The 62,718-nt window shown below is 38.5% G+C and overlaps 3 protein-coding genes and 1 long non-coding RNA gene across 9 annotated transcripts; 1 reads left to right on the plus strand and 3 right to left on the minus strand.

Annotated features, from left to right (window-relative positions):
* Positions 1–9,195: 9,195 nt before the first annotated feature.
* Positions 9,196–16,759, minus strand: hoxa1a (homeobox A1a). Its single transcript, XM_026929366.3, has 2 exons — positions 15,700–16,759; positions 9,196–15,516 (listed from the first exon to the last, which is right to left on the minus strand). The coding sequence occupies exons 1-2, from the start codon at positions 16,325–16,327 to the stop codon at positions 15,164–15,166; spliced, it is 981 nt and encodes a 326-aa protein (XP_026785167.1). The 5' UTR covers positions 16,328–16,759; the 3' UTR covers positions 9,196–15,163.
* Positions 16,760–22,632: 5,873 nt separating this feature from the next.
* LOC113535844 (uncharacterized) lies at positions 22,633–23,808 on the plus strand. The gene is made up of 3 exons (XR_004577059.2): positions 22,633–22,782; positions 22,892–22,999; positions 23,669–23,808. It is a non-coding gene; the product is annotated as an uncharacterized LOC113535844 (long non-coding RNA).
* A 1,458-nt stretch (positions 23,809–25,266) lies between these two features.
* hoxa3a (homeobox A3a) lies at positions 25,267–38,040 on the minus strand. Of its 6 annotated transcripts, none has more exons than XM_053228321.1 (4): positions 36,663–38,040; positions 34,977–35,051; positions 33,459–33,972; positions 25,267–28,416 (listed from the first exon to the last, which is right to left on the minus strand). In XM_053228321.1, exons 3-4 carry the CDS (start codon positions 33,853–33,855, stop codon positions 27,647–27,649), a joined length of 1,167 nt encoding a protein of 388 aa, XP_053084296.1. In that variant the 5' UTR covers positions 33,856–33,972; positions 34,977–35,051; positions 36,663–38,040; the 3' UTR covers positions 25,267–27,646. The 6 variants fall into 6 exon arrangements, with proteins under 6 accessions (XP_053084296.1, XP_053084293.1, XP_053084294.1 ...); XM_053228318.1 differs by having other exon boundaries at positions 33,459–34,514; XM_053228319.1 differs by lacking the exon at positions 34,977–35,051.
* On the minus strand, positions 36,569–47,859 carry hoxa4a (homeobox A4a). The gene is made up of 3 exons (XM_026929368.3): positions 46,621–47,859; positions 45,680–46,179; positions 36,569–36,705 (listed from the first exon to the last, which is right to left on the minus strand). Exons 1-2 carry the CDS (start codon positions 47,021–47,023, stop codon positions 45,854–45,856), a joined length of 729 nt encoding a protein of 242 aa, XP_026785169.1. The 5' UTR covers positions 47,024–47,859; the 3' UTR covers positions 36,569–36,705; positions 45,680–45,853.
* Between the last annotated feature and the right edge of the window lie 14,859 nt (positions 47,860–62,718).

Genomic DNA, 62,718 nt, shown 5'->3' on the forward strand with positions numbered 1-62,718 from the left:
TAGTGCGGTTACTATGTTGTTGTTTTTTTTGTGTAGTTCCTCTACTGTGCTCCAGGGTGCCCTATAGAATTTTCTATGTTAAGGGATAAAATGGATGTAGGCAGTAGAGTAATATAGCTTGGACAGGAAGCATGTAGAACCTCATACTGCTTCCTGAAAGCGTTTGTGTGAGTTAATAGAGACACATGAATTATATGATATCTGGAGAAATTTTGATGAAAACCATGTATTGAAACAATACACATGGGCTCACTGTAAAAGCAACATGTTCTCACTAGGCTGGCTTGTTTTTATGGTTTTAAACATCTGCTGAATGTTTTAGGCCCTGTTTTAGCTATTCTCTGGGATTTTCAAATTATTTCATGGTTCAGTGCATTTTAAGGAAAAGCAGTGTAATACCATGCAGGGTATACTGGCATTTTAATGCAGCACTTTTCGACGATTGTGGCAGCAGGGGCATGGTAGAGCATCAGTTGTGGACGGAGAGGAGGCTGGTTGAACCAGCAGGTAACGAGTGATGATTCTCACCTATGTCTTATTACCGTCAGTCTACTTATTTGTGTCTCTTTGTGCTTCAAGGTACTCCCACTGTAAGCGCCACTTTAAAGAGTACCTTCCTTATGTACTTATAGATGCTTATGTTACGTATTACATGTTTTTGTATACTTGCCATAGTGTAACGTAAAGCATTAGTAGCTTACAGCCAGAAGAGGGCAGTAGCAAGGAAAATTGTATTTGGGGCCACGGTCCAGAAAAAACAAGAAGTATGGGTTGTAGAGCAGGAAGCGACACTTTTTCTGACCGCAGTCACAATCTGTTGCAATCAGTCTAAGTTTTATTTTAATATTCTTATTCAAGTTATATTTTTGATGCCTTTTGTTGTTATGGAAGAAGCTGTATGGAAATAAAGTAATCATTTTTGTTACTTCAAGTGTTTCACGAGTCGGAAAGTATCCAAAAGAAGAAGAACCCATGCTTACACCCATAATCGGTGAAAGAAAGAGATTAAGAGAGAAAGAGTGAGACATGCAGGCACGCACACACACACGAGCATGAACTTGAACTTGATGGAGAGAAAGCCGTGAGTCCTTGCCAGACCCTTTGCTGTTGATTTGTCCTTTTGTTTTTGAGTTTTTGAAAGTGCACAGAAAAGCGCTGACTGAATAAACTGGAGCCTGGAGCTCTGCTAAAATTCTGCTTGCCTCCCGAGTATTCCTCTTCACCCTCACACACCGGGTTCTACAGTGGCGCCCAAACCCAGGATCTGGGAAGACTCAGACGCCACCATGGAAGCCTCCCCACTCAGCGAGATTGGCAAGGTGCCAGGGCCCCGAAACCATCCCCCGGACATATCAGGCCTTGGTGGACTCTGGGTGTAATTAGACCTCAATCCACCAAAGTCTGATTCAGTGTGAGACTTTGGGAAGTGCACATTTGGTGAAGGTGAGGTGTGTGCATGGTGATATTGACAAATATCCGCTGGCGCCCATATTAATAAATTTCCGGGGTCAAACACATAGCATAGAGGTGTTGGTTATTCCCCACCTCACCCATCCACTTATATTGGGAGCAAATTGGCTGAAAATACTAGAAATTATGATAGTTGATGGGTCCTGCCGCAGTGTACCGTGGTGTAGGGTGTGCGCAGTTCTGGCCAGGGAGGCAGTGCCAGGGCCGTCAACATCTGTGCCATGTCATGATGACTCAGAGGATGGGGGATCTGCCCCCCCACCCGCCTCCCCTACCCGCCTGTAGGGGATTTCACCTTGGAACAGTTGCCACGGGTTTGACCAAGTGAGAGTAATTGGTCATCAAATAATCAGGTGGTGTGAGGCATATTGCAAATGTCAGCTGGTGAAGCTGCCGGCCACCCTAAAAGCACTATTGCACCTATTACCCTTAAGTGATACCCTTGCATGCATCTTTCTTCTGGCCCGAGGAGGTCCACGCCATTTATTTCAAAGGGGACCTTGTTGGGCTATTAGAAAGATGATATCGCTTTGTGTAAGTCCTGGTGGATTATGCAGTGCAATATCCAGAAGCAGTGCCTCTGCACAACATCTCAGCAAGCAGTGTTGCAGACGCACTCTTCCATGTACTATCACGAGTCGGGATCCCAAAAGAGATTCTGACTGACCAGGGCACTATGTTTATGTCATGGACACTACGCGAGCTTTATTATTCTTATTCTTATTCTTATTCTTATTCTTATTATTATTATCCCCTTTATTATTAGGAATTAAATCAATTTGCACCAGTGTTTACCATCCACAAACAGATGGCCTGGTAGAACAGTTTAATCAGATGCTAAAAAAACATGATTCATAAGTTTTTTCATGTGAATGCATGAAATTGGGATAAGTGGCTCAAGCCCTTGTTATTTTCAGCATGAGAGGTCCCACAAGCCTCCATGGGGTTCTCCCCATTTGAATTACTGTATGGGCGCAAGCCTTGTGGCATCTTATACATCATTATAGAAAATTTGGAGGAGGGACCATCTAACAGCAAAAACAAAATTTAGTATGTTCTGGATCTGAGAGCAAAACTCCACACCTTAAGTCACCTAATACAGGATAATTTGCGTCAGGCTCAAGAACAACAGTCCCAACTGTATGACAGGGTACTCGACTATGGGAAGTTGCACCAGGAGATAAAGTACTCGTTTTACTACCAACATCGAACTCTAACTTACAAGTGGCAAGGACCATTTGAGGTCACACATTGAGCCAGAAAAGTCAACTATAAGGTCAGGCGAATGGATAGAGGCAATGCATTTCAAATATCAAAGGCAATGCACATCAAATTAGAGGTAGTCTCCACAGGGGACTGGGGTGAATTGGGTCCTTGCCAAACCCTTTTCTGTTGATTTGTACTTTTTTGTTCAGTTTTTGAACGTATGCTGAAAAGCGCAGACTGAATAAATGTTAGCCTGGAGCTCTATTAAAATTCCGCTTGCCTCCCGAGTCTTCCTCTCACACGCTGGGTTCTACAATGATGTTAATTTTAAAGAGAGTTTTAGGTTTTTCTGGGACACTTTTAGACTTCCAAAAAAACCCTTTTTACCTCTTTGCGGCAGTGGTGGGAAGTGGCAAAAGTGCAAATTATTTTGCCAACAGTACGATATAGCCAGGTCTCTCAAAGCTCTGGAGATTGAAGTAGTGGAACTCCAGGAGTTAGAGGAGTCCACAGGAAATTGAGGCCACATTGAGGTTCTCATAAAGAAAAAACTGTGTTGGCTGACCTGCTGGGTACAAAAGTGCAGGGGGGACTGGTCCGCTTGCCCTTTAAATCATAACAGAGATGGATGCTCCTTCTAAGTTCTTCTTTGGTCTTGAGCAAAGGAACGGACAGAAAAGGCTTAAACATGCTGTGTGAACAGAATCAGAGGACATCATATATGAAGCTACTGAAATTCACATCAGACAGTCAGCTTTTATTTAAAGCTCTAAAAGTGCATGAGGGACCTAGAAAAGTTCAAGCAAACTAGGTGCTACAGGGAAGCAGTATGTTCTGTTTTAAATGATGAACTCTTCTTTGCACTGGAGTTTGGATAAAAAGGTTTAAATAAGGTTTTAATTGATTTTAAATCAAATTATTACTGTGTTTTAAAATTGAGCTCACAGCTGTGCAGGAGATAGAGGCAAGCTTTCGCTGAAAGCTAGCCAAACTAAGCAAGAAGTCAGCAAATGAGTTTGATAAGTAGTTGACATTAGATGAGCTAGAGGCTGCACTCAGTGGCATGGAGAGTGGGCAGTCACCTGGCATCGACGGGCTCTCAGTGGAGTTCTATAAGGTTTTCTGGTTGGTAGGACTTTCTAGATGTGCTACAGGATAGCCTGAAGGAAGGCAACCTGCCGTAGAGCAGTCCTGACCCTGTTATCAAAGAAAGGAGATCTTACTGACTTGAGGAACTATGTCCCAGTATCGTTACGCTGTACAGACTGTAAGATTGTCTCAAAAGCATTAGCAATAAGACTAGGGAAGGTAATAGAGCAAATTATTCACTTTGACCAGATGTACTGTGTGCCTGGCAGATCACTCTTCAAAAACATATATTTAATTTGGGATAGTTTGGAGGTCTCCAGGCTATTGGGCTTGAACTTGGTCTTTTACTTATGGACCAGGAAAATGCTTTTGACCAGGTTGAACATGAATATTTGTGGAGGGCGTTAGACAAGTTCGGGGTTCGTTAGACAAGTTCGAACTCAGGGTTCATAGTCATGATCAAGCTTTTGTACAGTGACAGTGAAAAGTGTACTGAAAGTTAATGGTGGTTTATGTGCACCTTTTAAAGTGTATAGGGGTGTTAGACAGGACTGCTCTCTGTGTGGCCTGCTATATACCTGTGATGAGGACAAGGGACAGGCCAGGCTGTGAGGATGCACGCCTGGCACTGAGTTGTCTAATCAGTGGGAGAGAGTGATAAAGGACCTGCTGGAGAGGCGGGAGAGAGAGATGCATGCATATTTTATGTTTGTGTTTCTTTTGTAGTTTATGTTATTTTTGAGTTCTGTTTGTGATTAAACTTTACGTTGGAGTTCACTCAATTCCCGCCTTCTCCTTGTCCATCCACAAAGTTTGTTACATTGGTGCCGAAACCCAGGGCTGCAGCGGGAGGATCTCAGCATGGAGGAATTGTGCTGCTAGAGCACCACAATTCCTTGGTGGCAGTGGGAGGATCGCGGCACTCCTCGGAATTGTGGTGCTGGAGCAGTTGCTGGAGGATGGAGGAGTCGCTGCTGTCCTCCTAAAAAGGAAAGGAGTGGCTGCCGTTTGCCTGGGGATGGGGGACCTGCTGCCATCGGCTGGGAGGCTGAGGTGCAGCTGCTGTCTGCCTGACAAGGGAAGGAGCCGTAGCCATCCGCCAGAAGGTACTGTGCCAGTGCCCGTCGTCGACAGTGTGTCTGGGGACCGGTGAACCAGATTTTTCTTTTTTCTCTCTCTCCCTCTTATGTCTCTCCTGCTTGCTCCTTCTCTCCCCCCTCTTCCTACTCTCATCTCTCCTTTTGCTCCCAGGATGCGGGACCGGCCAGCCGAAGGACGTAGCTGAGAGGGCAGCAACGCTCTTCCCGAAAGGGGAGGAAGAGGCATACGTCAGGCCGGAGGCCTGAATCTGGCTGCAGAGTGTGACGAGGCGGAGGGAGGGGCCAGGATGTGAGGATGCAGTTGAGGAAGTTGTCTAATCAGTGGTAGAGAGTGACAAAGGAGTGGCTGGAGAAGCCTGAGGGGGAGAGAGAGATGCATGCCTATATATATTGCTATAACAAATGCATGAGGGACCTAGAAAGTTCAAGCAAACTTGGTATTATAGGGAAGCAGTGTGTTATGTTTTAAATGATGAACTTGTCTTTGCACTGGAGTTTGGATGAAAAGGTTTTAATTGAGTTTAAACCAAATTATTACTGTGTTTTAATCATTACACTTGTGTATTTATCTTTTTATTTATGTATTTAACTATTTTTTATCTATTTATTTATTTATTTATTTTTGTAGGTATTTAAAATGCCTTTTATTTGATGTAAAAATGGTGGACACACCATGAATGGTTAAAATAAAGAACTATGACTTTAAAGGTCAGTCTCTCTCTCGCTCTCTCTCTCTCTCTTTCTCTCTCTCTCTCCACCCCCCCCCCCTTCTTTTCTTTGAATCATTTCTTTCTCACTCCATCTGTACCTCAGTGTACTGCCTGGGTTTGTTCTTTTCTTTTTTGTTTTCTTTTTTTCCATATACCCATTATTATCTGAATGCTGAAGTTTTTTGTGAAGGTCAATAAAACTGCTGTGTAAAGTTTCTGTTATACACTGATTTGGACTGCTGGTTTCAGTTAAACATGAAAGTATACCTGGTTGGGCTCACTGGGTGAGCTGGGTTACATTCAGTTCAATAAAATAGATGTAATGTTAAAGCTATAATGAAGTGAAATCACTCTGATGCTCATACTTATAAGTTGCTCATAAGCTTGTAAGTTCCTGTTTACACAGTTGCACTTTTTGACTATATAGTATACACTTTTAGAAGAGAAATTATTTATAATCACACTATCTGAGGATGAAGTTTGTAGACTATTGCTCTCTCTTCTGCACACTGGGTGGAGAAAAAAAACAAAGTCTGTCCCACATCTCAAACACTAATGGCAACACAGATGGTATGCTAATGGTGGCTAGGCTTCTAATGAAGGGCATGAGAGAATAGTGATTCCAGTTAGCATGCAAGATATAACCCTGGAGTAAATACACCAGGGAATTATCAAGTGTTTAGCTAGAGCTCAAGAGGCAGTATGGTGTTCAGGACTGACAAAGCAGATCAAAGACAAGGCAAACCCTTGAAGTAAACTGAGCTCTGTGTTAACCTGGGGATTTTCTTTAGACAGCTTTCTATGCAAAGTGATTCAATTAATGTTTGGGATATGTTTATTTTTAATAATATATAAGTTTCTTAGGTTGTAAATATAATGTAAAGATATGGAAATGTATCACTGTTCTCATGTTAATGTGTGCTTCTATTTGATATGGGTTTGCAATAGCAACCAACAAAATTCTGCAAAACGAAAAACGAATAGAAATGTTTTAGGCAAAAAAAGAAAAAGAAACAAACTTAAAAATAACTTGGCTGCACAAGTGTGCATACTCTTTTAAAATGGGGCAAGTGACTGTGCTCAGAATTAAATGCAAAATCATGTTCAAAAGTAATTATCATACACCTGTTGATGTACCATGGAACACTGTGGACATCATTACCAAGTGGAGAAACTGGGGCACCACAGTGAAATTACCAAAAACCCCTCTAAAATAGATCAAGGAAACTTATCAAGGAGACCGACAGCAACAATCCCACCCCAAAACATGTGGCCACATATTTTACGGTCTGATGAGACCAAAGTGGAACTTTTCTGGGCATAATTCTATAAGATATGTTTAGCACAGAACAAGACAGTTTATCACCAAAAGAACTCCATACCCACGGTAGTGGCAGCATCATGCTATGTTTCTGCTTCTCTTCAGCTGGGGCTCTAGTCATAATAGAGGGAATCATGGATAGCTCCAAACAACAATCTATTTTGGCACAAAACCTGCAGGCGTCTGTTAGACAGCTGAAGATGAAGAAAAATTCCAGCATGATAACAACCCAAAGCACAAATCCAAATCAACAAAGGCATGGCTTCAGAAAAAGATCAATGTTTTGGAATGGCCCAGTCATAGCCAAAGGCCTAATCCTATTGAAAACCAGTGGAGTGACTTGAAGAGGGCTGTGCAATGGAGCTCCCCTCCCAAACTGACAGCTCTGGAGCATTTTTGAAAGGAAGAGTGGAATACAATTGCCAAATCAAGATGCACTGCATTGTTACCCAAAAAGACTGAGTGCTATACTACAAGCAAATGTTCTTCTGCTCAGAAAATGGTTGTAAAAACTGCTTATTTGAGTTACTATAGACTTCCTGTCAGCTCAAACCAGTCTCACTGGACCTCTCTCATTAACAAGGTGGTTCAGCCTGCAGACAGTCCACTCACAGGATGTTTCTTGTTTTTCTCACCATTCTGTGTAAACTCTAGAGACTGTTGTGTATGAAAATCCCAAGAGATCAGCATTTTCTAAAATACGCAAACCAGCCCATCTGGCACCAACAACCATGCCACGGTTAAATTCACAGAGATCATACTTTTCCCCATTCTGATGTTTGAACATTAACTGAAGCTCTTGACCTGAATCTGCATAATTTTGTGTTGTGCTGCTGCCACATGATAGGCTGATTAGATAACTGCATAAATGAACAGGTGTACAGGTGTTCCTGTTAAAGTGACTGGTAAGGGTATAGTCCTTATTAATTAGAAAAAAAAGAAATCACATTCTATTTCCATTTTAGCTGAAGACCCACCCAGGGGTTTTGTTTTCTACTGATTTACCAAAAGGGAAATATTTGGAATAATTTGTAGGTAAACAGTGGCCAGAAGATCAGAATAAATATATGTTCATAATTTTAAGGTAAACAGAGGCCAGGACATAAGAAAACATAAATACATACCCATGTGCAATATCATGCAGCCTTCTGGGACAGTTCCTCCATGGCTGCAGCAATACCCTAATCTCCGGGAGTCCAAGAGAGTAAAATTGGCAGCGCCCTCTGGATGGGAAGGGTACCATTATTCTCCCCTGTTAATCATAGCAACACTAACCAAGTCTGGACTTCTGTGAGCCTTCACCCTCCTTGGCTGCCAGCTGTCATGTGATAAGGGGAGCTAGCTAGTTGGTGGTAATTGGCAAATGACCAAATTGTGAGAAAATGGGGTAAAAATAAATAAAAAGAACATTGCTTATAATGTCAAAAGAATAATTATTACAAACATGGAAGAACTGTATGCTGTTAAGAGTAGAAATTCTTCTAACACCACATACTGAAGAGGGAAGCAGTTCTGACTGCAATTACTTATAGAGTATTTCAAAAAGTTTTTTGTCATGGAGGATGACTTTTGGGTTGTCTTCACTTTATACAATTTGAGTATCTGTCAACAAAAGTAACTGCTATTTTAATGATTTTGTGATAAGAACCAAATGTACCCCCAAGTTGTGTCTAGTTATCTGTAATATCATCACATAAAGTTAATCATCAGACCGTGACTTTCTGGAGTTTTGATTCAAGATCAATAGGGTCAAGCCCATATTGTCTTGTATTGATATTAGTGAATATGATTTAGTCAATGTGAATATGAATATAAAAGTGATACTAACTGAAAGTTCTATACAACAGAATTGATCTTGGGGGACAGATTCCTTAGAACAAAATGGAGTGCACCTATCTTATGGATGTTGCATTTAGACCCTAATGCTCTTTCGCTATTGTAATAATATAAATGAATCTATAAAGCATACTGTTTTGAAAACAATGTGTGTAGAAATAACTTACAGTATATGACAGAATGTAACACAATTACTTTGCCAAGTATTTCATTCTATTTTTTTCTATATAAAAATCTAGAGGAAGAGCTTCAAGATTCTCAAAACTGCCTTGTTACCAATGTGGAGTTACCAATAAGCAAGTAGATAGTCTTCTTTGATTTATATGCCAGTAATTTCAAACAAATGTGTCTGTGTTTTGTCATTTACAGTCAATGAGCTATAGGATCCCTCAAAGAAATCTCAACTGTCTCTAACATTTTTTTACACTATTAGGTAGGTTGACCATGAGAGACCTCAGCAAATATAGACACAGCCAACTATAATTTGAAGATTTTCAGAGCCACATAAAATTATGACAAACTCAAATTAAGCAATTAAACTGAATTACTTCAATTAAGCAGTTAAATGTAATTAATATTGTTTACTTAAATAAAGCCTTGTCCTAAGTGTATCTTGGCACTTATCCACAAATTTCACACTGAAGGACAAGACCAATGCTAGTTATTGTCAGGCATGCAGCGAGGACGCAAGTGCAGGTCAAGAGGCTTTTATTTATCCAAACAATCAAAACAAGAACGAGATTCAAGATCAGGGTCAAGATGCAGGCAAAGGTCAGGTGATCAGCAAACAAAATAAACTGGGTAAGGAAAGAGCAATTTGAGGAAGCCAGAAACAATGTCAAAAACCAGGAAGTAATACACAATCAAAAGGCTTGATAATGACTGGTGATATATTAGTGATACACGACCATGTTTGTAGGTTGAGCTGTATTCTGGGAGTTGTGATTCGACGCTGATTCCACCGAAGCTGATTCATCGGCATATCCATGACAGAGCCTCCCCCCTGAAGCACTACCTCTGGGAGCAAGCATCTTCCTTGGCCTCTTCCTGGGCCATGGAGCTGGACGATTCAGGTGGCGGGTCCGTAGCCCTCCCAGTCTATGAGATACTGAAGCTTACCCTCTCTGTGTCATGAGTCCAAGATTTCTTTCATGATGTATGCTGGTTCTCCTTCAATGTCAAGGCATGTTGTGGGGGGTGGGGGGAATGCCTTCTGTGAGGGGTCCTAGCTTGACTGGCTTGAGGCAAGAGATGTGGAAGGAGGTGGCTATGCAGCTATGGCATGGCCATTTCAGCTTGTAGGTGACAAGGTTGATACATTGCAAGATCTTAAAGGGGCTGATGTAGTGGTGAGTCGGCTTCCTGCAGCTCTCTGTGAGGTGCAGATCCCTGGTAGAAAGTCACCCCCACTCAAATGGCTCATAGACGGGTGTCTACCCTCAATGTCTGTCTGTGAATTTCTTAGAAGTTTGTTCTACTTGTGGGTGGGCCTGTTCCCGCACTTGCTCACTACAGTGGAACCAGCTGTCCACCGCTGAGGAGTCAGTGAGGTTCGCGTTCCAGGGGAATGGGGCGGCTGATATCCTAGGACACACTGGAATGGTGCTATTTTCATCACTGAGTGTCTCAGGGAATTATGCACATATTTGGCCAGGGGATAAATTGTGCCCAGTCCTCTTGGTTGTTGTCACAGATGGTTCCAGGAAGCAGCTGATTGGCCTTCTGATTGGCCTGTTTGAGTTGACCATTGTCTTGGGGGTGATACCCCATGATCAGGCTTCCCAAAACCCCCAGTTTCTCCATGAAGCCTCACCCCCAGTCACTGATGATGTCCTCGAGATGCAAAAGTACCTGAAGACATGATTGAACATTAACTCTGCCATTTCAAAAGCTGAGGGCAAGCCGGGAAGAAGTATGTTGGATGGACTTGGAAAAGCGGTCAGTGATTACCAGAATCTTTGTGGCAAGTCAGTGATAAAGTCAATTTCCAGGTGTGACCAAGGTAATTGAATTGTGGTTAATGGCATAAGTTTGCCTGCTGGCAGGGTGCAAGGTAGTTTGGCCTGAGCACAAATGGAACATGATGAGATGAACTTGTAGATGTCAAGTAGCATGGTAGGCCACCGCTATTTGCCTTGGAGTAACTGTAGTGTTCCGTGAGTGCTGGGGTGACCTGTGGCAGGGAAGGTGTGAGCCAAGGTGATTAGTTTCCCTGAAGGGCCAATGGCAGAAAGTTTTTCCCGTCTGGGAATTGTCTAGGCATTCTTCCCTCCATCACATTCTCAATTTCTCGGTCAAGGTCCCAGGTTAGAGCTCCTATGAAATGTGATCAGGGGAGGATACATTTTTCTGTGGTTTTGTGAGGTGGCGCGGGCAATGAGTCATGACAATGACATGACAATGAGTCAGCCCTGACACTGAAATGTGCAAAGAACTGCACCCAGGTGAAATTGAAATGTGCAAAGAATAGCACCAGATTGCCTGGGGAGAGTTCAGTCTCTTGGCTGTTTTGATATACTTAAGGTTCTTGTGCTGAGTACAGATAATGAACGGGTGGAGAGACCTTATGCACATTGAACTCGCATTTCTCTCCTTTGACATATAGCTGATTCGTGAGGAGCTGGGACAGTACTTGCTTGACATGCTGGATGTGGGTGGCTTGATAAGGGGAATATATCAAGATTTCATCGATATAGGCAATGACGAATTTTCATAACATGTCCACAGCACGTCATTGACGAGGCATTGGAACACAGCTGGCACTGAAGATAGCCAATACTGCATTACACAATACTCTAAGTGGCCGGAGGTGGTGCTGAAGATTGTTTTCCACTTGTCCCCTCCGTGTATTCGGACCAGGTTGTAAGTGCTACGCAGGTCAAGCTTGGTGAACATTTTGGCTTCACGCAGTTGTTCAAGGGCTGCTGGTACCAGTGGTAGAGGATAACAATACTTGACTATGACTTGCTTCAAACCTCTGCAATCTATGCATGGGCTTAGGCTACCTCGCTCACAGAGACCAGTGACATGGATGGGTGTATGTACCCCTTGTTAGAGAGCCCCCTTAATGTTCTCTTCCATGGCTTGGGTTTCTTTGGCAGAAAGGGGGTAGATCCGGTTGCAAGGGGGTGTGGTTCCTACAAGGAGCTTGATGGGGATGATGTGGTGGAAGCCCACTGGCCTTGGCATTGCTGAATGCATCTTGGAGCTCATGATTTCTGGGGGAATTTCTACATGGACTTGAGGTTCAGGGCTCTCTATGGATGTTGAAGCGATGGTTATGGAGGGGGTGCTGAGACAATGGGCATGACAATATGTGGACCAGCATGTGATCTCACACCCCACATTAGCTCTGTCAAAGTTTTCTACTGGAGCAATACAGGACCGAAGCTCTTTTCAGTGAACTGGGGATGCGATGTGAAACCATAAACTGAACATATGGATTAACTCCCCTTAGCTACATTTACAGTACATGTTTTCATCATTTAATCTTATAGGCTTAGCACTCTTCCACCCAAGGCAATAATCCCATAATCCTCTTTGCCAACATTTCCACTGCCAAGCTAATCATGCTAGTCTTGCCCAGGTACACTTGGCTATTTTGGGAGCATTAGCAGGTGCATTATTGCTCTTCTTGGCATATTGTTGTCACACTGCCATTAAAACAAACTTGCTGTGTCTTTCAGTGTATGAGAGAGAAACATGGCAGTGCCACGTGCATTTTAACATTTCAAACTAGTCTGGCCATTCTCTTCTGACTTCTTTTCATTAAGGCATTTCTGCCTGAAGAATTGGAGGTTGGGGTTGTTTTTTTTTGCACATTCTTTATATACAATATAGAGACTATTAATAGGGAAAATCCAAGAAGATCAGCAGTTTCTGAGTAACTTCAACCAACAACCATGCCACAGTCAAAGTCACTGAACTGACATTTCCTATTATAAGATTACAAGAAACCAAATATAATATTATCAAATCTTTCTTTTTTTTCTTTTCTTTTTTTTATTTACTAATTTCAGGCTTGTTATATTTGCAGAAAATAGTCTTGTTCTATTTGCAGAAAATTTAGCATAATTTTATGCATTTATTTCTAGAAAGAAGCCAAATTATCTGTCAATAGAGTATGTTGTTGTTCTTCTTCTGATCGCCACAGTGGATCATTGGTCCGCAGTTTTTATGCCCGATGCCCTCCTTGACGCAACCCTCCCCAATTTTATCCGTGCTTGGGAGAGGCACTGGGAGTGCACTGTCGTGTGCAAACCCAGTGAGCTAAATAAAATAAGCCAAGTGTGTGAGTTTTACTGATGTACCAACAATCTAGCCAAATTTAAGAGGAAATGTAATTCGTGGCAGATTCGTGAAATATGCTAAAATGCCTTTTCCATAACCATATGAGTATTTGAGACCTAATTGAATATATCCAATCACGTACAATATTAAGCTTATTATTTACGAACCAACAGTGTTTACAACACGATAGTTAGAACACTCGATAAACAGAACGATGGTTATATGACCGATTTCATTTTTAAACATATTTTTGCCAGTAGAAGTGCACAAAACAGAGGCATCTCATAATCTTACCAGTTTTGAATTTTTATTCTTGCGTAATTATTAATGCCTTATGTAAAGCCATTTTATGTACCACAGAAGCGTGCGAGGAAATGCGCTATAAAATGCCGAGCGCAGATGCCTTTCGCCTCTCTCTCTCTCTCTCTCTCTCTCTCTCGAATGAAGAAGTCACAGTATGCCAATATTCCTCAGCTGGGACGAGATCCACTAGAGCTGGGGAGCACGTTCCTCCTGGTGGTGACAGTATTGACAAGCTAATCGATGCATTAAAGAAACCATTAAAGATGCCATGAAAACGTAGTCTATTATCAGATTACTCTGAGAAACTGGGAACGTGGGAATATGGGAACGATATTAAAATGTGAGATTCGCTGATGTATTTAAATGTTGCTTAATTTTATCTAGACTAGATTCTGTTTAATAACGCCGTTAGGACATACTGGTAAAGAGAATGGTACAAAGATGCCATAATACAATAAAATAAAAGAAGTTTATTTCGTGTATATATTGACTCATATTCCTGAATATGATTACAGTTCATCAGTAAATATAACATAAAGCCACAATCCTCGACTGATAAAACTCAGCTCGACTGGTTAAGTAAGCTGCAAGGATACGGGAAACAGGGCTGCTGAGGGTTCAGGATTCCTTTATCTGCAGCTGCAGCTGCAACTGCTAATAATAATAATAATAATAATAATAATAATAATAATAAATTAGATAAACAAATAAAGAAATACACAAATTTTAAAGCTGAGTATTTTGAGTAGTTTTTTAGTTTGTATATCAGATAATATTCCTTTATACCACGTGATTTGCCAAAATTACCATTTTTAATTTATTAATGGACAACATTTATTTAATTAATTTATTTAATGAAACGTCCGCGAGACGTCAGGACACAGGAGTTCGCGCTTTCTGACATCTCATTAACACGAGAAGCTGCGTTTTTGTCTCATTACCTTCAAGTGAAAGAAAAGGTAGATAGTGGATCCTCCCTATCCGGAAACTGTTGACAGTTAAAGGTGCTGAGACACCTTCCATAAACGTTAAATAAATGTCTCCTTACAGACGACTTCACCATATCAACGATTATACACTTTTCTTTGTTAAACAACACGTTTGTCCGTTTATTATTGGCTTATGTAAATGAGTTGTTACTATATGAATGATAACGCCTTACAACCCGCGTATTGTTATAAACGTATATCATATACTTAGTTGTAACTATTGTCAGAGTTGTGCTGTTATAGAAAATTAATCAACACATTCTGATTCGATCATTTAACCCCGTGTGGCGTCATATCGCACGCCACCTGTATGGTGCATAAAATACCAGTATCCCCAATGAAAAAAGGCTCTTCCGCGTCCCTGGCTACATGAGTGTCATGCAGGATTCATACTAAAAAGCAAAACTATGACACCAGAAACAGCCCGGGTAACAGAGGCTGATAAGACGAGGTAGCATAATGCAGGTTTGTTTTCAGCCAGACAAGGTTCCCCGACAGCACCATTTTCTTTGTGTTTAGACTAGCAGTTACACTTTCATATCGTTCGTCCTTTTCTAGGCTACACGAGGTAGGCGTGCTGTAGTCTAGACCCAGCAAAGACATTTGCATTAACGTAGCAATTGTAATTATTGTGTCCGAAAATGCATAGCCACTTACTTAAATTAATTCTTTAACTTGACTGCCTACTGTCTTACAATAACCTAACACACTGAATTGTCAAGTCCCATAAATAGTGCATTATTTTTAGTGATGTGCCTAATGGGCAGGCCCAGTTACATAGGTCCACCACAACTATGGATCTATAGTGCGGTACTTCTTATCCAATTAGCATAACTCGGTAACAGGCCATTAGCCCGAGGAGTAAGGATCAGTCGCAGAGGAGCCGGGAGATGGCGTTGACGGTGCAGAGAAAGAAAGCTCGGATGAAACTTCAGCCTTTTCTGGGCCGTCCCCTGGTGCCGACTCAGTTTTGGGCAGTAGACCCTCTTTTTCGCGCTTCTTCTGTTTCATGCGACGATTCTGAAACCAAATCTTCACCTGAGTCTCATTCAGCTGGAGGGCAGCAGCTATCTCTACACGCCTGGCGCGCGTCAAATACTTGTTGAAGTGAAACTCCTTCTCTAGCTCTGTCAGCTGTTTGGTGGTAAAATTGGTTCGAACAGTGTTGGGCTGCCCGCCATAGCCATACTCTCCTATTTTTCCTGAGGAAGAAACACGAATAAAAGACAGCAATTCAGGAATCTTCAGCATTGGCAGTACTACTAAACAGGCACGTTGTCTTTTCTTGAACTTTAAAGATAAACATTGTTAGCTCGCTTTTAATATTCTTAGCTTTACATCAGTTTCAAGCTAGTAAGTTTGGTAGCAAGACTCCGGCCAGTCACCTGTTTTTGGTGGGTTCCGCTTAACTTTCATCCAGTCAAACGTCTGCGCCGTTGACACAACATCTGATAGAGATGAACAGCACGCGTTGTGATGTGACGCATGCAGAGAAGAGAGAGGATTTGAGCAACCTGTCAGCAACGTCAAATTTGCCTGATCCTGACCGTGACCATATGTAGCAGCTGCAAACTGAAGTTGCCCAGGTAAGCGAACATTGCTGCCGGTGTAACCCTGTCGAAAATGGTGATGGCGATGATGGGGCTCGACAGTATTTCCAGAGTAAACTAGCTGACCGCACTGACTTAAACCTGCAGTGGAGTCAGGATCCTGGTTGACGGTGTAGTGATTATAACTGGTGCAAAAAGTTTGAGCCCCGTAAGTTGAATGGGCACCATAGGCAATTGACAGTGGACCGGAGGATTGGTAAGAGCCGGCTTTATGTGAATGATTTGAAACAGAGTCCGGTGACGCTCTGCTAGTCAAAAACCGCTCGCTGCCGTTGCAATTATTTACCGTGACGGAACACGACTGGAAAGTTCCGTGATCTGCGTGGAATGCACTGACAGAGCACGAACCCCCGCCACCCCCGTCGCCGCCGCTCATCACTGAGTAATCTAAGAATGTATTCATTCTGGCATTGTCTCCAGCGTCTCTCCTACTGTCATGCTGAAATTGTATATTGCCACAACCGCGGTCCAACCGCCAGCCTTTCGCCGGCTTCAATCAGCGGAGTTATGAGGGAGGCTGCACAGAAGTGATATGAATGAGCAGTGACAGTCACGTGAGCCAGGTCAGCCAGTTGGCTTTGCTGGGTGTTGAGTTCCACTCGCCTTGTGATGACAGGTAGTCGTTAAAGAGTGAAGCTATGCTAATTCCGACCTCGTGTCGATCATAATGACGTAAGCACGTCACTGATTCCTACTCGCTGACCGATGAAACAATAGTGTTAGAAGGTAGAGATACTGTCCTGCACGGATAAGTGGAAGCCAGGATCCGTACCCACATGTATGGGAGCTATAGTGAACTATGCCAGTGTCAGGTAAGACAAGTTACATGCAAATAAATAAGTAACTGTATCATGTTTACAGTGAACGGGCAGTCTAACTGAATTACTGATAGGAAGAAATTTCTGTGCGTATTGGTTATTGACGGTATTGGGTATTGGGTATAGACGGTTGTTGAGTCGACATTTCTACGTCTTCAAAATACACACACAAAAAAACCTTTTAATTTCTTAGTGTCTCGGAACATATATTGTGTTCACATCTTTTAAATAATTCGTGCTCACATAGTTAAATTAGGCTATGAAAATGACAACTTACTAGTGTCACATCTTCAGTAGGCATCTTAATAAAATCTAATTAAAAAAAATACAGTTGGCCCAGTGTAATGTAGAAGGTCCCGTTGAAAAAACTTGTTTATTTAATGTTATAACGAGTAAAGTTAAAGGTTCTTACTGCAAATATACGACCCGCCATACTGCGCCCCCTGGTAGTAAGCATGAAGAGGTGGTTGTTTATTTTCATGCAGAATGGAGTTGCATGTTGACCAAGTGGATATTCAAAAAAGCGACCTAATAAAGGTGGGGTTTATTTGAAATAACAGTCGACTGAAGATATAGCGATACGGCAGCGAACGAGAGAGCCGCTTTTTGAGTCTAGCTGGACAACTTATAACTAAATTATGCTATGAGTATAAAAGCATTATTGCAAAGAAAAACAATACCTCCGCAATTAACAATGGTCGACATGCAGTCTGATAGAAAAGAGATAAAATACAACAGATAATGACAGCGTCACAGACCTTTTTTTGTAACTGGCCTAGTTTATGGCCAGAGTTTTACTGTTTTTTGTGTACTGTGTTCAGATAACTTTAGTGAATGATGTCGATGTTTATTTTGTTGTTGTTTTTTAAATATGTGTTTTATGCGGCTATTGGAAGAAATAAAGTATGAAATGTTACTTACATTTTAGTGTTTTTTATTGTGATTTTTATTTAATCATTTCATACAGTAATTATTTTTAAAAAATAGGATAATGAATTTGGAAAATATTGCTGTACAAAAATGTTTCTCAGGCCAACATTTTAATATATAGTTAATTTCTCTCTTTATACAATATCAGAATATGTTGATGGATTTGAGGAAGATTATTTAAATCCTGCTATTGAAATATGATATGTGTGTGTGTGTGTGTGTGTATATATATATAGGTGTATATGTACATTATATATATAATGATGTATACTGTGTGTGAAACGTTGACGGGATTTAGGTTTCCAGATTTCAGGAAAATCCTCACCGTAACCACAACTACAAAACCGCACAAAATGACTTGAATATAGCCCAGAATGATCGGACATAGGAAAAGTCTGCCTCATTTTTCTTCTTTTCTCAGTCTTTTCAGGGGAACAAGTTAACAGTTTTCCGTTTTTCTGATTTGCAGTATACGTCTGCGATAGTACGGATATTATAGGCGGAACCTGGCAACCGTGGTACGGAACAAATGCGAAGCTCATTATTATACGAATGGGAGATGCACTATTCGGTTTTAACCCGACCAAAACACTGCCTTACTGAACTCCAAAATAAAACCGTATTTCTACCATATTTCTGTACAAACAAACGAAGCATTATTTAATATTTTTGATCCGTTGTTCCATACAGCGCGCAGCTCGTGCGCTGTGCACAATGCTAAATACTTCCTTCCTTAGAGTAACTGTGTAGAGTGAGTAATAACTCTAACGTTGATGATTACCTTCTCAAAACAGTGATTAGTTTAGTCAGTATTATAGATTTAACCAAGTACCGTGTCTGTATATTAATTTATCTAAAGCTAATATTGCTATAAACTAATTTGAGAAGAGGGACGTTCACAGTGTGAGCGGCCATGTTGATTTGACGTCACTCCATAAACGGGGAAGGGCCTGGTAGTTGAGAAGACTGCCCTAAGTTGACGAGTTGAAATTGCAAGTTGAGGGGTCGTTTTCGGTGGTTTTTACCGGTTGTAAGCGGAGAAATTACAAGCTGAAACTTCGCCTCGAACGCAACATTAGCTGCTCGCTATTGTCCGCTTGCTGGCTTGTTGCTTAAGCTTCTGTTGTTACTGTAGCCTACTGTGATTTCAATCCAAAAAACTGTATAAATGTTTTAAGTTTACTACAGTAGAACAGAACCAATAGCCCCACAGATAAAAGTAGCTTTTTATTAGATTTAAATGCTCTGAATGAGCAAACAAAACAAATGCTTCCGTGGAGGCGCCCATTGTTTTTTTGTTTTTTTTGTTTTTTTTTCCACTTCGTGCATCGAACGTCCCGAGGTGGGAAATGACGTAATTACAACTTGCAAATTACCACTTACAAGGCACCAAGAACGCAACATCCTTTCCGTTAATTCAAGTCGGAATTCGCCTGTGGCTGCAAATGTGAGAGCCGCTTTTTCACTCCAGCTGAACGACTTATAATTAAATTATGCAATGACTATAAAAGCATTATTGTAAAAACACCTCGGCAACATTAGCAGAATGGCTGAAAATATACGTCACAATAAATGTGTAAGAACATATAAAACAAACAAATAAATTATATAAAAGACCATTTAAATTGATTCTATAGTCAAAATTAATATAATTCCAACATCTCAAGTAAAAAGTACAAATAGAAGGCGATGACAAAATCATAGAAAACAGAGGAATTTTTGAGAGTAATTTAAGGCCAGATTTTTACTTTGTGTTCATATAATTTTAGAGACTGATCGATGTTTTTTTTTTTTTTTTTTTTAATCTTGTGTTTTTGCTCTGGAGTATTGTTTCCGCCCGACGGTACTATGAAAGCACAAGGCTTGACCAATAGAGTAACTCAGCGGGACTTACGAGTAGCTTCGTTTTTGTAACTGAAATTGACGGAAATTACCCGGGCCTGTTGAAATAAGCCTGGCTTGTGGGTTTAGCTCAATCCGTGGAACTCCCCTGAACTTTTTAATTAGTTTATCGGGCTACAACAGCAGCAGCAACAGCAGCAGCAGCAACAACAACAACAACAAATAATAATAATAATAATAATGATAATAATAATAATAATAATAATAATAATAATTATTATTATTATTATTATTATTATTATTATTATTAGTATTATTATTATTAGTAGTATTATTATTATTATTTTTATTTGTACAGTATTTTATACATGTATACGATTTTAGCACCATTTGAGTCGTGGTCTAGCTCAAAACGAGAGATAAAAATGCAGACTGGCTTTTATTTGTGCAGTGGTCTCTACTATTGTCTCGTGCTGTCATGTTGCATGAAAGAGGTTGATTTATGAGTTTGGCAGGAAATGAAACATCTCAGGCATTTCTCACGCAGGGCCTCAGACAAAGACAAAGAAAGAAGCATCCGTGCTGTGTTTTACAACTTAAGATGAAAGTTTGTAATTTTTTTTATAAATGATATATTTTGATGAAACATGAAAGTCAACAGGCGGGTTCTGTCAGAAAACGTAATTGGTACAGTTCGTGACCAAAAAAAAAAAGAAAGAAAGAAAAAAAATATATATATATGTAAACCTGTTTTTGCAGTTGTGCATTGTTTGCTTTCCCTCGACTATGATGTATAAGTGTTTGTGCTCAAATAAATGTCTCAATTTTAAGAGAAATTACTCTGTGGTTGAATTTTTATAGGGAGTCTTTTAAAGTGTTTGCATTGTTGATGTTTTTTTTATTTTTATTTATTTGTTTTTTATTTTTTATTTTTTACACTTTTTTGTAAATAATGGCGCCAGAGTATCACGCTCAGTACGGGCCCTGAGTTTTTACCAAGGTTGGGTCCATAAACGGAGCTCTCTTCATCGGTCTGTGCGTCAATCTTCATATCGGAAACTGTATTTCTTGGGTTTTCTTGGCTTCCTTGTGTGGCATGAGGATGCCGTTTTTTTGTGCTTCATGTGACGGCTCTGACACCACACTTTAAGTTAGCGTTCAGTTAGGTCCAGTACCACCGCCATTTCCGAGCTTCGAGGACGACATAAACACTTATTAAAATGGAGCTCCTTCACCAGCTCCAGAAGTTGTATGTTGGTGTATGCGGTTCTCAGACGTCGTGATCCTCTTCCAAAGACGACGACGGCCAAACCGACCTCTGTGCTCTCGGGAGAGCGTGGAACAGAGGCAGTGTTATGGACATAATACTACTTTCAAAATTATAGAAATACAGAAAGATCAGAAAATCACACAATCTTCACCTACGAAGCGAGAGAGCAGTGGAGTTCGATTACGCACTAGGCTAGGGACACACTGTTCTAGATCAGTGAAACAAGATTAAGAAGATCATTGGCTTAAATGGGTTTCAGTCGTTTCGAAATTACAGAACACGGTAACATAGCTTTGGGAGTCTTCGAGCTCTTTCATTACCATTCTTTTACGCATCATTTCCCAAGTCACGCAGACTGCCCGCCCGTTCTTCGGGGACCGCCACTCGGGTTCGCCGCTCTTGGGTGTGTAGATTGGCAGTTTTTCTTCAAGGCCTTTTTTTCTCGCACCCCCGGCAACTCCGGCGGCAGAGTAGCAGAGGGGCGGCCATGCTGCCACGCTGCTGGTTCCCGGGACTCAAGGCTAGGAAATGTGTGCGGGAAGGGAGGAGGGATAAGCGCCTGCAAACGGCTAAAGCCCTAAAATGATGAGCTCTGAAAGCGTCGTCGATATGAGGAAAAGACGTCAGGCACACTATTTGCTGAAGCCCGTTTCATGATCAAACTCGTAATTCATGGCTTCATTTCATGGCTTCGTCTTATAAGAGGGGAAAGTTTCTCTAACTTGAGGGTGCTTTAAAAAACCTTGGACAAAAGATAATCAGAATGCTATCAGATAAATTCTGTTTATTTTGGAATTTAATGATTATAGCCCTTGCCCTTCCATTATGAAATTCATTTCATGGAAACATTTCTGAAATTGGACCGAAAACTAACGCATAATTGTTTTTGCCTAGTGACAATTTAATGATAATAATAATGATAATAATAATAATAATAATAATAATAATAATAAGAAGAAGAAGAACAACAACAACAACAACAACAACAGCAACAACACCGTTATGGCGACGACCCAAAACACTCATGTAAACAAACGCCTTGCGAAATCTTATTTATTTATTTATTTATTTATTTATTTATAGCGACGTTGTGTTTTTGCAGTTAAACGAGGCAATGGCACTTTGGCATCACCACATATAATATTATTTTCCTTGCAAAAGTATGCTAGCTGAAGACACATTAATAATGAGGACAAGAGTAAAACATTATTGCATTATAACATTGACGAGAATATTTAACTATAACCCTTCGGAAAACAGCCAGATTCAAGAACGTATATGATCTGCTTGCAAAATTACCTTCAATACTGACAGCAGATATTAAAAAAAATCTAAATTACTATTAAGGTCTAGCCATATATTTTACATAGTCTCATAACATAATTGCACTTGTGTGGCATAGGCTGCATACAGATAAATCGACATCTTTAATTGTAACAGTGATGTTAGTGTGTCTTTTTGTGGTCCAATCAGGAGAACATTATCTGTTCTTTTACTTTATGTCTAACAGAGTACGCAGACAACGTTTTGTGACCTTTTATGCATTACGATTAAGATTGATTGTCTTACATTATAAGACAAAAAAAAATAATTAAAAAAAATCAGAATTGAGGGTATAGCATTGAGGGTATATGAGTAGCATTATATTATTCATTAATAATACACAATATTGCATAGGTTATTTAATAGGAAGTGTCATTTTCAAGCATCCTGCTTGTTTGGTGAATTGTGAATCGAAAGACCATGCGGGCTGCTTGCACTTTTACTAAACAAAGAGTGAAGGAAGCCTGCGCGTGATCAATCTTATTCACCAAAAGGTCTGACAGCGTCGCACCCCCACAACATATTTCAGCTCTCTAACTCTGCGCAAGATCCAACGCAACCAGAAAGAGACCAAGAAGACACTATAGACGTTCTCTCCTGTTTTATTCCGTTTTACACTCTAAATCAAGCTAAATCGCTTTTGGATAAAACAATATTAGAGGCAATGTACAAGTGGTGAGTAGTCTAAATCTACCTGCTTTATTCAATTTTCTGCTGTGGACAATCTCTGTAGATTTTCTGTTCAGTGCAATTTATTTCGATCTTTTTTGTTTGCTTGTTTTAGTCTTAAACATTTTGAGGAATCATTCTGCGAGGGGAGCATTAATTTACACTGGCTTGTGTAGTAAGGCTAGTGACTGGGGATCTCTTGCGCGTTGAAAACACGATACAAGTATGCCCTCCATTATTCAACAATACTCAACTCAGATTTTACTTCTTAAAATAATAAATATTCGTTTATTTTTTTATGTAATGTATGGTAAACATGCGCGCCAGTCTTTGTGCTTACGGATACGGTTTCTTGCTCTGGCGTGCTCTGCTTATCAAATGTCATAAAGCTGCTCCAAAGATACAGGCGACTGCTCTTTAGTACACTTGAAAATAATAATTTAAAAAAAAAAGCAAAAAATATAGTAAATACAAAGAAGCTTAGAGCATGCAGCCTAAACAAGGCATAAATATGTAAATGGAAATTGAAATTTAAAAACCGTTTACATATTACTTATATATATTGTGATTACTTATATACTCTTTGTGATAATGCGAAGTTAAAGCATCTATTATTTTTCTTAGAGAAAATTTGTAAAAAGAATAAACTTACCCTACAAGGGCGCCTCAGGATGTAGGCTTATATTAAAGCAGCAATTATTTAGATGGTGAATGACAAACCGTTATAAAAATAATATTGTAATATTACGTAACACTGCGCAACACGTTTCACCACTTTGGCTTTGTGTTGCTCAGGACACGTTTATGCAGGCAATTGCCAAATTTTCTCTGGAATTGTGTAATTAAAAACAAAAACAACCATTCCCCAATTCCAATTCTTCTCCACTCACAGGCACACGGGGGCACCTGGGAAGCTGTCAGAGTGTAATGGATGAATCTGCTCGGAGGAACGAGGCCTTTGCTGCTAGACCTCAACACTCAACAAAATGCTTGGAATTACTGAAGATCACGCATTACATACCTTTTCATGAGAACACGCAAGGTTTTTAATGATTTAATGTTATTATAATTTTTTAATTATTCGGTGCTTTATCACTACTGAAATAATGTACTTCTTTCTTCCTCTTCTATCGTACACTAAAATTCTGACTCAAGGCAAATTACACTTTAAAACATTTCCAGAATGCACAAAATAAAATGATTTTCTTTTTCTAGATATGTTTAAGTTAGTTGAATATACCGTTTAAATTACAAAGTGAACTCAGGAAGCTTGAAAATCTACTTAATTTTTCTAAACTTCCGGGGAACATCAGTGAACTGAGTTGGCACAACGTATTTTCGTTCAGTTCAAATGGCCAATGAGGCACGCGCAACACAGGCGCCATCGTTTAGGACTGTTAGGTCAATCCTGTGGTTTGGAAGCAGTATGTAAATATCTGAAATAATAATATCTTTAAATGTACTTTATACATTTATAATGACCTTATACAATTGTAGAAATGCTTCTTTGTGGAATCTCTATCTATCTGAGTGATTTGCTTTCGAAATGGATAGTAAGCTCACGTTTAGCTTACTGTTTAGCCCATATCAACGTTATAAGACAGATATATTATGTGCTTCGTGGTGCTCAACATACAAACATAATGAAATGTGCCCTGGATAATTCAAGTTTGGCAAGTCCTGCTTGCTAGTTAGCTGACTAACTAAAATTCTAGCGTGCTAACTTGATGTGTAGACATGTATTGTGTCGTTTCAAAAGTGGATATTTAGGTCATTGGCCACGCAAAACGCACGAATAATGTTCTTGATTTGTAAAATTGATTTTCTACATCTCAGTTTAGTTGAATAAAAAAATAAAAATAAATAAACACACAAGTTGGTTAAGCCTGTTGTCTATTTGGTCCATTAACAACTTTCATCTGAAAGTGATGGACATGCAGATGTGGCATTTGATGTGGGAAAATTAATTTATTTGAGTGAAAAGAAAGTGAGACAAGTAATAAATTTGAAAGCAAAATAATGCAACAGTTTGCATCGATTTTAGCAGAACGTGAAGAATTTAGTTAGAACAACTTGAATTTCATTTTGACTTAATTTAGTTGTATTTACTACAAAACGAGTAAATTTCACGTAAAATTTTTATATTTGAGTTGCTGGTAATAATAATAATAATAATAATAATAATAATTATAAGAAGAAGAAGAAGAAGAAGTTCTGTGAACATAGTGATATTTACCCTGTGGTAACATATCCCTGCAAACTGTTGCCCTAATTTTTAAGTCATTTTAAAACAACAAATTTTTTTTTACAGGGTATGAATGAAATATAAATATGTTTGCACAGCTGATAAAGAAGGTTTGTCCGAAATGTCCTGTTTCTCTGGAAACTGTGTACATGATAAAGAATTAAAAGATTTTTTAAAACAAATTTTCATTTGCTTTTTTTTTAAAGTAAAATCAACTTCATATAACTTCAAGTAAATTTTGATTTAAATGGTTAAATATTGCACAAATAAAACAAGTAAATCCACCTATTGCTCCTTTGTTTTACTTATTGGTTTTATGCAAGAGAGCTTAAACAAAAATGCAAATCTAACGTAAACTGTTTTTTCTCTTATTATACATCGCACTTTACACATCACTTAAACCTTATATTGTGTATAAATCTGATTTTGCTAAAAACTTAGCTGAATTATTGCTAAATTGTCAATGGCAACTAAAATGACTCAAACAGGAAACAAAGCTCTTATTAACTAATGGGACCATGTCATTCTTGGGCCAGTCTTTACACAGACTGCTGACCTGGTAGAACTTGTTTGCACACACAACCCATAAAACTGAGTGAGAAACACAGAGAGGTTGAACCAAGAGAACTTGTGTTCCATTTTAATAAGAACACATGTTATTGCAAAATATTTCATAATGCAACGTCTGGTCTTAAAGCCAATATTCAAGTTGAGGTCAAAAGCCATGTCCACACCCAGATATGGCACAGATACCATATTATATGACTATTAATTTAAATTTTGTTACTATACATATGCAAAGGAAATAGAAAAAAAACATTAATGTCTGTGCAGCACCACAGCAACCTCATGGTCCTCCTCTGGTCAGTATGCCTAAGAGTCCAATTGATTCAAGTAAACATTACTTCTTTTCTTTCTAGTTTTGTGAGCACTTGCAAAAAATATGAAAATTTAACCCAGTAAATTAAGTAAAATATACACTTTGGGTTTTCTTATCAGAAATAGCAGAATGGGGAAAACATGTGATCTCAGTGACTTAGGCATGGTTGTTTGTGCTAGGTGGGATGGTTTGAGTATTTCAGAAACTGCTCGTCAACTAGGATTTTCACATACAACAGTCTACAGAGTTTACATAGAATGGTGGAAGTGCAAAAAACATCAAGTGGGCAGCAGTTCTACAGAAACACTTTGTTGATGAGGGAGATTGCAGGAGAACCACCAGACTGGTTTCTCACTGTCAGAAAATCTATGGTAACTCAATTAATCACGCTTTACAATCATGGTGAGCAGAAAAGCATCTCAGAACCCACAACATGCCAAACATTGAGGGGGGAATGGACAACAACAGACGAAGATCACATTAGATTCCATTCCTGAATGCCATGAACAGGAATCTGAGGCTACATTGGGCACAAGCTCACTGACACTGGACAAGATTAATCTTTTTCTAATGTTCCAGCCAATTTGGTCGCAGAACAAATACTAAGTTCATTAAAATTATACAAATGGGAGTTTTAACCTAACCAAAACTCTGCCTTAATGAGCTACAAAATAAACCTATAACCCAAAACCCAAAATTTTCTTGGAAAAAACACTGTATAATGTACCCCATTGTGACTTGCAGAAACACTGTGAATATATCCAAGCTTTACAGCTTGCTTTTGGCAGCATGTCCAGTGAACTTTACAGATCTTTCTGGGATGTAACCAAGCTAAACTGTAGTAAATATGACAAAATATTAGATATTTTTGTCAACTGTGGCCTAAATAACAGTTTCTCGATTTGGGAACAACATCACTGCTTTGAAACAGTTAACTTGTTTACTCAGTCACATTAGATAGAAGATAGAAAGCTTTCCAGAAATGTCCACATGGCATCTGGGTCAGGACCTGAATAAAGTAAATTGGAATTTATTCAAAAATGCCATTTGCTGTTATAATTTGTGAATGAAAATGTCGTCTTTGTCAAGCGGCCAGTGTTTTCCAGTGTGTCCAAGGCATAGTGTTAGGGTTACCATATTTTTTTAAAAAATCTTCCAAAATAGACCACATATCCGTGTGGTTAAATTCCTAATAATAGTAGGAAACCAATGCCTTCTTTGCCTAGTATAACATACTAGAGATCTATTACACCAGATTACTGTAGTACTGGTTTTATAGAATACTAGAAAAATTCAAAGTGTATTGGAGTAAATAGAAATTTTATATTTCTGTGTAGCCTGATTTTCAGAAGTAAGCCAGACGAAATAGAAGTCCAGGTTGTAGGTTATTTCCCCTCAAGTACAACAAAATGTGAATGAAAGAAATAAAGAGGAAATCTTCAAATGTGGAGCAGCAATTTATCAGAACTATCCGTTTTGACTATACCCTGTTTAAAGATGATTTCATATGCAGAAGGGTGACTAATGCAGATGAAAAAAAAGACAACTTCTTATTACTTCTTAACTACTGTGTCTGTCAAGTATGTAAAAATATAACACTGTATTTAAAAAAAAGAACAATTTTAAAACAAGAAAAGACAACTACCTCACTCATGAAAATCATGAGGACTAAAAAAGGTAAGGTTTGTTGTGTCAATTCAGCATGGGTGCAAGTGAATAAATAATGTAAAAAAGCCATAATAATATTATAGATGTGTCAGTTTAGGTGCCTCCTGAATTTTTCCCTGAGAGTAGTGCAGTCTAAAGTCTGAGTATGTGTATGGAGCTGGCTCCAGTGCTCCATCATGATGGCTGTTCCCCATGCTGATGGAACTGTTGTAGTCTATATTGCCATGAGCAGCTTGAGGAATTTGTGGCAGGTCATAAATTGAGCTCCCAGTGCTGCCAATGCTATCCACATAGGTTCCATTAGCACCTACATATACATTACTGCCCTGCGTTTGCTCGCTGAAGTGATTGTTACCTTGGAAATGGTGCATGTCGCACTCAGTCGTCGCTGAACTGGTCCCCATATATGCCTTTTGAGAAGATGGGCAGTTGTTAAACATATTGCTTAAGGCTTCTGGATATGATGTAGACAGGCGGTAGGTGTTCCTCTGAGCATTTCTATGTGTTTTTGGGGATAGTACGTACGGCACACTGTTTACTATGGAATGTATTGAGCTTATGTATCCCTGTCCCCCAGCCACAGAGCCTGAAGTCGGCAGAACTGGACTATTCGGAGACTGTCCCTTCTGATCCTTCTTGTGTTTCATTCTGCGATTCTGAAACCAGATCTTTATTTGCCTCTCAGACAGGTTGAGCAGATTTGCCATCTCCACCCGCCGTGGGCGGCATAGATAGCGATTGAAATGAAATTCTTTCTCAAGCTCAACGAGCTGTGTGCTGGTGTAGGCAGTGCGTGCACGCTTATAAGTGTGAGAGTTGGTTGGGCTGTTGTCTCCTGAACAGCTGTCTAAACACAGAGGAAAGACCAATCAGTACAGTCAACAATATAAGGTAATATTGTAATGAATTAAAATTAAATAAACTCTAAATATATAGACCTACACTGACTCATGGAGCCTTTCCACAATAGTAATGATGTGCCCCTAGTGGAATAAAGACATTAAGCGTGCACTTAGCTGAAAATCTCTTTAAGTATACAGTCCCCACCAAAGGAATTGGAAAAGCAAGGCCAAATCTTTTGTTTTTGCTATACACTGAAGACATTTGGGTTTGATGAAGATGATATATCATCAATATGAGATGATAGATCAGAATTTCATATTATATATTTTCATATGATATTTAAAGTGTTAAACAACTTAGAACATGGCATCTTTTGTTTGAACCCACCCATTTTTTCATGTGATCAAAAATATTGGTACATGTGACCGACAGGTGTTCCTTGTTGCCCAGGTATGCACTGTTAGATTGATTGTTTAAACAATTAATAGCTCTGAATGTTTCCTCTTGGTTTGGGCCCTGAGTTTCTCCTGTGAAGACTGCATTTGTTGTTAAAAAGGATAAACCAACATGAAGACCAGAGAACTGTCTATGGGAGAAAAGTAAACCATTCTGAAGATGAGAAAAGAAGGAAAATCAATCAGAGCCATTGCATAAACACTGTGCATATCTAAGACAACAATTTGGAATGTCTTGAAAAAGAAAGAAACCACTGGTGCACTAACAACCAGACATGGAACAGGTTGGCCAAGGAAAACAACAGCAGTTGATGACAGAACAGACGTTTTGAGAGCTAATGAAGAAAAACCCAAAAACAACAGTCAATGACATCACCAACAACCTCCATACGGGAGGGGTGAAGTGTCATTATCCACAGTTCAAAGAAGACTTCGAGAGCAGAAATATAGAGGCCATACCACAAGATGCAAACCACTCATCAGCAGTAAGAATCAGAAGGACAGACTGGAATTCGCAAAGAAATAAAGACATGAGTCACAAAAGCTCTGGAACCAAAGTGATGGAAAGGCCGAAGTGTGGAGAAAAAAAGGATCTGCTCATGATCCAAAATATACAAGCTCATGGATCAAGCACTGTGGAGGTAGTGTCATGGCTTGGGCTTGCATGGCTGCTTCCAGAACAGGCTCGCTAATCTTTATTGATGATGGAACTCATGATGGTAGCAGCAGAATGAATTCAGAAGTCTACAGAAACATTCTGTATGCCAATTAACAGAGAAATACATCCAATCTAATTGGGAGGAATTTCATCATTCAGCATGACAACGACCCAAAACACACTGCCAACACAACAAAAGACTTCATTAGGGGAGAAAAGTGGAAGGTTTTAGACTGGCCAAGTCCATCGGCAGACCTTAAACCAACTGAGCAGCATTTCACCTCCTGAAGCAGAGACTGAAGGGAGAACCCCCAAAACAAACAACAACTGAAAGAAGCTACACTACAAGCCTGGAAAAGCATCAAAAAAGAAGAATGCAGTTCTTGATGCAGTTATTGATGCAGTTATTGAAAGCAATGGATATGCACCCAGATAGTAAGTGTTATTTACTTTAATTTACTTTAAAAGTATCTGTTCCAATACTTTTGCTCACCTAAAAATTGGGTGGTTTGCCACCAAAGGTGCCATGTTCAAAGTTGTTTAACACATCTAGATGTCAATATCAGGAAATGAAAGCTGAAATTCTGATCTATTGTCTCATATTCATTTTTGATCTCAAACCCAAATGTCTTCAGTGTATACCAAAAACAAAGAATTGACCTTGCTGTTACGATGCTTTTGGAGGGAACTGTATTTCATTACCATGTACAAACCAACCCATTCTCACTCCCAACACATCAAATATTGTTACATATGTAATATTGTAAGCATATGGGCCTTTAGCGTCACTGCATACATGCCAATGGATGCCTTTGGTTTCACTATTCTGAGGTTCCTGGTAATCCTTTGCTATCAATGAAAGCCCACTGGCGCCATCTTTCCGATACAAAAGATAAACTCATTTGCTGGCTTTGCAGATCATCCTTGTGCGTCAAAGGTCCGATGCAAAAAAGTGAATGAACGATCAAAGCACAGTCAGTAATAATGAATAACACTTTTGTGATTTTCTATTCATATTGTTCTTTAGATCTATCTGGATCATAATATTTTACTCAGGATATTTATCAGTATTTATTATTTATTGATATTTATCAACAGATTATTATTTGCTTGTGGAAATCTTAATTTTATTTCTGGTGCACTATCATCTTGGCTGGTCAAATCACTTCTCTTAGTTTTAGAACATTTACCGTGTCTACAACTGCCTGCTATAGCTAAATTATATTCTATGACTTTCCATTATTTTCAAATTTGTATTAATTTTCATGTTTTATTGTTTCTTATAAGACATTGATTAAAATACTTTTGTTTCCACCAAATGAGTGATTGCACCAGAGTTCAATCACTTTTTTCAGTCAAAATTTCTGATGGTCTTGTAAGGTTAACTTCTACACAAACACAGTTAGGCTTTTAAGTCACATGGTATCACGGTTCCTTTTTCCAGATCCCCATCCCCTGCCCGATTTTCGCCACACGCGTACAGTGCAAATTGTGGAGGGGACAGTGATCAGGTAGCAATGATGCTGCCTGATCTGTACTACGCATGTGTTAATGGTTTAAAGTTCGATTCAAACTGCCGTAAAAATGTTACGTTATGAAACTGGCGTGCACAAAATGGGGGAAGTCTAGACCACTATGCTCGATACTATTCATAATGACAGACTTATTAACAGAGTTTTATGTTATGATTCATATTTCAGCATTGCATTTGTACAATATAACCGTGGGTTTCATAACATGTGACGTTTCTGTGCATGAGCATCAGTATGAATCAAACTGTAAACCATTAACACAGGCGTAGTTCAGATCAGGCAGCATCTTCCCCATATCCCCTTCTCGTTTGTACCGCGTTACCACGTGATCAAGTCAAACCATATTTGCATTGAAAAGGAGAAGTTGCAACTTGTAATTCCCTTTCTAAAACTGGTTGAAACCACCAAAAATGCCCACTTCTTCTCAACTACCAGTTCCTTCCCAGTTTACGGAGTGACGTCAAATTAACGTAGCCGCTTGAAGGTGTGAAGTACCCATTCTCTACTTTATAATGAGTTTACAGCAGTATTGTCTGTCGATCAGTTGATATACAGACACAGTGCTTTGTTAGATCTATAACACTGACTATACTATTCGCTGTTTTGAGATGGTAATAATCACCATTAGAGTTAATACTAACAGAACTAACCTTACTTGGCTAGCTTGTTGCTATGGCTACTGGCTTGTCCACTGTTGTTGCTGTGCTGCAATTTCAGTACAAAATATTTAAAGGTCACTACAGTAGAACAGTAGATTTTTATTAGCTTTACGTGCTCTACAGAGGAAAACAAACGATAAGTTTTCGTGGAGGCATCCATGGTTTTTTTTCGGTTAGTACGTCGAACGTCCCGAAGTGGGAAATGACGTCATTGCAACTTGCAAATTAACCCTTACAAGGTGCCAATGGAGCATTAGACCATCAGAAATTTTGATTGAAAAACTTTATTTGTGAATTCTGGTGCAATCGCTCCTTTAGTGAATTTTTATTAGTATCATATTAATTAGAAATAATAAATCAAGAAAATAAACACAGGTTTGACAATAAGGGAAGGCTATAGAATATACTTTAGCTGTAGGAGACTGTTGTAGACACAGGAAATTTCCCCAAAACTCAAGGAAGTGTTTTGTTCAGCCAACATGATAGCCAACAAAAATAGCTTTAAAGAGGAGGCTTCCACAAATATGTAATAAACAGTTTCCTACTGACAAATACGAGTAGAATATTATGACCCTGTGCAGAGAGGTCTATCACTAAGGAACAGTACGAATAGAAAATTACAAAAGTGTTATCGTTTATTGTTCACTGTGCTTTGATCATTTATTCACTATTTTGCAGTAACGGCGTTTGCTGTTTGCGTCGGAGAGATGAAACATATGGGCTGTTACTCATAACAGGATCAGTGAGCACATTAAAATAGAGAAGAGACAGGAGCCCTTCGGCGTGTATACAGTGATGTTAAAGGTCCATGCTTCAGTGTTTGAGACGTTGAAGGTGAGAACGAGTTAGTTTAAACAAAACCTTAATTCTGTAAAAGCAGTTCAAAAGCAGCACTACACACATAGGCCTACTGAAGGACGAGGATACGCCTGAGTTACTGCCCATTTTTTCCTGAAACACGACACAATCTCTCTTTATATCGTCTCTCTCTCTATTAAAATATTGATTAAGGCCGATTAAATGCAGTTGATTGTGTAATTTGTATTAATATACAATGTAAATAACGCGTGCTACTAAATAAACAAACTGATAGATAAATTGACAAACCAAATGAACCATTTGTGTGAATAAATCATGTTTCAGTTTTTTCCTCTTTATGTTTGCGGTTTGTACACACATTGAAAGAGAAATCGTGGAGGACAATGTTACATACAAAATGCATTTATATTAGCCTGGAGATGAAGACAGGAGAACGGAAAACGAATCTGTTAGGAGAAGTTACGAAGTTAGGAGAAAAGAAGTGTAAAGAACATATTTGGCATAAAAAATACCAGCGCCTGCCTTGTTGGATTCTACAGGAAACTGAAACTCACATTATTATTATTATTATTATTATTATTATTATTATTATTAATTAGGTTAGTATAGTGTTAAAAACAGTAGGCAGCTACACCACGCTTTGCTAAATTCATGCCAACGTTCTATCGACCAATACAACATTACGCTCTTTGCAGTTGCCATTTCTCCCTCTGCCACAGCACTTACATTCGCTTTTAGCTTATTTTGTTTTCTTCGCTGCTAAACACATTTGGGGCAATACATTATTTCTTTTTTTATTCGTATTTTGTTTGTTTGTTTGGGGTTTTGTTTGTTTGATTGTTTATTTATTTGTTTGTTTTTCATTTAGAAGACCTTATGTGCATGCAGACCTACAGACTTATTGGACTTATTGTTGTAATCACCTGAACTTGTGATAGGCCTACTTAATTTTTGCTTGGCGTTCTGACGCGATTCTTTCATCCAGGGGAAGATTTGCTTGCGGGTGGCTGATGTTAGAGAACCGTGTCCTGAGTTCTTTACATTTTGCCCATTGCTTGAGTTTTGGGCTAGGTTATTAGGGGACAGTCGATCATTGGCCCCTAGTGTATCTTGGTTTCCTTTGCTCTGCAAGCAGCCTTCAAATTGGTGAAGCGTGCCGGAGCCTGTGGAGGACAGCAGGGAACAGGCCGGTCGTTGGTCATCACTTTCCGCATGAATGGTCGAGAAATAGTTCTGCTGATCGTAACTCAATCCACTGGCACGTTGATTGGAGTAGCCACTGTAAATGGCCAAACCGTAGCAGTAGGTCGAGTTCTGCATTTTGCTGTTTCCAAATGCTTATTTTAATAGCTGACAGGGTCCTGACACCGTCGTAGAAGAACATTTGCACGATGTTATCACGTGACTCCTCTCCTCCAATAGTCTCCTGGGGTGCACCTAAAGTAGAAGGAGATAGGATAGGCAAGTGAAATCGGCCCTATCCATCTTACTTTTCAAAGCCTGGCTGACAGCGAAGAGAGCTTGCCACTTACCTTATGGCCAAGGGAAATAATACTGAATACTGACAATTGACTGAATACTTGACTTGACATAAACACATGGAACTGCTCTGTATACACCGAACTGGGTCTTTGGTGTAGAAATACACATAAACTGGTCAAAGTCATTTGTTGCATTACCTGTTTCCTACTATACTTTTCTTGATATTGTGCTTGATAATCTGTAATTTGCGAGGAATTTTCGGGTTTATATATGTGGATTTGGCTTTGATAGTCGGAAGAATTTTCTCCTTTCTCACTCTCAACCTGATTGGCCGATCGCCACAGCTGCCCATGAGACCATAACGACCCATTCCCTTCCATTCGCAAACGCCCAACAAAGACGGATAGAGGTCCTCTGGGAAACCTGAAAAACCGGGCGGCCGTGCGTCCCTATGACCACGCCGTGAACCTTTCCTCAGCAGCTCATAATAATGGCTGCTGTCGCCGCATACACCACCGGTTGATGTATGAGGGTTACCAGGTTAGAGAGAGAGAGAGAGAGAGAGAGAGAGATGAGGAGGCAGTGAGCTTCAGTAATCAGTAGGAGGCAGCTTTATGTATGTTAGCATCAAAGTCAAGCCAGTAACAGAAATTGCAAAAATAAAAATAAAATAAATAATCCAAACAACATAATACACTCTCTATATAAGACAAACTGTGATGTATATAGAACAGAAAAGTTAGAATGAATAGGCCTAATTAAAAATATTTAATGTAACATCGTTTGTTGGAAGAGTATAATATAAATATCTGGACAGAACATAATTTTTCGGTCAAATTCTCATGTAAGAATTTAAATAAATAATCAATACATACGATATTCGATTTTAGTTGCAAATTATTACATTTATATAATACAAGATTTAAATCAAGAATGTGATAAAATATATGTAGGCTTACCGTTCTAGTTCAATAAGTTCATACCTAAACATTAAAAACCCAAATTGTAGTCTACAGCAATGAGTAACAATAGGCCTGCAACATAACAACAACAAGAACAACGATAACAATAATAATAATAATAATAATAATAATAATAATAATAATAATAATATAAAGTGAATAAAAAGGCAATAAAAGCCGTCAATGGTTAACAAGTGAAATTAAAATCCCTCCTTAGTTTCTCTCACACGAAAAAGTATGAAGACCCCGCTGCCGCACTAGAGGAACCTGGCTTGTGTGTGTGTGTGTGTGTGCGTGTGAACTCTCCCTGAACCGAGATTTAAGTCGCGCGCTCATAAATCACAAAGTCCGCTATTAAACATCTACGAGATAGCCTCCACTTCTCGCTTTCTTACCTTCGCTTGTGACGATCAGCGCACAGCACGGCGCGAGCTGCTCTCATTCAGCGGCTCCGGAGAAAAGTTCAGTCGGAAAAACAGCAGCAAATCGCACTTTCTGGAGCCCTGGGAGCTCGAACTAAAACAAACCACCGAGTGACTCGAGCCGAAGGGTGCTCAAAAAACCCTGTCTTCTTGTTTTTATAGGATCACGTAGACCGGTACAAAATGGAGATTACAATCCCGTGCGCCCTGGCCCTGGCGCTTAAACATAAAATAAGCCAAAGACATGCCCTTGTTCTAATGCCCGACATTAAATCTGGCAATGGGCTGCGCTTAAGTGAGTCCTTCAACATACACGTATAGACACATCAACGCGCGTGCACATAGATACACAGACGCACTCACAAATCTCAGCAAACACCCTAGAGACGCATGTAGAAAAATTCTGCAACTAATGAAATGACGTTTAGACAGAAATACCACATGCCCTTTTAAATCCGTGGATAGCAGGTAACATTTACACAGGCATAAAAAATAAAATAGCCTACAGGATAATGAGTACATTTTCTAAATAACCGCAAACTGATGTCACAATAAACGGAAAATGTTGGCCTAGTAGGTTTAAATTTGCTTTGTTACCGTTGCTCTATAAAATAGACTGAAAAGCTGACAGCGTGTTACTATCGAAGTTAGGTATAATCTATACGAAGTATGAAAAAAAGTAGAAGAAATTAAAAAAACGACAAATGAAAAACATGTCTGGATTTTCGCAAAAAATAATAAAATAACACCACTCACACTCACGAATTGGTAACAGCATTTTTTAAACAACGCTGAATTCCTCACACGGACACATAAAGATGAACGGTAGCAGAGCAGGGCGTGGGTTGGTGAGTGGGATCTAAAAATCTACGAGTGTGCATTTTTGTCGTAGACTCAGCACTTTTTAACAAAAAAATGGTTAATTATTTACTCCATTGTTTTTATTATAGTAATTGTTCGGAATTTTTGACTAGCTAATTGTTAACACGATAGTCAAGAAGCCCAGGATTCTGCGTTACAAGTAAGCGAATACTTAACGGGTTATATTTCACTGATGTGGCCTATCAATCTAAAAAAAGAACACATGAAAACCTATTCATTTGGAATTGTTCTAATATCATTTTTAAATGACAAATTGCACCTCTAAACCGTAGTTTTACTGCGTGTGTTAGCTTTTTAAAAGATAGGCCTATATAAGTATTTAATGAAAAACCAGCTCACAACGACATGAGTAGTTGCACATATTTTCATTTCCACTTACCGTACAATGGACACAGTCTCCAGTAGGTTAGTTTCATTTAAGTCTGTAGAAAGAAAATGGAAATGAAAAGTTCTTTACTTTTTCATTATAGACGCTACCACAGCGCGGCATAATAACATAACAGCCTTAAGGATGATCTCATATTTAAAATGTCATGTGGCGACTGTATACACTTACCATATTATATACAGTCTAACAATAATAATAATAATAATAATAATAATAATAATAATAATAATAATGTACACGATTGCGGTTTAAAGGAAGACGTGGATTAACAGTTAGCCGGTGTTCATTTGGGTCCTGTAGCGCCTGAAATCATTCAGCACTGGAAATCATTCAAGACTATCTATCTTTCTTTCTTACTTTCTTCCTTCCTTCTTTTCTTTCCTCGTTTCTTTCTGAATCTGGATCGAATACTCATTAGCTCGTGACCAGCAGCTGCCCGGGGTCCCCCGGCCCATAAATCAAGGCTCGGGTGCCTTGACCTCGGCGCAGTTGCGCGCTCCTGGATGCTACTCCGTCTCGCTTTATATCCTCGTTTCCCTTGCGGACTTTCACATGAAACGACTAGCCAATGCTCCTTTGATTTTTATTCTTCTTTTGATTTGTTCTTCTGGGACGAACCCTATTTACACACTCTACAACCTGGAATATTATATAAACCATAACCACGCCGTCGTCTGCTCTAAAAAGAATTAATAATTATTACAACTTTAAAGACAGCACTTCTCAATTCATGCAACATTATATTATATATATATATATATATATATGTGTGTGTGTGTGTATATATGTATGTATGTATATACACAGACACATATATTGACAATTAACCAAAAGGTTACATTTAAAATAAGTGATGGAAAATGCTGTTAAAGGATTAAAGTACTGAAATATTCTATATAACTAAGGAATGATTCATTAGAATGTAAATGTATTGTGAGCAATTAAGGCCAGATAATCTAAATATAATAAAGAAATACAAGTAGCATTTTCTTACAGACGGAATATAGGCCACAATATTTCCTAACAATCAATTCTTTGTCATTGATGGGTTGCTATTTAAGACAAAATATTCTTAATGCTAAGAAATTTTAAATAGTCCAGTCAGTACTTTAGTGGCAATACCGCCGGAAACAATTTTGATTTCTAGTTTGAGGTTTTTTTGGGTTAGAAATCTGATCAGTAGTTGTTTTGAAGAGGACTTGATGCCTGACTATATATTGATAGACATGATTTTTAGTTATGTCTATGTGTGTTGTTACTATATCATTTTTTTGTAATTAAAAAAAAAAAACAATAATTACACTGTAATGTAATCATAACTATTTAAATATTCTTAAGTGTGATGTTTATTCAACGCGAGCTTACTGCCACTCACCTTTTCCCAGGCTGCAATAACTCATTAGAGTAATGAACAATTAAGGGAAATATCTCAAAATAAAATCCATCCTCCTTGCGCACGGATCCTCTTTTTATGACAGAAAACACTCGTCCAGCAATGTAATACTATCTATCTATCTATCTATCTATCTATCTTCAGTATAGTCACAATGGCCCGACTCAGCTCTTTTGAATGGAGTGGGATCACACCATACCAGACCAAAGCTTGATCGCACACCACCTCCTCCACCTCCCAGGCATTATTTCACGTCCATATTTTGCGCCCTGATCACGTGATTCACGACCCAGCTTTAAAACATTTATTTCAATACGTGAAGCACTAAGAGGACAGTCTGTCACGCAGTCGGATCACTGAGGAGATAAAATACAGAGTAGCACTGAATGCCCGAGGACCCGTTACCTTTCGAAACTTCCATATTTTTACACCTTTTTTATGTCCTCGTCGAAGTCTTTTTACCACACTACATCGGATGAACTTTGACTTTATAATCAGGTTGTGGCGGTGGCGGTGCGTGGGATTGCGCGAGGTGAGGATAGGCTTATTTAAAGTTTCGAGTGTCTGTTGATTGTAGATGAATGGGTGTGAAGCCCAGGGGAGGGGCTGGAGCTTTTCTGAACGAGGAAATCCCTGGCTTTGTTTGACATGCTGATCACTCAACACTGGACTTTCTTTCCATTATCGGGAGCTAAGTGCTTCAACCTGTTTTTTTTTTTTTTTTTTTTTTTTTTGCATTGCTCCTCTCCCATTCTCTTGCTAAAGAACAAAAATCATATGCTCGCTGTGGACAGGACATAAGTAGCTATCAATTGAATTTGCGCATCAAAACGCTATAGCAGTCATCCGGGAAATGTGGCGATTACGGGGCTTTTTATTTTACCTTAAAAAACACGTGGAGAGTGGCTCAACCTTACACCGCAGAGTACCAGTAACTCCGCGGTTAATCACTACCGACAGTATCTTAACATATAATATTCAGTCACTTATATGTGAAGATAAAATTCATACCACGATGCACAATATAACCATAAATTTAATAAGCATTGTTCGATCATAGTAATGCTTGGGAAATACTGGGCTCCTGGGAGGTCATCTGTCTCTCGAGATATCTGTGATGTGGCACTTTGGGTGCTCATTGTCGATAACACATTGTTTAACCCGCATGGCTAGTCTAGTGGATATGTGGTAGACTTGAAGACCATTAATCAGCTCAATCGGACATAAAGCCTCCCCCATTCTCTGCCTTCATGTTGCCCTAGGACATTTTCTTCTATTTACAGATTAATGCAATGTATTTATATGTAACTTTTACAGAAGTAAAAGTTTCTTGAACTTAGTCGAATTTACCTTTCTGGGAGTTATGAGTTTTAAAAAATCTTCTTTAATTAGGAATTGTTGAAAACCCGGCAGTGCTTAAGATTTTTGATTTAAACAACGATTTTTCCCCTAATGACCTTAATTTAACAATTTCTTAAAACATGGGATTGTATTTAGCTTGTTCATCTCTTTCAAATGCAGCTGTGTCCTTTTTCGCCTTCTCACCTGAACTTTTCTGACAACATTAACTCCCACGTGTATGTTACATATAAATACAGTGACATGCATTTTCTCGACAAATATCATTAGGGATTTTGGATATAGACCATTAACCTCTGCTATTTAAACAATAAGAAATTTCGCCAGAGTGGATTTCTACTCTTGTATGTTTATGGAGCTTTGCCATAGAAAGAAAAATGTCTTTTTTCAGTCCTGGCGTTTGGAACTGGCACAAAAGATACAGTTACCCGCCAAATCCATCCATTTTATATGCGCCAATATCAAGGGTAATATAATAAGACGGTCAGCACCCTGGAAAAGCATTAAGATGTCCCCTATTAAAAATATTTGGAATTGCAATGCGAAATGTTACAGAAATTTTACTAAAAGTTTTGCTAATTTTGTAACAAAGAACTAATATTGTTTCAACAGTGATTACTATGGAGCCACTATGTTTTTTATGTTATTTTATTTTTATTTATTTATTTGTAATTGTTATGTACTTTTATTTTTAAGAGTTTTCTTTCTATGACCTGAGGCACGCTAATAGATAGTGTGCTGAAAATAAACACAAATTGTTCCGGCAATGTATCATGTAATCACAGTTGTATAAATTTCTTAATGCTTAGCTTTTGTCATCTGCCGTGCTATAAAATTCGTGCAAGAAATAGACGTCATCTTTACTGTGACAGTAAGGCTGCAGACCTGCTTTTGCACGTCACCCTATTAATGAACATCGCAAAACTGTTCTTTGATTTCGGAGTTATTAAAAAACAGTTAAATATAACTGTTTATGATTTTGTTATAAATTACTTTCACGAAAGCTCATTACAAAATTTCAGTACTAGCGGTATATACAGAATAACATTACCGTTGTGATGTTGTGGTTTTATTATGATTAGTATGTGATTACATGCAACGCGCATTGTGAACTAATCATTTCTCCACCCACTTGAACCTTTTGGGAACATTTTTAAGGCAAGCAGAATTTAAAAAATTCAGTTTTCATAAGGTTAATATTAAGTAGGCCTACTTGTTCTCAAACATTAGATTCGACTAAGAGTGATATGAACATAGCTGTGGCTGTGTGAAAGAAAAGAGTGATTACTTATAATGAGATAGTCTATGCCGATAAAGTAAAAATCACTATCGAACTAAAGGGCAAATCAGAAATTATACTTTTGTAGAGTGTATTGACTTGCAGACCTGTACACTTGTAGATTGTAGACTTCTGACTTCCACACTTCCACATGGTATGTAGTTATAAACTAATACAACAAATGAGAATTAAAAAAAACTATTAGTACTAAATATTTAATGCTTAATATAATACTGACATACTGATAGCCATTGTTTTAACAAGTGCTGAAATGCTATGATTATGGATTAAGTTAGGAGGCGAACTCTTCATGGACCAGCATGGTGGAGAAGAGCATGTAGTTGTATATACACAGATCAGCCATAGCATTAAAACCACTGACAGGTGAAGTAAATAACACTGATTATCTCATTACAGTGGTACCTGTCAAGGGGTGATACATATTAGGCAGCAAGTGCATAGTCAAAGTTGATGTGTTGGAAGCAGGAAAAATGGGCAAGCATAAGGATCTGAGTGACTTTGACAAGGGCCAAATTGTGATGGCTAGACGACTTGGTGGGAGCATTTCCAAAATGTCAGGTCTTGTAGGGTGTTCCAGGTATGCAGTGGTTAGTACCTACCAAAAGTGGCCCAAGAAAGGACAACCGGTGAACCAGTAGCAGGACCATGGGCACCCAAGGTTCACTGATGCACATGGGGAGCAAAGGCTGGCTATGCTGACCATGGTAGAAAGGTGTCAGAACACACAGTGCATCACAGCATGCTGCTTATGGACCTGCATAGATGCAGGGCAGTCAGAGTGCCCATGCTGACCCCTGTCTGCTGCCGAAAACAACTACATTGGGCATAGCATCAGAACTGGACCAAGGATCAATGTAAGAAGGTGGCCTGGTCTGATGAATCACATTTTCTTTTAAATCATGTGGACAGCCGGGTGCATTTGCACCACTTACCTGGGGAAGAGATGGCAGCAGGATGCACTATGGGAAGAAGTCAAGCCGGCAGAGGCAGTGTGATGATCTGGGCAGTGTTTTGCTGGGAAACCTTGGGTCCTGGCATTCCTGTGGATGTTACTTTGACACCATCTACCTAAACATTGTTACAGACCAAGTTCATGGCAATGGTATTCAGTAATGGCAGTGGCCTCTTTCAGCAGGATACTGACATGTCAAAGAGTTCAAGGTGTTGACTTGGCCTCCATTTATCCCAGATCTCAATCCAATCGAGCATCTGTGGGATGTGTTGATCAAACATGTCCGATCCATGAAGGCCGCACCTCACAACTTACAGAACTTAAAAGATCTGCTGTTAATATTTTGGTGCCACATCCATGGGTCAGAGCTGTTTTGGCAACACAAGGGGCACCTACACAATATTAGGCAGGTGGTTTTAAAAGAGTGATTTGTAAAGGGTGATTATATGAGTTTCTATGTCCTTCCTGGCAGCTCAAAACCAATCTGGCCATTTTTCTCTGACCATTCTTATCAACAAGGCGTTTCCACCCACAGAACTGTCACTCACAGGATGTTTTTTTTTTTGCACCATTCTGTGTCAACTATATCGACTGCTTTGTGTGAAAACCCCAGGAGATCAGCAGTTTCTGAAATACTCAAACCACCCCATCTGGCACATTAACTGAACATGAATTTATTAATGAACGACACATCGCGCTTTTAACAGTTTATAGTTACATTTAATGTCGCAGAACGTCCACGAGACAAGTTATTGCCTGTTATCACGTTATAGCAGCTCCAATCAGTTGTTTGCCTTTCCTGTATTCTCCCCTCAAATTAATGAGATGGGGGAAACGCAGCCTGTTATTTTACCTTAAACCTGGACAGCTTAAACTCATTTTGTCCTCTCCAGTGTCAGGAAACTTACTGACTGCTACAAAGTATAGACACCTGTAGACACTCAGTCCATAAATGTTAAATAAACGTCTCCTAACAATAAATGTCACCAGTTGTGTGTAATTCCTTGCATGTTACGTGGGTAAATCTAAACAGCTCGATGGATCGAGATGTGAAGCGACTGCACAACTGAAGTTTAAATTTACTATCTGATTATGTCAACAATAAAGTCTTGAGACAGTCTTTTAGTTTCAGTATTTAGTTCGCTAAATATTCCTGTTTCCAGTATGTTCATATGCTGAAAACACAGATACAGCACACACCGTATCTTTTTGGCCTTCAATGGAACGGCCTACAAACTATTTTCACTGAACAGGTTACTAACTTATAATACTTTCCACTTTCAGTAATCCGCAAGACTTTGCTGAATTGCTGTATAATTTTCTTACGGAAAACGTATATATATTGGTTAGTGGGCTAATTTACGGCCTTTTTTAATGTTTGAGTTTCACTACTGCCCCACGCGTCCAAAAAAAAAAAAAGCCTGCATGGAAGGGCACTTGAGATAGTAAGGTCAGAGGTCAGGGGTCGTGCACAGTGCTGCACTGATGATTGGACAGCTACTCTGTGTCCTTTGCATGAACTCAGAAGTGTTTGGCAGGTACCGCCTTACACTGGGTCATTTTTTAGCTGCGATGAAAAGGTGCTTTGGATGTCTGTTGCTACAAAAAACATTCTCATAAGAGCGATTTTCAAAGTCAGAACAATTAATTATAATAGTGGAGGGATGGTTTGTCTGGCATCGCATAAGCGACAAAAATAAATTCCTTATAAAACAACAGCGTGGAATAATACTAAAAATATAGTATTATAGTAGTAGTAAAATATATAGCCTGAAATCCTTAATTCTGTACATGCCTATGGACGATGTACGCCATTTAATTTAAAATACTACAGGAGATATCATTAAGTGTATTTGTGTATTCGTTAAAGCTAAATATTACGTTCAATATTAAAAAACTCTATAGGAAAAAATAGGACCATATTTTTCATACAAAGAACACATCGATTCATTTTAGGAATCTACTACAGATGTCAGAAAAATAGGCGATTCATTTGAGAGGTGTTTCCTGGTAGTTTTTGCAATTACTCAACGTTTTTTTTACCTAAAGTTTTTAGCCAATATCTACACTAAAAAAAAAATAAATAAATAAAAAAAACCCGCTGAATTTACTTAATTCAAACAAGTACATCGGTTACACGTGACTGAATTGAGTTAACCTAACACAATTCGTTTTTGTACATCCAAGATGATTTGATCATGTATATTTCAAAGCCCTGTATAAAATCGCACTCTTTCTTGTGCTGTTCTACCACAAGCGTTTTAGTTGCGCCAATTTAATACAGTTCCTGTCAGTGTCAACATCCTCGCGAGGTTTCATTATGTAATTGGTTGCGTACATACTCCTAGAATTGATCACACTCACTCTACACAATTCAATCTAGTAATTAGAAACTCGTACATTTACGCATAGTGTGATACGGTGAAATTACGTAATATGTTCTCTTAAATCTGACCGACCACATATTCCAGTTTTTTCAGTGTACGAGAACCACGACAGCTTCTGTACGTTTAAATGGTGCAACAAAAAAGCAGTTACTGAAGACAAATGAATTGAATTAATTGATTCCATAACGCTTTCTAGAATCGCACCCAAGCACAGCTATTTAAATGTTGCCTAGTAATGGTAGGATAACTATTACGTAAAAAGTATGTAAAGGTTAAGTGTATACATAGACTTCTTTTTTTTCAGTTTTGGAGAATTTGGAGCCTATATAATACACATTAACATAATTGCTTTATATTGGCGCATTATTTTTCATTATAATTTTATTTGTAAATTGCCAGCATTGAATAAATGAACCTCCGACAGAGTACGTTACACTGATAAAACACACACACACACACACACACACACACATATATATATATATATATATATATATATATATATATATATATATATATATATGTATATATATATATATATATATATATATATATATATACGTACACACACACACACATATGTATATATATATATATATATATACATATGTGTGTGTGTGTGTGTGTGTGATAACATATATATATATATATATATATATATATATATATATATATATCACATTACATTGATAACACACACACACACACACACACACACACACATATATATATATATATATATATATATATGTGTGTGTGTGTGTGTGTGTGTGTGTTATCAGTGTAATGTACTCTGTCGGAGGTAAATCAGTACAGGGACTAAATTTCAGATCGACTTCATTAAAGGCTTAATTATGTTGGAATTTAATTGAGCATAAAACTCAGTATAGCTCAGTTTAAGCCTGCGGAGAAATGGCAAGTGAATAAAGTGTTATTGTTAGTTTTATCAACAGTATTAACAGTTAGTACATGATTGCTCAGAGTTTTATCCTACATCATGGTAGAGATTACTCAAAATAATATATTAAAAGTATATACGTTGCCTGCGATGTATGGTTATAGTTCAACCAGTATTGCCCTATATGGGTGGAATACATGTTAATAAGAGATCAACTCTTGAATGTGACATTCTCATCAACTGTATTTTTAAAGCATTCTGGAGTAACGATTACGAGTAATGGTAAAACGCTTTCATAGTAGTCTTGGATTATTGAGTCTGCCTAATCTAAATGTACGAATTACTGACAATAAACGCATTTATTGTTTCCTCTGATACAGTTACTTCAAATGCTACAGCATTGCACTGGTGTACAAATAACCAAGTACACGATTATTCACAGCTTGAATGACATTAAACACACCACACACAAAGACTTGGAACTAACAAAGACTAAGTTTACGGATTGTTTTTTTTAGAATGAGATTATTCCTACATTTGTGCTTTAATCTAATTTGTACACGCATCACAGCCCATCTCCATGAAGAGAACTCCGGTCCAAATGTAAGATTCACGCTTCCTATTCATAAATGGCGGACATTGTCTAATACTGACAGCAAGAATGTCGTGTTAAACTCTTTCATTTTTCCAGAAAAGAAAAAAGAAGCAAAGTGAGCTACCCGTTAGATGGGTGGATTCCCCAGTTCAAAACGTCCGAGTAAAGAGAGGTGAGAAATGGATCAATCTGAATGGGACCCCTTTCTTCAGTATTAAATAGAAAATAACACTGTGAAGTTAGTCCGAATACTGCTCTGTATTCTTTCGCCTTGCTCAGTTCTAATGTTCTTCCACCACTATAGACTTAACGAACATGGCGTGGGAAGTAATGTCTGCTGCTGCTGGCCCGCGTCCGTTTTCACCTGGTGGCTGGAGGAAGAAGAGCTGCTAGATCGGATCTTCGTATTGGGCAGTTTGTGGTCTTTCTTCCACTTCATGCGGCGGTTCTGAAACCAGATTTTTACCTGTCGCTCTGACAGACACATGGTATGCGCTATCTCCACGCGCCGACGGCGGGTCAGGTACCGGTTAAAGTGAAACTCTTTCTCAAGCTCAAGAGCTTGCTGGCGAGTGTAGGCGGTGCGAGACCTCTTAGGCACTCCTCCAGCGTAGTTCGCGGTCACTAAACAAACAAATAAACAAAAAGGTATCATGGATACACATGGCATTCATATATTACCATGAACACCAAGCAGCCAAAAAAATCTTGAAGAACAGTACAGATGTGTCTTATATCGTTAGATTCGATTAGGTGTTACTAATGTGTTTCATTTTCAACCAACCCTATTGTGTCTAGCTGAGGCTGTTGTACGGGAGCCAACATGCTCAAAGGTATGATAAGTATTATCGAAAACCACCTATAAACAACGGGGCGTCTTTGAGACAGCATGAAACAGAAGCAGATAATAAAATTTACGTGGGCTCCTAATTACCGAGACAACGCGTCCGGGGTAATAAATCGCACAGATAAGGGTTAAACATGCTACTTAGCAGGTTCATTTCATGTGTTCCGACGAACGCCGTATTGATTACCGGTGATTTATTGACCGTGACTTATACTTACTCGTATTAACGTGGACTTTTTTCATCCAAGGATACACTACCGGCTCTTTTCCCTTCTGCGGGTCAGAGTGAGCTTCAGTGGCGAGGCTGCAATCCTTGTTTGCCGTCGTTGTGCAGCCCTCGGTATCGAGGTGGGGCCCATGATTTTGTGGAACAGACCGAGGCTGTACGTGAAGCCGATCGTTTAAGTCGACGAGGCCGTTGGTTGAGATGTTACCGTAATCATAGCTCGAGTCTTGGTAGTTTGACCGCTGGTATGTTGCCCCTTCGTGATGGGAGAAGCTTGATTCTTTCGGTCGCTCGTAGTAGTCGGAAGAGACTGAGATGTATCCGTTGTCTTCGTATTCTTCGCAGAGCGGGAAAGTTGGCTCGATGTAATTCGAGTTGATCAAGTATGAACTCATGGTTATTAATTTGTGAAGTGCAACTATTCTATTTTTGTAGCACTGTCTTTTTCCTGATGTCTTCAAAAACCCACCTACTCCCTCTGTCAAATGTACGAAGTTGTCTAGTCACGTGAAAAAAAAAGACCAATCAAAATCTTCCGTGGGTACCGGCTAAACAAGCACCAATCGCAAGCTAACAATGAGCACAAGGATAATTTGACGGAATGACCACGCGTCTCTATTTCTTAGTAAAATTTAAAATATGAAAACTAAAAAAAGTTACCAACAAATAGATGATTAAGAGATCACTGAAATAAATATGCACACTAATACGGAGAAGACCAACCTACTGTTTGAAATAGCTTGTACAAGAAGATCTATAAGAATAAGTATACAGCCTTTAGTTTCTCCTTAGAAATTATAGGTCTATCAGATTCCTGTTCACGCGTTCATTCAGTTAATAATAGGAACAAAAATTCTGTTACAGTATCGTGCAGACTGTAATATCTCATAGACTGTAATATCTGAAGAAAATGTATTTATCAGAATTTAGCATACACCTGCAGTTTAGGGTGCTTCACGGTTTCTTCAACGGTGCATTGAACGGTGCAGAGCTCTTAGGGTTGTACTTGGAATCCCTTCTGATAGGGAAACACGTGTTCTTCATAGACCATTTAACCGTTCTTCGTTTCCCCATATGGACAAACGAAGTACCTTTAAGGTTCTAATTTCTTAGTGCACCTTGAGTGAAAATAAAAAGCTTATGATGACAAACACTTGTTTACAGCAGAGGTTCTCAAACCTACTTTAACTAGCAAAAAAGGAAGAATAAATTCCGGACTGCTCAGTAAAGCTTTATGAAAGTAATCCACCAATTTAAATATTAAGTTCATTATTTAAACGTGTACAATAATATTCTGGCTATTGGAACTTTTTTTCTTGAACGTTTTTATTCTAGGTCCAAGTTGACATTATTTATAGGGAGCATTTTGAGTTACTGAGGTTTGATTTAAGAACGCAATAAATGTGATAACTTTATTAATGTTGAGCTGTGATTTCCACTGTAACAAAATTTTACAAAAAACACTGAGAACCACTGAGAACATCTGGTTGACAGTAATACACTGTGACGCTATTTAGGTCATTTAAGTACAAATCATATTTTTCAAAAAGATCCAGGCAAGAAAAAGTAACATGGTGAATGTTCACTAGTAGAACATCGAGAGGACTATGTCAAATAAGCACAAGCAAAGGCACAGAAAGGCCAGGCATTCGCGAATAATATAGAGTTCAGTGAAAGTAGAATTTGATTTTTGCAACACTTTCGATGCATGTTTTTGCATTAGTTGTTATAATTTAGATTCATGTGCTGGGCCTTTAATGCAGCACGTTTCATTTGGAATTAAGTTAGTTAAGCAATAAATAACAACACCAAAGTTAAATGAATAGAAATACATACAGGATCTGAAACAAACGCAATTATCACCTGCATAATAAATGTAACACCAAAATTTGTTAAATTTATTAAAAAATCTTTATAAATTCTTTATATCCTTTTATATAAAATTCTGAGTTTTTCTCACTCTGTGTTCCTTACGATCGTCTTATTTTCACTAGTCCACAGCTTTTCATTCATATTAGAACAGTTTAGATAATTGTAAAGAAATTCTTGTCATTTGGAAGGAGAGCCTGACCAGATAAAAAAAATAGTGCCTACTTATGGGAGACATAGTAATATGTCAAATGTAAAACTCACTTTCACATACATTATCATGTCACACTTTATACGCTGCCTTTCTTCCAATAAACAGTTTATTTATTGGTTGACATTTAGTTAAAAATATTACATGAAGCTTTATTAATTATATTTTTGTTTGCTTGTGCTTCTGTTTGAAAGATTGTTGTTTGTTTTCTTTGTTGTTGTTGGTGTTATTGTTGATGATTAATGATAATGAGGTCATGAGGAAAGCCTTGCTTCATTATATCAATTCATTATCTTTTCTGGTCTATTGATTTTCCTTAGAGCAAAATAAAATAAGGATAAGAGGCCGCGAAAACCAGAGCTTATCCAATTTAGCTTCTAGCCACAAGACAATTTGTTGTAAATGGAACTATTGCCTACCTTTCGTTTGCCATAGGTATCTCGCCATTTCCCGACACTTTTCCAATTGTAGGCAATCTATAACTGACCTAGGCTGAGTTTCCCAGCGCAAAGCATCGCAAAGTTAAGTTAATATTGACTGGTAGAGAGAGAGAATGTTCCATGTGATGCTCGCTCTACCATTTAACGATGATCTTCGTGCTGCTAAACCCTGATATTCTGATAAAGTAAGCTTTAATAATCCACGTGCGATGAATTTTTGCGAAAGTTCAGCGTGGGCGTTCACTGGATCCCACTGTGCGCAGCACTCACAAGTCAGAAGTGTTAGGCTAATCACCAACTTTGGCCTGACCCCTCCATGACCCATTTTCCATTTCGTCTCTTATTAATCTTTCTCACTGACAGTCTTTGTTAAATAACATGGCGTGCTCTCTGAAATAACGCCATTTTCATATTAGTTAGACGCAGTGACCTAGCTTTCAACCCCTCCTTGGACGAGCTTCTCCCGCTGACTTAGAGCCCAGTAGAACTATCTCAGGAGGTATCTGATATCAGGACTCAGCAGAATGCCAGACTCATGAGCGTAAAAGATTCCAGTTCTATTCTGCAAACAAATTATATTTTAAACAGCTTTGTTAAAGAGCAGATAAAAGAAGGAAGCTATGACGGAAATTAATATTGATATTAATATTGACTTGCTTTTAGAGATACAGCACAAAAGAACTGTAATATCGGTACCATGCCGAGCAAAGAGAGTGTAAAATGTTCACTAAATAAACAGTGGGTTAACTATTTTCACTAAAACTTTGTAAACGAGCTTTTTAGTTACACATTTTGTTTGAGGGAAAATATTAGTCGTTTGGATATTTTATTGCTTTACGAATCCATTTAATGATATGAAAAATATGATATTCCTCTACTAACGTGTTATCCGGAGCTGAATCAACTGTGCATTTTTGGTGATGATGTCATATTTGATTAGATAAATTTAATTCATCTTTTTATTTATTTATTTATTTATTAATTTATTTATTCTATCTACTGTCTATCTATTATTGCTTTCTAGTTATTTGCAATCATTTCTACAAGTTTAAAATCTAGAAGGTTGAAAAGCTAAAAGCTCCCTGCTCGTGGTCAGTGCACGGGAAACCAGCAGTGTTCCCAGTTGGAGATTCAGGTGTTTATTCCACAAAGAAGTTAACAGATAACAGTTTTCTGTCGGTGGCTGACTTCAACTAGCAACTCAGTGGCTATGTTTATTTGCGTAAGTATGTATAAGGTGTATTTAATGTTGTAGCGATCTGCTAACACTGTGTATTACTACTTATTAATGAAAGGTTCACGAGCTAATGGCTAGCCTTAACAACTTCTCTAGTGCAGCAGGACGATGCAACAGGGTTTTATTGTTAGTATTTTTTCCATTTATTGTGGGTCGTGTTCGTCTTGTACCTCCGATATAATTTATGTGAACCTCATTTTTTAATGCCAATTAGCAGTCAAGCTAACTAGATGGCTGCTCCGGCATGCTAGCTCATTTACAAGCCTCGAAGGCTTAACTCTGTTTTTAGCAGCACGCAGTGAAAGTTTTCTTTCGGTTAACTACGTGTTTTAGTCACTGTGGTCAGTGTTGTGTCATATTCTGCATCCCCGCTGAAAAGTCCATCCGCCTTTAAGGTGCGCGCGCACTTACTGCACATTGGTTGGGTATTAAAACAGTCATGGGTTTAAAAAGCGATCGAAAAGCGACAGGAGTGCAGTATTCCGTACAATCTTGTCAATGTTTTTCGTCCATGTTACAGAAATCCCCTAATACAGGCTGCGATGATGGTTGGAGTCTGTAAAATCTGCCCAGCAACCAAAATATATATTCTTTAAAATTTTAATTCAAATGCTTACTGCAAATGTATTTGCATTTTCCGTGGATGTGCTCATATTTTAAGACATAATCCAAATTCAATAACAGTGCACAAGCAATAGCATAGTTATAATTGCATTTTCATGTACAACATTGGCTGCCAAAGGCAAAGTATGTTTGGGATTTTATTTCCAATGTCTAAACTTGTGTGATTCTGCCATACTGAAAAAGTAATGACAATTTTTCTTATTGCATATTCACTTCCTCGTGTTCCAGATCCGCACCTTTGCAATCCTGTTTGCATATTACAGGACTGGCCTCTCAGTCAAGCACTATGGGAGGGACTTTTTATTATTCTAGAGGAAATTACAAAATCAGTTTAACAATTGCGAACACAACTCAAGTTTGTACAGACTTCTTGCAAGCGTTAGATTTTCTCTAACCACTGTTGTTATGATCTCCACATTTTCAACAGTACCGCCTCAGTGTTAAACCGATTTAAACCGTCATTTCCTCCAAACACCAAAAAAGGTCGCTTTCTCCGAAACCCGCGCGCTGCATCAAAATGTCCCTCCAATAGTGTTCGACAGGTCTACCTTGTTGACAGTGAAAATCCAAACGGAAACAGGATTGCAGAGCCTGTGGATAAGCAAGTGCAACCTCAAATATAAGGATTGCTATTACTTCAGTTTGCTAGAATCAGACCAGTTTGGGCACTGAAAATGAATTTTGGCAGCCCTTGTACACAGTTGTTCAGGAAAATGCAATTGTAAATACATATTCTGCAATTTCTTTATTTCTTTGAAATACCATTTTCTTAATAGCATTAGAATTTGAAGTCTGGAATATGCTGCCATATAGACCAATAGTACAATAAATAAATAAATAAATAAATAAGTCTAAGTCTAAGCATTCTCACGGGGAAGTGACGAAAAAAAAAATGTCCCAATTTGGTCATCTGCCAGTTCCCACCCACCAGCCAGCTCTCCCTATCATGACAACCGGGGAGGGTGAATGTTCATCCTGCAGTTTATTTCTAAACTATATTGGTAACTGATTGAACTGAGTCAATACCTGGATGCTAATTGGTAGTACAAGTTAACATGTTTAAATGTGCAATTAATATACAAACCATTACTTTGAACAGCAATAAGGCTAAGTTGAGAGTGAGAGGATTATATAGAGCTTAAAAAATTTATATATAGTTAATGAATATGAATATTGTAAATTATGAGGTATAATGCTCAGTTATGGGTATTGTACAGCACTGATGGTCACATTTGTTTTTAGAATCGAATGTTCGTTTTGCTACGTTTTTGTTCAGCTAAATAGATTATTAATGTACGTATATATAATTTACAAAACAATGAAATTCTCAGCTGTATAATTAGCCTACTAGATAAAACAACGTATTTATCGTTTACTCTGTTGTTATTATTAATATAAAATCATGTTGAAATCTTGTTGATTTTTTTTATCGTTCTCAAAACTGAAGACAAATCCTTGTTGAAGAGTTTTCCTTGTCACATGTGAACTGACGTCGTATTAACAATAGAGAACAGCTCTCAGGATCTCGTTCCCACGCCTTAATAAATCATGGCCACGCATTATTTTTATGAAGTAGGAAGGCTTCATGAGTGTATGAATACTGTGAATCCATGTTATCTGTGTTGCAGTAGTTTTTTCACCATTTGCTCCGATTTATACGTGCTTCTACTTCTACGCTATTCCACTTATTACAAACCAGATTCACTGTTACGTTATCTGAACTAAATATTTATTTTAGTGCTGAGAACAGCAGGTAAATCAGTAAAACTAATTATTTACAGATTTTGAGTGAACAAAGAAAACGCAAATTGGTACTAATTTGTTGTTGTTTTGTTGTTGTACCAGCTCTAATTTTTTTTACAGTGTAATAAATTGTTTGTTATTTATAACGTTCATGTTATTTTGACAATATTTGGGTATTTTGACAATATCTACCACAATACATACTATTTGAAATCATAGAGAAATATGAAGGTATTACAGATATTGTTGTCTGCTCATTTCTTGTGCAACAAGGAATGAATCAAATAATTAAAGGCTAAAAAGTTGGCCACAACACTGCCAGCCGTCACTGAGACGGTCTGGTGGGTTTATATTTGATCGCACATCAGTAGGACACTGACTCCACTGGGAAACACCTTCACCACTGCTGATGCATAATTATCATATCGCTTCCCATATTCTTGTTTTATTCCAGCGATCAACATATGAGCTTCATTAATTAACTACAGACTGACCTAAAAAGTATTTTTATCAATTTTTTTTGACATAAAGGGTTCATTAAGAACAACGATCAAAAGGAGTACAAACCAGTTGGGTGAATATCTACAGTACAGTCTTACCGGTGCCGTTCTTTGATGGTTCCATCTGTCGCAAACGAAAAGAAATGGTCTACTTGGCTACATGACGGGGTGTAGGTGGAGTACAGCCTTATGCGAAAAGGCTGAAACATATATGCATATTTGCACTGTAACATATATATTGTATGTATATAATTACCTGTGCCTAAGTATGCAACAAATAAAAGCCGTTTCAGTTTTGGAAGAAGAAGCACAAATTGGCAGGACTGTCTGGCTGTTCTCACTTCCAGCGCGTCAAATACTGTAGCATGGGCAGAAGCCGTTATCACTACAAACACTATTCTGATGTGCTTGGTCCTTCAGCTGTTATCAGTGAAAACCCCGATATTGGCAAACATGTATTTATTTTCGTGCTTTAGTATATCTAAATACTAAAATATTTATTTTTTAAAAATACCCTTTTTTCCATCAAACGTGCAATTGTACCAGAACTCACAAATCTAGCTATGTAAAGTAACTTGTTTATATGCAAAATTAGTGTGTAGCCTGCATGCAAATACACACATATTGTAAGAGTTATATTTTAAGCAAGCTATTAAAAATGAACAGAGCTGATTCGGAGATTTGACACAGGCAGGTAAATCCAATATCAACCAGCAAAACACCGTATAGTTACTTTTAAATTATGTTTGATCCTAACCCCTTCTGCTCTCCGGACCTGCCTGATCCATCCTGATGCCCTACTTGTGGTTGGAGTTCTCATCACTTGGAAATTACTCGCTGCTGCTGAGGCCCCACATGGACAGCCTAAATTTACATGAGATTACTGTGGATGGAACCACTTAGAAACCACTTTGGTATCAGACTTCGTACTTCAATTTATATGAACAGTTTTGCCAAGATGGTTTAGGACTACAGTTGTTATAACAGCTTTAGGTGTGCAATTCCCCACGCACGGTTTTGCACTCAAGTGTCCATCAGTGAACAGTTGATATCTTCAACAAAACAGACTTGTGAAAACTATAATGAATTTCCTGGTCACACAGTTGCACTATTTGTCCATGTAGTACACAGTTATACAAGGGAATTATTTATAATCGCACTATCGGGTGTCACCCAGATGAGGATGGGTTCCCTTTTGAGTCTGGTTCCTCTCAAGGTTTCTTCCTCATATCGTCTCAGGAAGTTTTTCCTCACCACCGTCACCTCTGGCTTGCTCATTAGGAGTAAATTCATAAAATTAAAATTTATAGCCTGAATTTATATATTTCTGTAAAGCTGTTTTGTGACAATGTCCATTGTTAACATCGCTATACAAATAAAACTGAATTGAATTTAATTGAATTGAACTTCCATTTCATACTTTGTTAATATAATTACATAATAAAGGTGACAGAAGGAGATCGTTTTAATTAATCGTAAGATTTATTACAAAGGTTTGGTTCTGTATTGTAATACAAGTGTCACTTGAAATCAGTGAGACAGAAGAACAGATATCTACTGACAAATATCCTATCTAATTAAAATATTATGATCCTGCGCAAATAGGTCTAGCACTAAAAAGAACAAGAATAGAAAATCACGAAAGTGTCGTCCTTTATTATGGACTGTGATTTGTCCACTCATTCGCCTTTTTGCGTCAGAACTTTGAAGCACAAGGTTCTTCCTCAAAGCTAGTAAATGAGTTTGCCTTTTGTGTCGAAGAGCTGAAGCAAATGGGCTTTCAATGATAACGATAGGATCACTGGGCACATCAGACTACTGAAGCCAAAGGAGCCCAAAGGTGTATGAAGTAGACTTCATGCTTCAAAATTGAACATTTTGGGACATTTTGGTACTGACGCGCGCACACAAACCAGTCAGTTAATTTGTTATTCTATGTTATTAAGGTAAGCTGTCTTCTTTCTTTTTTTTTATCTGTTTCTTCCTTACTGAGCCCAGGGGCGCCCAATGAGAGTGACACTGAACTTGGCCAAAGGCTCTGCTGGTAGTTTACGGCTTGTGCACATTTATCTTCCTGCCACTGGTGACCTCGTGATGAACCAAGAACAAGTGAGAGGACATTTTCCCCTCCAATCTCTCTTCTGTCTAGTTCTGTGTCATATTGTCTCTCACTCGTCCCCACATCTCCACGTAACCCCCACCCCCAAAGATAGCACCTTGTTCCACGGAAAAGTAGATGAGAGCCTCAAATGAAACAAATTCCTTTTGTCATTTCCTAATCTTCATTAGTAAGCACACCAGTGCTGAAACAAAACCACTAAAAAAGAATAAATGTTTAAATGTCTGAGTCGGCTGCAAAGGCTAATTTGTTTAAAAAAAAAAAACCCTGTTAATTAGTATGTAGGCATCACGTGTTTCATCGCTGTATGGAGAGAAAGGGTTTTAAATTCCATCTAAAAGGAATAGCCAGCAAGCCAAACGGGAACAGGTAACCTGTTTGAATGATCCAAGAATACTGGGATATTTTCATACATTTCAATTTCATAGCGTAAACCGTGAAGGCGGAAACAGAAAATATGAGCAGTGCTGTGAAAGGCGAGGATGAACACGGTTCTAACGGATGATTATCCGCTCACCTTTTACATTTTAATGTTACATACTGGGGCTAGAATTTACTTCCGTGACAGACTTCAGTTCTTATAAAATCACAGTTACATTTCGCGCTCCATAAATCTCAAGGAGAATTTCAAGAATTCTGCACTCCAGAACCCTTAAAGAAAGTTCCGGCTTTCTGTATAGAGACGTTTCAATTCGAAATATGTGAAGACAAACAAGAAGATGCTTGAATTTACTATATCATTATGTATTTGTACACATAGTATGTATCATGATGCTAAAATTTTAGGGACAGCCTGGCGCTCATTTCTGTGCTCATAAAAATAATCTCAAATCAACGTATATGAATCAAATTCGTCAGAAAAGTGTGTTGTGGGTGTACACTAACTATAAGCAGTTGTCTGAAAGCAAATCTAATTCGGTTATGGGACTCTGCTTAGACGGAAACGATAGACAGTATACTTACTTTAAAGACGGAAACAATTATAGTTAGAAAACCATCTCTATACTAGGGGTCATGGAAGTGTCCAAATATCATTCACTATGCCACTTATTAAACAAAAAATATATAAAAAAAAAACCTCACCACGATTGCCTGCCGAGCGAATCCAGTCGACGAATTTCCAGTTCATAGTGACTAGCTGGATAAAGCAGCGATGAAAGCATTGAAGGTACTCCTCTACCCTCTGCAAGAAGAGTTAAAAGAAATCCCGTCAGTGCTGTAAAATGCTATATACTGTCAACTCCCCAAAACCATAAACCCACTTTAATGGCCACCACGTGACTCTTTTATGGGCCGTGAGTGTTGCGCGGTCACGTAGGAACTAATTTATTGAGTATGCCCTCTTGTTAATTTCTTGGACCAGTGCCATGAAACAACAGCAAAAGGTCTAAAAATAATCATTCTTTTCCGACGAAGGCGTAAAACGAGCCATTAAGAGGACAGGAATGGGACCACACCAGTCTCATAAAAAGTGTAGTGCACTAACCTGTTGAACTTATTTTATATTTTATGTTATTTTAATTGCATTACTTAAAATAACACCAGTTAAATGTTTCATATTCACAAATTCAGAACGACATTGTTTTAATCTAGGTCTAAGCTGAATTTCCAGCTATCTTACAAATGTTAATAAAACGTCAGGAAAAAATACAATAATTATCTTGGTATAGCCTACAAAAATGTACTACCCACTGAGTCACTACTGCCCAATGTGAATATAATACACATATCCCTATGTTGACACGGGCATTTTTACAACACAGTGGTGAAATAAATTACAGCCACAAAGATCAAATATTAATTGTGGTTTGGGAAGTTTGGTTTGTGTGTGTGTGTTTGTGTGTGCGTGTGCACTCTCAGGGCCGGTATACGCCCCACGTCGCCGCCATACTAATGCTTTTCAGCTTGTTATTCTTTTCCGACTTCATTCTCCTATATTGAAACAAGATTTTTGATTTGTCGTCCGGAGAGACACAGTGAATAAGCAATTTCGATCCAGATATGTCGAGTCAGGTACCGGTTAACCTACTGGTTGTACTGGGCATCGACAGGCATCACCGTGCGACTCTGACGGTAGCACTGATCTCCTCCTTCACCAGAGAAGACAAAGAGGCCTGTGGTGGAACGGCCCGTGCTGAGGTCCACCCCATTGTATCCACACCAGTACCCGCTATAGCGTCTCAGCGCGCAAGCCGAAAAATCCGGCTGCGCCAACATTTCAGTCCACGGATGGTGACTGGTGATAGTTTAAAGTTGTAAGTGTGCGCCACCCTCTGATCAGAAAAGAAATGGCAGAGTCCAAGCTGTGGTAGGGTCATACCAAGGTTAATAACATAGCGGTAGAAAATGAATGCTGCTGAAATACTGAACAATTTAATGATCTCCCCATAAAATAAGAAAATCGAAATATTAAATGCATCGGATACCTTTTGAAGGGTTGTCATGGAGTACTAGCCATTAATATATCTGACTTATAGCCTCCAGATTATCTACACGTAACTAGTGCATCTTTATTATATTTATTATCAAATGATCTTTCGCTGGTAATTAATATTTAATTTACATTTACATTATGTAAATTAAAATGAAATATTAATTACCAGAGAAAGTTCATTTGATCATAATAAATATAATAATCAGTCTTCTCTCTGCTGTTCTTAATCCTGTCCGATTGCTGCGCAGCACATACGGTAGCCAAGGAACAAGGCAAGAAATCTTCCTGGGTTTAGAAGACAGAGGGAAGATTAGGTCCATGGATGAGGAAAGTGAGGAGAGAAAATCTTCTGTGGCTAACTCCAGTGATAGGGAGGAAAAGTATTCAGGGTCTGGAAGGGATGTTAGGGTGCAGGAAGCTACAGAGGAAGGGAAGATAGAGTCGAGCTTTAAATATTTATAGCTCATATACAGTCCCTCCAAAGTATTGGAACGGCAAGGCCAGTTCCTTTGTTTATGATATACACTAAAGATATTTGGGTTTGAGATCAAAAGATGAATATAATATATACATATATGTTAAACATCTTAGAACATGGCACCTTTTGTTTGAACCCACCCATTTTTCAAATGATCAAAAATATTGGAACATGTGACTAACAGTTATTGACTGTTTAAACAATTAATAGCTCTAAATGTCTACTCTTGGTTTGAGTACTGGGTTTCTCCTGTGAAGACTGCATTTCTTGTTAAAAAGGATAAACCAAGATATATCAACCAACCGTTTGAAGAAGACTTTGAGAGCAGAAATATAGAGGCCACACCACAAGATGCAAACCGCTCATCAGCAGTAAGAATCAAGAAGAAGGCCAGATTGGAATTTGCAAAGAAAGACAGAGATGAGCCACAAAAGTTCTGGAACCAAGATTAATCTCTACCAAAGTGATGGAAAGGCCAAAGAGAGGAGAAAGAAAGGATCTGCTAATGATCCAAAACATACGATCTCATGGGTCAAACATGGTGGAGGAAGTGTCATGGCTTGGGCTTGCATTGCTGCTTCTGGAATGGACTCACTAATCATTATTGATGATGGAACTCATGATGGTGGCAGCAGAATGAATTCAGAAGTCTACAGAAACAACATTTATGGCTCCTTTTTATGTATAAATTGTTTATGGCAGTGGGGGCGTGGTCGAACCTGTAGGTAATGCATGATGATTATCACCCGTCTCTTTACCGGCAATTTACTTATTTGTGTCTCTGTGTGCTTTCACTGACTGCCATAACAAGAGAGAAAGAGAGAGTGGCTTAGCTAGTGGAGCGGGAACTTGAACTGTGAACTTGGCAGAGCGAAAGCCGTGAGTCCATGATAGACCCCCTTCTGTAGATTTGTCCATTTTTGTTGAGTTTTTGAGAGTGCACTGAAAAGCGCAGAATAAATAAACACGAGATTGGAGCTTAGCTAAAGTTCCTCCTGCCTTCCCGAGTCTTCCTCCACACTCTCACACACCGGGGTTCTACACTGTTTAATTGTGCATTCACATTATTACAATTATGGGGCCAGTGTGTATGAGCCATAATATTATTATTGTTATTCAGCCACTAGAGGGCAGAGTGTACTGTGGTGGGGTAGATGTGTAGGTCACCTGTTCAAATCGTGATAATAACCTTCCAATACGTTGAATTAGACAGGTACCTGGTGGGAAACATAGGTTCTTAACCAGAGAGCCACATGCTTCTTCTTGTAAGTGATATTTTTTTCATTAAATGGACCTTGGCTCAAGAATCTGACTGAAACTGTTTATTCCAACCTATGAGTAAAGAACATCTTGCCACCCTGCCCTGGCTTATAGGACAGCCAATACAATAATTTACATTTATGGCATATGGTGAATGCCCTTATCCAGAGCAACTTGCAGAAGTGCTTTGTCATTTAGCCCATTTTGATTAGGCTTCCCTAAAATGTCATCAGCAGTCATGATATGGAATCAGTCTCAGCTGTAATGAATGTGAACAAAGTGGATTATTTACTTTATCATCATTTATCCCTACAGTATGTTTAGAAACTAAAAGTTGATAGATTGATAGCACACACACACTGTCTAATCAAAGTACATATTACACAAAAATACAGATGACAGAACAATATGTTTAGTGTTTTTTTGTTTGTTTGTTTGAATGAAAGTGTTACAACTTTCTGTTTAGCATTTTTGCTATTCAGCATGAACCCAGTTGAGGATATGTGCTTGAAACCCTAAAAAAATTACTAATGCATCTCATGATCTCCTTTAAATATGTATGTGTGTAATAATTTGCCCCAATATTATTTACATTTACAGCATTTAGCAAAGATTTTTGTTGAGCTATTGATAGCTATTAGATTGTGGCACTCCCATCTATTATCACCACAGGCTGCCACTGAAGACAAGGATTTTTAAAAATAAATAACAAAATGCTAAATTTGAGTGCTTGGGGAAGAGGTAGATCTTTAGGCTGCATTTGAAGATAGACAGTGAATAAACTATTCAGACAACCAGTTCAGACATAATCTCTTTCCCCTGGCCCTACACATGGTTTGTAGGGCTTTTTAAATGCATGAGCTACTTTTTCACTTCCCAGTCCACATCTACCAGTGTACCATCACTCACTTTAGAGCAAAGAAAAACAAGAGACCCATATTACAGATAAGTAATGTTGTAATTAAAAAAAATCCTGCTTCAGTGTTAGCATTGGCACTGGGAAGCAGCTACTAGCTTTTCATAGTCACCACAGTGACACCTGATTGAAAGTCTCAGGCAGACTACAATATGCTCATCCTTCATAGTTGGCCTATACTTAGACTACCCTATTTTCATGTGAGAGAATGCAGACTTGCACACATAGGATTTATTCAGTGTTATGTGCACTGTCAACCTGTACTGTCTTTGGCTGTGTTATAAGCACTGTGGCATGGCAATGTAGCTTACAGCAGGTTATGGTCACTGAACTGCTGGATGTCCAGGTGGTGCTCCGAAAACAATGCGTGCTTTATAGATAATTGGAATATCTTTGAGGGCAAGGCTGGCCTTTTAGGGCGGGACAGTGTCCATCCCACTCGGGAAGGTGCTGCTCTTATTTCTTGCAGCATAGCACATAGTCTCAGAACAGGCCTAGTTAATCAGTGACAATCCAGGGCCAAGGCCAGGGAGCAGACAAGCAGGCTAAACCGACCGTCTGCTAGCTGAACTGAGTCGTCACTTAGGTTCCACCGTATTGAGACTGTGTCTGTTCCCCGAGCTAAACAAAATTATAGACATACTCAGACAGTTTGTTTTAGTAACCTAATTAACATAAAATTAAATCAAACCGAATGCATAGCCAGCACCGTTGATCTGAAGCTAGGACTGTTGAATATTAGATCCCTTACGTCTAAAGCGCTTATTGTTAATGAAACCATTACTGATCAGGAGTTTAATGTACTGTGTTTAATAGAAAAACCAAACGAGTTTAAACCAAACGAGTTTGTAGCATTAAATGAAGCTAGTCCTCCCGGGTACAGTTACATACATCGGCCCCGTCTAACTGGCAAAGGAGGAGGCGTCGCAGTCATCTATAATGATAATCTAGGCATCACGCAAAAACCTAGTCATAAATTCAATGCATTTGAAGTTCTCTATACTAACATAACTTACGTAGCCACTATAAGTCTACCCAGGTGATTCCACTAATTATTATTTACAGACCCCCAGGGTCATATTCAGAATTCCTATGTGAATTTGCGGATTTCATCTCTAACCTGGTTGTTTCCTTAGACAAAGCTTTAATTGTTGGAGACTTTAATATTCATTTTGATAATCCAGATGACCCTCTGAGAACAGCAGTTGTATCCATTCTTGATTCAGTAGGGGTTAATCAGAATATAATAGGACCCACCCATAGTGGTGGTCACATGCTTGATTTAATACTAACATTCAGATAAATATAGAAAATATAGTCTCATTTCCACAGTCTTAATCATAATATATGGACCTTGCTACGTCATCGTGTCAAACGTACTTTCATGTCAACAACTGCACAGAGTTTTATCAGTAATGTCCCAGAGTTACCAACCATGATTGGTTCACCATCTGATCCCAAAGAACTTGACCAGGCAACTGAATGCTTAGAATCAACGTTCTGCAACTTGCTAGATAAGGTAGCTCCACTTAAAAGAAAAATAATTAGGGAGAAAAAGCTAGCACCCTGGTATAGAGATCACACACAAACTTTAAAACAGACCCCTCAAAAACTAGAACATAAATGGCGTCAAACTAAATCAGTAGTATTTCATATAGAATGGAAGGAGAGCCTTTTGAGCTATAAGAAAGCTCTTAGTGCTGATAGATCAATGTATCTCTCCACCCTAATTGAAGATAACAGAAATAATCCTAGATTCTATTATTGTAGCAAAATTAACTAGGAATAAGACCACAATAGAAACACGCACACAATCATTATATAGCAGTGATGACTTCTTGATTTTTTTTCAATGGTAAAATTGAAAATATCAGGCAAAAAATTCAGACTATTAATTTAAAACCGGACAGTTTTATAACTAACCCTGTAGATGATAATATAATATCAGATCAACAATTACAATGTTTTACTCCCCTTGAAGAGATCGAACTAATTTCACTAATTTCATCATCAAAATCATCAACCTGTATACTAGATCTTTTACCTAAATCTTTTAAACTAGCAGTTATCAAGTCCTTGATTAAAAAACCTGACTTGACCCCTGTCAGCTATCTAACTATAGACCAATATCAAACATCCTCTTTATCTCCAAGGTCCTAGAAAATAACATTCATGAAATGTTTCAGTCAGGATTTATGCCTCATCATAGCACAGAGACAGCACTGGTTAACATGGTAAATGACTTACTACTGGCCTCTG

Source organism: Pangasianodon hypophthalmus, chromosome 23 (genome assembly GCF_027358585.1).
Source record: "Pangasianodon hypophthalmus isolate fPanHyp1 chromosome 23, fPanHyp1.pri, whole genome shotgun sequence".
Classification (NCBI taxonomy): Eukaryota; Metazoa; Chordata; class Actinopteri; order Siluriformes; family Pangasiidae; genus Pangasianodon; species Pangasianodon hypophthalmus.

Bases quoted from the DNA above. Each gene is read 5' to 3' on its own strand.
- hoxa4a (XM_026929368.3), bottom strand. From the start codon at position 47,023: ATGAGTTCATACTTGATCAACTCGAATTACATCGAGCCAACTTTCCCG. The intron at 46,180-46,620 runs GTAAGTATAAGT...TTGTTTGTTTAG, and splicing joins AAAAGTCCACGTTAATACGA to TGACCGCGAACTACGCTGGA.
- hoxa1a (XM_026929366.3), bottom strand. From the start codon at position 16,327: ATGAATACATTCTTAGATTACTCAGTGATGAGCGGCGGCGACGGGGGT. The intron at 15,517-15,699 runs GTGACTGGCCGG...TTTCTTCCTCAG, and splicing joins GCGGAACCCACCAAAAACAG to GAAAAATAGGAGAGTATGGC.
- hoxa3a (XM_053228319.1), bottom strand. From the start codon at position 33,855: ATGCAGAACTCGACCTACTGCTACGGTTTGGCCATTTACAGTGGCTAC. The intron at 28,417-33,458 runs GTGATTACAACA...CTCTGTGTTTAG, and splicing joins TAGGCCTATCACAAGTTCAG to ACAGCTGTTCAGGAGACAAC.